Raw genomic sequence first — 60,595 nt, 5'->3', positions numbered from 1 at the left:
TTTGTTTCCGCTGAGCCATGACAGGAACTCCATAATACTTTTGACACTATTGAAAATCCCTCCTTAGGGATCTGAGCTGCTTGTTCATCCATCAGCAATAGATAATTAAGGGTTAACTGTGCCATACACTATGTCACATGGATCTTGCCCCCAAGTAATTCTCAGTTTTTAACAGGAGATGGACAAGTATACCAATAATTACAATTAAAATAATATTATATTGATACTGAAGTTCCGCATAAAATATCTGGTGCTATTGAGAGAAAGACATGCACTTGAGCCCAGAGAAGGTAGGGAGGGCCTCACACAGAAGAGGTATGATTGGGATGTGATGGAGCAATAGAGGTGTGCCACTACTGCTGAAAAGAACATTAAAAACAACCAATAGATTTAGCTTTCAAACATGAAGAATAACATTTCTTTAGAGTCACTGGATTTTTTGGGCGGGGACAGTATTTTGGATAGGCCTCACCTACCTGCTTTCAAATCTGGATGACATCTCTTCAAAACTCTATGTCTTGGGACAAGTTATTTCTTGTCTATGAGATGAAATATTAATACCCCCTGATAAAATTATTATAATCAATTGCATAGTGTATGCTAAAACATCAGCAAAATCGTACATGGCTAGTATTTAGCCAGTGGTGGCTATTTCTAAAGTTGTTGCTTAGTTTATTTCTTTGTAAACCAGTGCGACACTGGACCATCATCAGGGAGGTGTCAGCAATATTTTCCATGAAAGCCAGTGACCATGTGGTTGGGGGATGGGTGCAGGTATGGCATTGTGTGGGTGATATATGACCTTAGAGAGCTTCTGGCGTCTCATCAGACCATAGTGCAGTACAAAATTTTCCCAGAAGTCCTTAGTATCTGCTTGTCATCTTGCAAGTGTTTTTGTGAGCTTCAAGAGCAAACTTGTCAGCACACAAAAGTTCCCAGATGGCTTTTTCAAGGGCTTTTGATCTCTGATGTCTTTGATTTGAAAGTTCCCCAGAGATCTAAAAGCAGATTTCTTGTTGCATCCTTAAACATGGCTGTGCAAAATTGAGCAAATTATTGGCACAGTCAGCCTATCTTGTTTAACTACAGATGGACTCATGGCCGGAAAGCAATTTCACATCTAATACCATTGACTGAGCCATGATCCACTGGCCTCGGGCTCTGCAAACTTCTCAGAAGAGCCTTGGAAGTACTAGCCAGGTGTCCACCTGGCTAGCGGGAATTAAAGTTCTAACTGCAGAATCTTGACTGTGAAACGGCTGCCAGATTTTGTCCTGCTGCAGTTAACTGTCTTAATTTTCGAGGAGTTTTATTAGCTTCACCCACAAGCTGTAATAGATTTGAGATGGCAGTTTAAGAGCTGCAAATATTGAGGTCCTGGAACACAAGCCCACAGTAAAGTCATCCATGGTCAAACAAGGCGTAGTGCCACCTGCCTCTCTGGGCTGACTTCCTGCAGGGAAAAGAAGTTAAAGGAAGATATCCAAGCCTGCATGGTAGACCTTTAGCCATAGGAGGGAAAGGATCTGCGTCTTCAAACTTGGGGCACAACCCAGAGTAGGGCTTGGCTCTTAGAGACCCCATGGTCTATATAACATGAGTGTAGCCTCAATGCAGGCCATAAAATTCCTTATATTTGTTCATCTTGTCTCAGTATTTTGCAAACACTAGGCAAGCGTCATCGCTGACACTGAACAAAGGGTTAACTACAGATTTACTTTGTGTTTCAGTTGTTCCAAAGCCTCTTCCCCTTATGGCTGTGTTGTGATATAACCTTAGTGCCATCCAAAGCAATAAATAGCAGAGGAGTTGGGGTAAGTCCAATTATTTTCCACAGCATCTTTCGTTGTAAGTATGTCAGATTTTTAAAAATCAGACTCCATAAACCACATCATCACAGAGTCCTGTTGCTGTCTCTGGGGGTTTCAGAGTTCCAAATTCTTGCCTTTTTGGCCATTGCATTGATATGGCCCTGGGGACTGGTTAGAGTGACTAAAAACACTCCTGGCACTGGATCACCTTGTGGCCGAGGTGAAATGGGGATCTTGTTTTCAAGAGGTTGGAGGAGAAGCACTCAGGAGACAGGGCCCAATAGGGGGCAACTGGCTCTCTGGAGCTTAGGAGAGATTGACCCTTGACCTTCCCAATCTTCAGACCTTAGAAGCTCGTTGCCGGTCACACACATTCACATCCGGCTTGGCAGCCTGAACCCCCACGTCCTCGGAAATTCCTAGAAGTGTAAAGACAAAATCAGCCCCAGGATGTTGGCAGGATTCAACGTGTTACTAAAAATGGGCCTTGGTGGATGGAGACTGGAGCGTTTTAAGTGAAAAAAGAGAAGAAAATTTATGTAATTATCAGTGACTCCAGTGACTTCAGTTGTTCTGAAATGGTTCATTACCAAAGATTGAAATAGGGTCACAGGAACATTGCTTCCCAACGAGGGAGAAGGGTATCTCTCGGCAGCCCCTACTCCTCCCTCCCATCTCAGCCAAGAGTGTCACCTGGGAATTCCTCAGGAAACCATTCGTGGGGGTTTGGATTTACAAGCTCCGTAACTGTTCTCTGAATGCCACAACCCACATTCACAGAGATTCCCAGCTCCCTGCCTCCTAGCTGACTCTGGGTCCTTTCCCAAACACTAAATAATGGGACAGGGAGAGAAGACAGTTTCTCTTCCAAAGAGCAGAGGCGGAAGGCTGGAGCCTGTGTTCCCCAAGCCTGGGGCTAACTCCAGCCCCCTGGCTGATACCTACTCTGGGTCAGCGCAAAGGCTAAGGTCTGGATGGGGCTGGGAGGAGGGGGCGTCTTTCCGTGACAGCCTCCCTTATTCATGGCTGGTCTTCTCTCGGCCAAAAGTGTATTTCCTGGTACCTCTCTCGGGGTTGCAAAGGAGGAGCAGTTGGATCATTTGATTAGCTTTTTCCCAGAACAGGGACCCTCCCATCTCTGTTTACTTCCCTGTGAGTGAAGGAGGAGGCCCAAGAATGGGGCCTGCTGGGGCTGCTCTTGAAAGAGAAACAGCCCCAGAGCCAGCCTTGGTTTTGCTAAATGTATGAATTCTCCCACAGCAGGTAGACACCTGCCGACTTTTTCCACCCTTGTTACTCCCGGGGAAAACTACTTCTGGTGGTCCCATTGCAGCTCTTCCCACAGAAACTGTCCATGCTCCTCATGAACCACCTGTCTGGGGGAGCTTTTTATTCAATTGTGATAAACGTACACACACACACTAAAATACCACACAGCATGCAACTTACCACCTTAACCATTTTTAATTGTACTGTCCAATAGTGTTAACTATATTCACATTGTCTATATCGGCCCTCTAGGACATTTTCATCTTGCAAATTAAACTCTCCTCATTGAACAACTCTCCATTTCTTCTCCCGCCAGCCTCTAACAACTACCATTTTACTTCCTCTCAGTTTATTGACATTAGATACCTTACGTAAGTGGAAACATACAATATTTGTATTTTGGTGACTAGTTTATTTTACTTATTAGCATATCCTCAGGGTTTATCCATGTAGCGTGTGACAGGATTTCCTTTTTCAAAGCTTAATAATATTCCATTTGCTTACCCATTCAGCTGTCAGTGGATGTCTCGGTTGCTTCCACCTTTTGACAATTGTGAACAGGGCTGCAATGAACATGCATGTGCAAAGATCTCTTTGAGATCTTGCTTTCAATTCTTTCAGATGTATACCCAGAAGTCGGCTTGCCAAATCAAAGACTTTAGGCTCCTGCCCTTGGATACACTCTCTATATTCTACATCCCGCACCAGCCACCCATATCCATAAGCTGTAGAATGCTCTTTCCCCCAAAATCAATCCCGGTGGGCAAAGAACAAGCAGCAGGCTGGCCTTTGCCTCAGTCCCAAGTCAAAGAAGAATGTGGACTTTTCATTTTCAGTCTCTGATGCCCCACTGAGTTCTTGCCATCAACAGGCAGATGCAGGCCCTCAGCTCAACCACCTTCTACCCTCCTTGACCTTTCTGCCATCTCCAGCATGCCCAGCCATGAGGGCCAAGGTTCCTCTGCTCTCTGTCATTCTCCTGGGTCTGATCCCAGCTCCCAACCTCATGCCTATGCTAAAGCCAGGCTGGCTGTCTTCCCTGCAGGTGTGGTGGCTCATTAAGCACAACTTGGTCACCTCTGCTAGATAGGCTGGCAGTGGAAGAGGGACAGTGGTTTGGCAAAACAGCTCTGATCTTCTGCAAGGGGAGCATCTCCTTCATGCTGCAGAAGAGGAAGGAAGACCTGCAGGAAGACTGTAGGCCTCTTCCTTTAGCTAGCCCTAACACACACAGGCACACGCACACATGCACACACACACGCACAGAGGCACCAAGTGTTCTTGCCCATTCCAGCCTATAGTTTCCCTTCCAATCATTCTTGTTCTATTTCCAGCTTCTGATTGGAAAATTCTGGCTCCAAAAAGGAAGTAAAAGGTAACATTCCTTATATGTGATTACTAAAAAAGTGTTCCAAATTTTTGTCACTCTCTTTTGTATTCACCTTATTTATCAAGGTCACTATAGACTTTATATGTAAGCAGAGAAAAATTCAAAACAATAAGAAACCCCCCAAAATAACTCCTCTACCAGTTTACATTGGAGCAAAGAAATTACTTCTTTGGTTTTATATTGCTCTCTCTAGACTTTCTTAAAATGCAAATATGCCTAATAGGAGTAACAAATTGTCACTAACACTTTACTGTAATTTAGTTTGTCAGATGGCTTTCCTCAGGGAATTGAGGGAGGCAGGAATGAGAGAAAAACACAGAAATCAGAGTTGGGGAAACATCAAAAAATTTCATTTATTTCTCGATTTTTCCTAGTATCAGCTCCGAATCTGCTTCGGCCAGAATGTTACAAATCTTTGTGTTTTAGCACTTGTCCACCTTTGGAAAAAACTGAGTGGGCAAATTAGCCAGATCATTTTTAACATCTCAGTTTTACACACTGGTACCATGTTATGAAATATTGTATGGGAAGGAGGCATCCCCAAATGTTTTTCTGTTTGTCCCATGTCCTAATTAAGTCCATGTGGATCCCATGTGACTTCAGAGTACAGGACCATCTTTCCATTATTGTTTTGTTTTGTATTTTCCTTTAATGTGCTGCTTCAATTAGAGAAGGAACAAATCAATATTTGGATTTGGAGATAAGGTGCTGAGAGGGAATTGTTTGGGCCATAAACTGTTGAGGGACTACATGAGCTCTTAAGTCATCAAAAAGAAATTTCCTGGTATTAGTTAAGACCCTTTTGGATGAAAGAAGCAGAAATCAATTTGAGCTAGCTGAAGCAAATGTGGGGGTGGTGGCGTAAGGATAAGGGGTATCTCATGGAACCCGTGGGCAGCAACATAGCCCAACCTGAGGAACTGAGGCCTGAGAAGCTTGTCAGCCGCCCAGCAACAAGCCCTGCCTCTCATGTCTGCTGCCTTCTGAACATCTGCTTCTCCTTTTCTCTCTCACAGAACAGTTTCCTCCAGTTCTATGGCCACATGGTAATATGACTGCCTCAAGTCTCCCGATTGCCATGTTATCTTCCCAACCATATACGGACTAATTAGCTATTAATTGGCCCCAGTTCTAGAGAAGGAGAACCTAACTGGTCCAACTTGAATCAGGGTCTCCAGTGACTTAAAGAACCTCAGACAAAGGGACAGGGTTATGCACAATAAATGCAGTTGCTGGGTCTCCCCCCAGCATGAGGAAGCTTTCTTGGCTCAGGAGCTGGGTACATATCCTGAGCAGTCAGTCCCTGTTCAGGAAAAAAAAGAAAAGAAAAGAAAAGAAAGAGCTATTTAGAGTTTTCTGGTTTCCCTGCTTATAATCTGAAGGTTCTCAGGTCTCATCAGCTATGGACACACACATTGGAGTCGTTTCACAGAAACAAAATAGTACAAGACCTCAAATTTGCACAAGTGCCACCGAGAGTTTTCCCAAGTATCCATCTGAGCTCATGAAGGGTCCATTCCAGCTGGCACCTCCACCCCTCCCCAGGTGCCTCAGTTCTCCACCAGGCACTATGGTCTCTGCCGCTGTGTGCACACACACCAGACTAGACCAGCACTAGAGTGCTCATACATTTCTAGCTTATGGCAATTGCCCTGGTGTCACTGTGAATAGCACTCCCTTTCATTCTCAGAAGTATCTTGGTTTGTACGACAAATTTTATGTCCTATTTATCCCTAATGCACAAGTTTCACAAAGCTCCAAGGCAAGGAGGATTTGTGAATCCTCTGTTTGAGAAGCTTCCAGAGTGTGGTTTTTGCCCCCAACATTTTATAGAGTGGTAGAGAAATCCAATTTGATCTCACTTAATCAAACAATAAACACCTGCTGACATAACCAAACTAGAGCAGGGGGTAGAGTTTGCTGCAGCAGCCACTACATTCAGAACCTCAAACACTAGAGAAATCATTCCTTCTCGGGCCATTTCTTGTCTCTACTTCTTTTGATGTGTTAACTTTATTCCCTCAGATTTGTCCCCATGAGGTTGGAAACTTGGATACTACCATCGGCTCGGACTTACATTCTCCAAACTTCATGACCAGAGAGTTCTTGTTGGGAAGATCCTGGGAAAGAGCCTTCGAGTATGTTGGGTCACATGCCCATTGCTGGACCAATCACCATGGCCAAGGGGTAAGGAACTGTGGTTGGCAGCCCCACCAGAATCCCACTAAAAGGAGGAGCATGTCATCCCAAGCAGACAAAACAAGCAATGCCCACCCTTAGATCTCTTTCAGTATTTAGTACCAGCCTCTTTTCACCAGAAATGAGACCTGAGTCCAATGCGGTCAAGCTATGAAATAAATGTAGGTGGCCCCACATCCCTCCCTTTCAACAACTAAGATTTTCTGATGGAGGAAGTCTCCTCCTGATCCTCCTTCTCTTTCACATCTAGGAGGGTCCACAGTCTTTAGGCTTAGGTTTTGGTTAGGCTGCCTTAGCAGTGAACATAGCGGAGGCAGGAGCCTAAGGATATCCTTATGTATATGTATTAGCAAAATCAAACAGGGGTTAGGGAAAGGCATGCATTGCCTACAGGCCAACCCTAATAAGTTCTTGAAATTAAACCATACAGCTTCATGGACCTACAGCTTAGAAGCTTGGGTCCTGAAGATAACACAGTGGGTTCATGGGAAAGAAGTCTCTCCCCCTCCCTGCCCTGCCCCGCTTGTGTGTTGCAGATACACCAAGGTGTTTATACACCGGGACTTAGATGGTACATTTACTGGCTTCAGGCCCAAATGTTATTCATGGAAGAGAAAAGTGATTTCTGTTCTGAGAAGAGCTTGAGTATTATTTTCTCTGATTATGGGGAACTCCATTTTTCTTTAGTATTGCTAATTAACTAAGAAACTCCTCTCCACACACACACACACACACACACACACACACCCTGCCTCACAATTTGCATCAGTGCTCTGTATGGTTCTCAGCAAAGCTGGGCAATTTCAGACTTGTCACCAATGAGTTGCATGCCCATGTGGTTTCCATATCTACAATGGATCTACAACCAGGGCTTTGCCCTGGTGAACCTTTAGGATCCTTTCAACCCTCTGGTGCTGAGATTTGTGAGTACACAGATGAAGCCCCTTCAGTTTACATGTGAGGTCCTCCTAGTTTTATCTCCTCTCAAACACAGCTGGGAAGTCACTACAAATTAAGAGACCGATGTAAAGCTTTGTGACATAACCTTAAGAGAAAGTTTAACTCTTGGACAGGCAAACTGCTGAGTGTCTGGAAGTTTTAAGAGGGGGAACACATTATAGGACTTCTGTGTTTGGAAAACATCAGTCTATTCAAGTTTGTGGGGAGGTGGGGTGCCCCCACACTGAGGAGGAGTGAGCCCCCATCAGCAAGGTGGCTTGTATGCCCTGTACCCCTCTCAACCCTGGTCCAGATCTCAATGCCAAGTCCAAAATGAGTCAGCCGACTGACTGGATGCACCATATGGGAAATTTCTCTGAGAACCATCCCACTCCGGAAGGACACACACCAAGGCACAGTTTGTCTCAGGCTACACACTTCTGCCAAAAGATGATTTTGCCACAGCTTTTAAACATATGATGCAAGATGTGTGCTATGAAAAGTCCCCACTTAAAATTTAAGTATTTTTGTTCAGGGGGATCAAAGAAAAGAAAACAAACACATAAGCCCTAATACAAGGGCTGTTTACCACAAAGGATCAGGCCGGTCTCCATCCTTTTACTCTGTCCCTCACCGCTCATAACTCGATCAGTCACCTTTAAGGGGCTCCAGGTCTACTTGACAATGAAAAAAGCGTTACCTCCTGTAATCAATTATACCATATGATTCTGTGACATCCATTTTTCTACCCCACTTGTGACACTGACTTTCCAGTTTTTAGTTTTCGTTTTTTAGAAAATGAATTCTTGTGAAACTTACACCTATCAACTTTGAGGATGCTTCTAGGAAATTGCTGCATATTTGAAAAACCAGAGATCGTTATACTTTGGCTAACTTTCTGAAGAGGAGCCCAAGTCTGAGAGAGACAGAAACCCAAGTCTAATTATATCTGTAGGGCCTGGGAGACATCCCCAGCTTAGATGAGGAAATGTGAAAAGAGAAAACAATCATGAGCAATTAGCTGGGTCTTGGCTAAATGTCAGCAATGATTCCACTGTGAACCCCAAACCCGCCCTTCCCCCTCCCCACTTTCCTCAGCCACATTTCCAGTCAGTAAAGCAAAGAGGGCCTCTGGTTCATATTGTTTCTCTGGACTTAGGCTCAGCAGTCTTCTCCAGTGACTTCTTAAAAACCTGTCCCTTCTTCTGGCCATTATTATCTTTTCTCCCATTATTTTTAAACCATTTTACTGGAAAACTGCTTGGCACTGAGGGTCCCCTCTTTCGGTTAGAGCAGCTTCAAGTCCCCACTGGCCCACACAGAACGCTGCCGGCTGAGAGTGAGTGAGTGTCAGGGGAAGATAATTCTTTTAAAACACTCCACATTTCCACTGCAAATGGGAACCAGCAGAGCTCTCCCCAAGCCCGTCACATCTGGTAAAAACCATCTCAGCATGGACCGAAGGGACAATCAGAGCGACGTCACGAGGGGTTCTGGCTCTGCTGGGCTCTAGTCTTGGGCAGAGAAAAGAACCACAGCAGTGGGGGAGCTTGGCTGGCTGCTTGTTTCATTATTGGCTTTCCCAAGGGCCAGTGAGTGTTGGCAGCCCTGAGGTCACCCTTGAGGAACTCAGCACCAGGCCACCTCCAGGGGGTTGAGGGTGGGGGTCTCTCCTATGGTTCTCATCTTGGGCTTAAAGCAGTAATTGCGCATGTCGGGAAGATGACCTCTTCTCCTCTCACTCCCCTTCTCTGACCGGACAGTTGGGACGGAGAACAGGACCTGTGTACTGCAACCTCTTTTCCGCTCACCTTCTCAAAAGCCTCTTCAAGACTCGAGTTTTCTCTATACTCCAGAAACTTCCTGGGGCCGGTCTTTGCTTTGCAGAGGTGAGCCTGCAGTTCTGGGTGGGAAATGTCAGGCAGGGCGGTTGGAGGAATCTTAGGAGCCCAGTGGGGCCTCCTAACTGTGCTTCCAGGCTAGACAAGCTTAGCCAGCAATAGGGTGGACAGTCTGGTCTCCAGCTCTGGGCCTCCTCTGTCTGTGTCTCAATTGCCAGGGAGCTTGGCATGGAAGAGAAGGGAAGTAATTGATGGTCACTCTCAGACTCCAGCACTGCTCTCAAGAATGAAAAGGAGAGGAGCCAGGGGACTCCTGTGGGAATTCCCTGAGGAGCCCAGGAGTGCCTACAACACCACAGAGCGCTGTGGGAAAGTAGTTGACGACAAGCATGAAGACAAAGGAAGGGATGCAGAAGGATACAGGAAAGTGACTCATGTTTTTCTACTTGGGAATTCCACTCAGAGTAAAGCAGAAAAACCTTGATGCGTGGGACCTGGGCCTCTCTTGGAATCTTATACAGAATGGCGCTTCAGGATTTGCTTCATGGCAAATGTTGTGAAGACAAATCCTTAGTCAGTGCACCCTCAAGTCACTGCTAGCGGTTCCTGAGAAGGTACTTGAAATGGAACTTGGAATTTAACTAAGTCTTACAGATTTAAGAGATTTGACCTGCAGGAGAATTAAGAGAATTTGGTAGAAAGTGGAGGCAGGGAGCACTGTTCCTCGTTATAGGAGCACATCCTCGGCTAGTAGTTCTCGATCCATTAGTATCACCTATGGAATTTCTAAACAATTTCAATGCTGGCTACTTCCCATGACATTCAAATCAGACACTCTGGGGATGAATTGCCCCAAATTTCCCAGACGATTCTGGTGTGCAGCTGGGACTGAGAAGCTGTTTTCTAGGCTAAGGGAGCATCAGTGACCTGTGCCCTGCTTTTGGAATGGCCACAGGTAATGGGCAGGGGTGGGCATCATACACTCACTCTTCCCCAATAAATCTAAAGCTTTGCTACTTCAGAGGATAGCCCCTGAACAAGCTGCATCAGCATTACCTGGGACTTTGTTGAGTTAGGATTTCCCCTGGTGGTGCAGCAGGTTAAGGATCCAATGTTGTCACTCCAGTGGCTTGGGTCGCTGCTATGGCACAGGTTTGATCCCTGGCCCTGGAACTTTGGCGTGCTGAGGGTGCAGCCAAAAAGAAAAGGAAAAAAAAAAAAAAAAAGGTACAGTCTTGGACCCCACCCTTGATCTAGACCTATTGAATCAGAGTTGTAGTGGGGAAATGTTCCTTAAAGTTTAATGTGCAGAGGAAACAAATGGAATCTGGTTAAAATGCAGAATGTGTTTTAGTTGGTCCAGGGTGAGTCCAAGATCCTGACTTTCTAACAGGTTCCCAAGTGATTCTGATGCTGGTTCCACGGACCACACGTTGAGTAGCAAGGCAGTAGAAGACTTGGAGCAGCAACAAATGGAGGCAGCTCAAAGAGTAGTGCTCTGGCTCTGGACTGCTCTGTAGGAATGATGCTGAAAAAGCTGCATGGAGCATCTTCAGGGACATAAAAGACACTGGGGAGTTTACAGCAGTGGCTGCCATTCCCAAGGCAGCTAATTGGTAATTGCCACCACCAGGAAATGCCATTGCTGGGAACATCTAGGAACTGCTAACTGGAGCTGGCACCAAAGAAACTACAAGGGAAAGAGTCAAATTACCAAGACTGCTTCACAAGTTGGAATGTTCTTCGCATCCCAGCCCAAGTCACACTTGAGAATGAGGAAATTGGCCATTTCTCTTACTGGCTATCTGGAGGAGAGAACTAGTTTTTCCATATACTTCACGCTGGAATTAGAAAATAATAATTTCCCATCAGGATCCCTCATGGGACTTATGTATTCCTTTACTCCACAAATATTTATTGAGCTCCTACTTTGTACCCAGGCCCTATGCTAAGACTTTGATTTGGAAGTCAACAAACTGAGGGAGGCTCCAGCCAGCTGTAGAAACCTAGCATTGCAACCCAACCCTCAGTGGAGAGGACACTGTGGCCTGAGAGAAGAAAGTTATGCTGGGATGGTGCCCATAAGCATCTTAGCTATTATATAAATCCCAGGACTAACATCAGTTGATGTCAATTTCAAAATAAGACCATATATGATTCATTTGGAATCAGGCAATGGAAAAGCCAATGCTATTACTGGAAGGAATTGGACACCACTGAGAGGCTCTAGGATAAAGGCTAAGTACACAACATTTGGGAAGGAAATGGCAGCCATGGAAGATATTGTATGAATGCACTGGGGCTACAAGTAGTAGGACCAATGTGTTTTGGGCAGAAAAATATAAGTGAGAGCTGAAGCTGAGCTGTACCACACAGAAAATCTTTCTGTGTCATTTGGGAGGTCCCTTCCACTCTCACCCTTTGAACCAGTGTGCTCAGAGGAGGAATGGCTGGCCCCTGAGGCTCTCAAGCACCCTATAAGCAAGGTTCCTTGTGACTTGTGTCAGGACCAGGGACTTCCTCTTTGCAGAGCTGTGCCCACCTGTTGTCAAGGCAGGATGATGTCTTGGCCACTCTGTACTCAAATGGCCCAGGGGTGGGAGAATGTTGCATAAAATCACTGATAAGGAGCTCTAACAGCTCAGCAGGGGTAGGAGCAAAACATGAGCTTGTTTTTAGCCCTGGCCATGAGGATCCCTATGGGGAAGCCACTATAATTTCCTCTGGTGCCCACAGCTCACTGATGGTAAAAGACCTACAGGGTGGTGGGTATGGGTGCAGTAGAACAGTGGCTCTGTCTTCAAGGACCCAAATGCTATCCAAAGCCTTGTGGAAGTGAAGTTAATGCGGAGGGAAAATGCAAAGTGATTAGGAAACAGAAACGACAGGGGGGATATCTGTCATTATAGTCAAGGTTGTGTGTGTGCAAAGGGAAACATGTACTCCTCTCCTCTTGAGTGGCTGCTGGGCGTGGGACTCAAACAAGAGATTGAGAAATTACAAGGGAAATGGAAGACTGGGTCCCCCTGTCAAAGGAGTGGGCAGTATTATTGCGGAAACAGGACAATTATGATGGATCCACACGATAACCCAAGGAACATAAGCACAAAATATATACCTAAGTGATGACAGCTGTATGAGGAGCCAGGCAGCCAGGAGGAGGGAAGAAAGCTTGAAGGTAATTAGAAAAGTGTGTGGATAGAAAGGAACTTAATAGAAAGGTTCTATTATGAGCAGCAACACCAGAATGGTGCTCCTGCCAGGGCAGATTTAGACAAGCTCACTGGGGCCAAGAGAGAACCCACCGAAGGACCCCGAGGTCCTGGCCTAAGACTTTAAGCATAAAATTCTCCCAGGCAAGTCTGGTTGGAAAGGGAAGAGGAGGACTAAAGCGCCACCATGGGACTCAAAGAGAAGTGAAAGACAAGCAAGAGGGCCGATGGAAACCACATGCATATACAGGAGCACAGCTGTGAGAACAGCTGGGTTGAACTCCTTACCTTCAGTTTTTCCTCTTTTCCAAAGCACCCCACATCCCATTTCAGATCATTCATGCTACACCACGCCAGATCCTTAACACACTGAGTGAGGCCAGGGATCGAACCAGTGTCCTCATGGATACTAGTTGGGTTCGTTCCCACTGAGCCATGGTGGGAACTCCCAAAAACTAGTGATTTATTGAGCTAAGTAAATGATTTTGGTTTTCTGAGATCATTTAAAAAGATGATATTGGAGTTCCCGCTGTGGTACAGTGGGTCAAGAATCCGACTGCAGTGGCTAAAGTTGCTGCAGAGGCATGGGTTCCATCCCTGGCCCGGGGCAGTGGGTTAACGGATCTGGCATTGCTGCAGCTGTGGCATAGGTCACAGCTGCGGCTGGGATTCAATCACTGGCCCAGGAACATCCATATGCTGCAGGTGTAGCCATAAAATTAAAAAAAAAAGCCTACCATAATGTAGGCTCTAACAAATAAAAATCCTAATTAGCAAAAATAAAACAAAATTAATGATTCAGAGGGACTGCCTAATGATAAAAATGACTTACTTACTGTAGGAATAAATTTTAATAACAAGGACCTACCATATAGCACAGGGAATTCTACTCAATATTTTGTAATAACCTATAAGGGAAAGGATTCTGAAAAAGAATATGCAAGCACACATACATGTATGTATAACTGAATCACTGTGTGGTATGCCTGAAACTAACATGCTATTGTAAATCAAATATTCTCTAATAAAACTTAAAGAATAAATTTTTAGAAAATTGTTAACATCCTCAACAACACGCGACCTTACTAAGATCAGAAAGCCGTAGATGAGACCCTTCGGAAGTGTTTGGAAGGGTCCACGACCACATCACATTCAACACCATAAAATGAAGATGTTGAGGAGAAAAGGGAGCTGGGAGTGTTTAAAAACAAAAAATCTGCAAGGAAACAACACTTGCAATAGCACAATTAAAATCTACATCCGAACTGTAAATAGCAGGCCTGACAGGGTAGAATTTAAATCAGTAACTCCTCCAGCAGATAGAGGAAAATAAAAGAGAAAGAAAAAGAAAAAGATTTTTAAATGAGACAAAAGATGTGAATAAGAAGGTATTATTATTATTCAGAAGACAGAGAACCAACCTAAGAACTACAGACTTCCTGAAAAAGAAACAAGAGTAGCTAGAACAGAAGTGATAATCCAAGTCATGTTGAAAAAGGACACGTTTCAGGGAAGAAAAAAGTCCTGAATTTGCAGATGGAAAAGGCCCCAGCCAAAAAGTATTCTAAAAAATATTCTAGCAAAACCCTGAATTACAAGGATAAGTGGATAAATGTGCCTGCAACTAGCCAGAAAAACATACCCACAAATGAATAAAACCAGACACTTTCAACTTGCTTCTGCAAGTGAAAATGCCAGAAAAACACTGGAGCTGTGTTTATAAGATCTTGAAGTGAAAATTTATAAACCAGGAATACTGTACTCATATTGTTGTTCATCTGTGAAAACAGCAGAAATGTATTTCTAGACACAGATTCCAAAAATATACTTGCCCTGTATTGCATGTGGAGGAAGATATTTGAAGATGGACTCTGGCTGACTACATGATGAATCAAAATTAAGATCCCAAGAACAAAGAAGTAAATCACCATGTAAAAGCCTGGCAGGGAGCACTTACATGGCAAAGAGTTAAACCTAAATAACAGTTGTATATGTGTACCTTGATATTAACGTCAGTAGTAATCACTAACAATTCTGAAATCCTTAAAACGAAACACAAATATTACAAGGGGAGGGATGAATAAAAAGAAGGAGCTCAGAGGAAACAACAATCAGGGAGCAAAAAAAAATTACATATAAATTCTTAACTGCTATGATTAATTTCCACAGAGAGATAAAAGAAAATATTCTGAGTATAATAGGGTGTTATAGAAATGAAAGTGCCTGGGAGTTCCCGTTGTGGCCCAGCAGAAACGAATCCTACCAGGAACCATTCAGTTGCAGGTTCAATCCCTGGCCCCGCTCAGTGGGTTACGGATCCAGCATTGCCGTGAGCTGTGGTGTAGGTCACAGACGGGGCTCGGATGTGGCGTTGCTGTGGCTGTGGTGTAGGCCAGCAGCTGCTGCTCCGATTAGACCCCTAGCCTGGGAACCTCCATATGCTGTGGGTGTGGCCCTAAAAAGCAAAAATAACAACAACAACAACAACAAATTAAATAAAAGAAATGAAAGTGCCTGGAAATTAAAAAAAGAAAAGAAGGATAGCTGAAATGAATAAGTCAATAAAGGAAGTGAATGAAGGGGAAATTCCTCTTGTGGCTCAGAGGTAATTAGCCTGACTAGTATCCATGAGGATGAGGGTTCGATCCCTGGCCTTGCTCAGTGGGTTAAGGATCTGGTGTTGCTGTGGCTGTGGTGTAGGTCAGAAGCTGTAGCTCCGATTCAACCCCTAGCCTGGGAACTTCCATATGCCACAGGTGTGGCCCTAAAAAGACCAAAAAAAAAAAAAAAGAATAAAGTTAATGAAATCTCCCAGAAAGTAGACTCAAAAGAAGAGATGAAAAATAGAAAAAGATAAAGATAATAAATTCTGGAAATTTGACGTATAACTAATAGGCGTTGCAGAAATAAAAAAGAAAGAAAACACAGGGATGAAATATCCAAAGACATAAAGTAAGAAATGGTCCCAGAACTGAAAGACACAAGTCTCCAGATGGAAGGATTCACTCAGTAAATTTAAAAGGGATCCACACTAGGGCACTCCCAGTGAAATTTCAGAAGAGTGGGGCTGAAGAAGACACCCCAACACCTGCCAGAGAGCAAAAACAGGCTCCGAGCAACATCAGAATGGGGGAGAGGAAGAATGGTGTCAGAATGTGCCACAAGCAACACTGGAACCTGACCGAAAAGGAAACATTCCTTGTAATGTGGAGGGGGGATAATTTTCACCTTGCAGTTCTCTGCCCAGGTTCCCATCTCTCCCTGTTGGGATAATAATGTGTGTCACTTAAATGAAGGCCCCAGGTCACACCAGTCTCAGCGCTATAGTGATTTAAGAATTGTCAAGAATTATGTTGACACTTATAACCAGTTACACATTTACAATTATTTAGATTTAATTCTTTGCATCACCATTTTCGATTCTCCCTGCCAGGCGTTTATACTCAGATTTATTTATTTGTTCTTGGGATCAAGATACACTAATGCTATTTTCAAAGATGCCGGGACTCAGCAAATGCACTGGCTTCTGTAAGAGAATGTGCTCTATTAAAATGAGGAAGTAGGGGTGTTTACATTGTGGCTCAGCAGGTTAAGGACCCAAAACAGTGTCTGTGAGGATTCAATCCCTGGCGTCACTCAGTGAGTTAAGGATCCAGCGCGGCCTCTAGCTGTGGCATAGGCCAGATGCTGCAGCTCTGATTCAACCCCTAGCCCAGGAACTTCCATATGCCACAGGTGCAACCTTAAAAAGAAAAAAATAAAAATAAATAAAATGAGGAAGCAAATCTATATTGAATAGTCCTTCCAAAAAAGCAAAAAATGCTTGCCCAAGGACAGATGACTAGGAATTGGTGAAGCCAGGCTTAGAGCACAGATCCTACAATTCCTAATCTGATGCTGTTTCAACTATAACAGTAACTCACCGCTAGCCCCTGCCTCCACCATCTACCCATACAGCATTACCCTGGACCAAGGGGCCCAGAGGCAGTCACGGAATTGTCAGGCTGGTGCTCTCCCCTGATGGGCACAGACCTGTGAGTTGAACCCTGTTGGTCAGCTCCATTCCACTCTCAGTGCCTGGGCTCTGGTATACTCAAGGAGGCTTGCTGGGAGAGAGCAAGGACCACAGCCACTTACTCACCCATTTTGTGTACAGTGTCCAGCCCTAGCTTATGTTGATGCTCCGTAAACATGAATTTGACTTTCTGAAAGGGTATGCATTGAAATTGCGGTCATCCTTTTGACTGCATGTATTTATTTCCTTTTTTATTCATCCATTCATTAAAACCTATAGGCTTATGAAGTCTAGCATTCTGGCCTGGAGATGGAAGATTGTGGATGTAAAATTTTAGTGAATGGGAGCAAACGTGTCAATGCAACCAGCTCATCCTGCTCTCTTCTTTCCTTATCCAGGAGAGAAGCAGCATCTCTGAGAGACCAGGAAGGCCAGTGCACTAAAGGAAGTGGCTGAAGAGAGCAGAGGAGGGGGGACAGCCAGACCTGGGCTGGGAGCAGGTTCAGGTTGTCTCACTAAAGGCAGCTGGTTGCCTAGCACACCTGATTTCACTTGGTCAGGACAAGCAGCCTCACAGAAGCAGGGATGTGGGTGGAAGGGAATGAACTTGACAAGGTGTGCCTGACCTGAGGAAGCCCTGGAGACATGGGGTGGTGCATGAAGAGGTTAGAAGCTATTCACTCCAGAGCTGAGAAACCTGTGCGGGTGAGCCATTGCATGGGAGATGTAACCAGATTTGGTTTCTGGGGACTCACAGCAGATGAGGGCACATAGAAAACTGACAGAAATGTGAGCATTGACAGCTTGAGGGAGATTAGAGGGGTGGGAAAGTGGAGCTCAACTGAGAGAGCAAGGGGCTCCCTCACGCTCTAATTCTCCCAGTGACCCCTACATCTGTCCTTTGAAAGTAACACAAATTTAACATCCTCAGTAGAGCAAAGCTTCAACCTAGAAACGGAAGTTCGATATTGAGAATTTGATGCCATTTAGTACAGTAGTTCTTAACCCTGGAGACACATTAGAATAATGCAGAACATTTGAAATAAAACAAGACAGCGAAGACCCAGCCAATGCCAATTAAATCGGGATTTCTGGGCATGCAGACCGGGCATCAATTTAAGTTTAAAACCCTCCTCAGGAGTTCCCCTTGTACCTTAGCAGGTTACAAACCCAACTACTATCTGTGAGGATGTGGGTTAGATCCCTGGCCTTACTCAGTGGGTTACGGATTCGGCCATGCTCCTGGGAACTTCCACATGCCACAAATGCAGCCCTAAAAAGCAAAAGAGATAAATAAATAAAAATTTAAAAAAACCCTTCTCAACTGATTCTAATCCCCACTAACCTGATGAAAGGGAATTTGGAGGTAAGTAGGAACCTTGCTACAAAAGTGTGGCATCTGCAGACCGGAAGCTTGCTAGAAACACAGCATCTCAGGCCCCGCCGCAGACCTACAGGATCAGAAACTACATCATCAAAAGCCCCTCAGAGCATTTGCGGGCACTTGAAAGCTTGAGTATTACTAATAGAGGAAATGAAACATGCAAGTTCACAGCTGTGACTTGTTTAAGTAGTCAGTGACTTGACTCAGAGCTAGAAGAGAACTTGGTCGCTTACTTCAGAGATCCCAGTCTCGCTGCAGGTGCCAGGCAGGGAAGCACAAGGGTCAGGGAGGTGTGCTGCTCCAGAGATTATATGGGCCTTAAAGACTACACAAGCTAGGAGACAATAGGGAGTAGTGAGGACTGAGGCAAAGGGCACACAGCCTCCCTAGGAATCTGTGACTCAGGCCCAGCCGTCACTTTGCCCCAGGGCGACTTGGCCCCACCTGCAATCACTCTGTGAAAAGACAGGCACCATGTTGCTAGACCTTCCAATTTTTCAAAAGAAATGGAAATGTAGTTTTTAACATTAAATCTCCTGAGTTTTAAGTGTCGGCAACTAATTTTTGTTAAAAAAAAATTCTTTTCCTGCAGGCAAAACACAACACCGTATAGGGCAGACTATACCCATGAACATCCCAAGTCGAAGGCAACCCTTTCATGTCACAGATAAAGGAAATGAATCTGATTTTCTCCTACTCAGGTTCCAGGATGGAGTAACTCCATCTTAAACATCATCTTAATTTCCCACTTTTATTTTGCTTCGATTGGCTTTGTTTTAGGAAGTAGGGAGCTGCAGGTGGAAATGGCTCTGAAGGGGGCAGGGAAGGTTTCTCTGGAAAAGCAATAAAGAAGCTTAGATTCCATCTCCAGACGTGTTAAGTGTTTTGTGGGCCCTGTGAAATCTGCCAGAGGGGCCAACCAAAAACCTTTCCATTGACATTTCCTTCAACATGAGGCTTGTTTGGGGAGTCTGGGCCAGGTGACAATGATGGCACCAAGAGCTTGTTTTCCCAATTGGAGTCAAAACATTTGCTGAGAAACCCCATAAATTGGCTAGACAAAAGTAAATAGGAAGGCGTGACATGGGAAAGGTGAGGTGACCCCCCAACCCTGGGTGAAAAGAGCATTGGAGGGAGGCTTGTGGCAAAGAGAGGACACAGAGGATGTGGAGCTGGCTGAGCCAGCCAGGTAGTTATCACGCACTGTTCATGCTTTCATTCTTCAACAGATGTTTATTTAGCACCTAGAATGTGCCCAGCACAGCTCTAGATGCTAAGAATACAACAATGAATAGAAGACCAACCAAGTTCCCACCCTCATAGAACTCATACCACTTTTCACATCATACCATCTTCCATCCCTACATCTTTTTTTTTTTTTTTTCCTTTTGTGGCCGCAACCTTGGCATATGGAAGTTCCAAGGCCACAGACTGAATCTAAGCTGCATCTGTGATCTATGCCACAGCTGCAGCAAAGCTAGATACTTAACCTACTGTGCTAGGCTGGAATCGAACCAGCAACGTCACAAAGACAAGCCAGATCATTAACCCACTGTGCCACAGCAGGAACTCCCCTCTCTGCATCTTAATATCATTACCTCCTATCTCCACGTGACAGCCAATAGCCTATTTTTAAATCGTATCATCACAACATATTCACATCTTGTTTCATGTTCACATAAACCATCCTGGATCAGGGATCCTAACAGACTTGGCTCTTTTTATAAGCTTGGGAAATTCAGAGACCCTACTACCATCAATGTCAATGTCAGACCACACATGGGTTGTGAGGTGGAGAGTCTACTGTGATTGGCATTTGTTTCAGATTGTAGACCCAGGAGACTTGGACCATATCAAAGAATTGACTGGCTCATCTCCTTCTTCTTAAATGGAATTGTTGTTAGGTGTTTCATTCCAGATCGTCACCCTCTACGACTTTTAAATTTAACTCTGAAATTTCTTGCAGTAGAAGTGGTCCTCTTCAGTCTTCGAGCCTTCTCTTGGTGGAGGTCTTATTTCATAGCTATATTAAAACATATTTATATAGTAGGTAATAACTTCAGTCCAACTCCATCAGCACTTTAGCCTGTTGAAAAAGACAATAGCAATTCCCACACGAAATGAGTATAATAAGTGGTTTGTGTGATAGAATCTTTGTCCAGGTTATTTTCTTTATCAAGAAAGAATATGGAGGACTTCCTGTCGCGGCTCAGCAGCAGCAAATCCGACTAGCATCCTGAGGATGTGGATTCCACTCTGCCCTCACTCAGTGGGTTAAGGATCCAGCATTGCTGTGGTGTAGATTGAAGACGCAGCTCAGATCTGGCATTGCTATGGCTGTGGTGCAGGCTGGCAGCTACAGCTCCAATTTGACCCTAGCCTGGGAACTTCCATATGCTGGTGGGTGTGGCCCTAAAAAGACAAAAAAAAAAAAAAAAAAAAAAAAAAAGAACATGGAAAAATGGTGATTTTGCAACTGACTGGAAGCCTTGGTAAATTCCCATTGTTTACATCTGCAGAGGTAAATTTCTCTGGAGAATGCTATTAATTATCATTGCATGGGTAAATATCTGTATCTATATGGGCAGCAGTAAATTACTAAAATAATTCACCCACTGGACATTAATAATAGACGTGATTATTATTTTCTGGGAATTGCTTTATTTTTCCCATTAGTGTTTCTAATTTATTTAAATTACTTTTAACAGTAGCAACAATGGCAAAGTTCTACCCTGTCTGTCTCCTGAATCTAATGTACCCGCAAGGCCCCAATTGTCTATTAAATAAGGACTCATGGTGTCGGCACACTGCTTCTTACAGGGTTTGAGGTCTTGGAATGCGTTCCTTATATGTTACCATTACCTTAAAGGGAAATCCATGCAAGCCTTTCCATTGCATGCCCCACTCCCGACCCTGTGTTTCTCACATATACCATCGCTCACTCCTTTCTGGAACTCTGCCCATTCCCTTCAGCTCCTTACCCAGCTTGTTTCTTGCCCTCCCTTAAGGCTTTCTTATATAGAGATTATCCCAAAGAAATGCTACCAGTGCTTTGCTGGAAAGCCAAGATTTGACCCAACTCCTAGTTGTAGAACAGGGTGGCACTGTTGGCCTTATCTGATGACAAGAACCACAGACCCAGCAACTCAAGGTACATGAACCCACCACCACCGCCAGCCCCAGCATGGCCTGGTCAGATAAAGGGGGCATGCAATGGCTCCATGACTCCGCTGATGGCAGACTGGCCATGCTCCACAACCGGGCAGTCAGAAGCCCAGACCACCTGGACAGGCTTGGATTCTCTCCCACGACTGTCACCAGGCAGAGTCACAAGGCTGACCATGGATTCCCAGTAGTCCAGGTTCCCTTTGGTATCCTGCCTGGCACAACACCTATCACATCAAGAACCCTTATGGGGACTTGTTGACCCTTTTACTAAGGTGTCTGGTGCTCTTCCTTTTCTTCTGACAGCTCATGCAGCCTTTGGGATTGTCCATCCACATGCTTCAGAAGCAGACTGTTAAGTCACCAACAGTCTGAAGTGTAATAGGTCACTACTTCCTTCTAGCAGCTTTTTTGTTTGTTTCTGAAGAGGAATAAAAATATGTAAGTAACCAAGATTGTCATTTTTTAAAATAACAAGATAAATAACTGCCAGAGGGACCAGACCATTGTATTCTTTATCAATGTGTCTTTCTCTGCAGGAAGTGTTCATGATGCTGCAGATACTTCTGAGGGTATCAGCTCTGCAACAGCCAGGCCCCAGGTTTCTCTTGTAAGCAGACTTCTAATACATTCACATGTGATCCTGTGCTTTAAGTGAGCTGGGCTCACCTTCAGCCTTGATTAGTTTACGTTAATTATGGTGATTCCATTTCCTTTGTCAACAATTAGCATAGAAAAGGGCGTGGTAACAATGACAGCCAATAATATACGAAGGGGAGGTTTTTGAGAAGCTCAAGGTGAGGCTTGGGCATGTTTTCTTTTTCACAAAGACAAGTTGGTGTCACTGTGGCTTTCGCATTTTGTGGTGTGAGGAGGTCATGCTGAGGGCTATTATTACCCTCTTTTAACCAGAAGAAGATGAGCTAGGGGACCAGGGCCAACACCCAGAGGATAGCAGAGCAGAACTATGAGAAGAATCTGGTCCTCAATGACATTGTGGACCACTAAATTAGCCAACCCTGGACCTGCCATTCTTCGGGCTGCCCTCCTTGGAGAGAACCATAGTGTTAAAGCCAGTTTTTGGTCAAGTCGTTTGTTATTTACAACCAAAAATCTAAACATGAGAAAGCCAGTTCTGATCAAAAGGCTGCCAGCGGTGCAAGGACACGAAGTGAGGTGAGTTGATTGAATTTTTTCAATGGCGAACAATTCTGTGTCTGAGCATCCTTTTTCCCCTTGGGTCTCCAGCCAGCTGAACTCAGTTCCCTTTCCCTGAACTCTGCGACGTGAACAGTACCAAGTTTAAACTCCATTTGGGGGGACTTAGGATTTTTTGAGGTGAATTTAGCTCTGAGAGTGGAGTAACTTCTCCTAGGTCTCTAAGTCACAGTCTGTTGAGGACTCCCTCTTCTGTGCTGTGGCTGACATGGTCCGGGTTCCCAGAGACCCGTCCCCCAGCTTTCCACACTGTGGGGTGGGGAGGCACTTTGGAGGGCTCACTGAGAAGCCCCCTCCCACCCAGGTGCACCTTGGTGCTCCTGCCCTGTAGTGCGAACCAGCGACTTACATGAGGAAGCTCTCTTTGGGGAGAAATACTTTACTCTTTTTTTTCCTCTCTGGCAAATTTCCTTTAAATTGGTCTCAGTGTGTTTATTTTATTTATTTATTTATTTATTTTTACGACTGTTCCTGCAGCATAAGGAACTTCCTGGGCCAGGGATTGAATCTGTGCTGCAGCTGCAACCTATGTCATGGTCGCTGGTTCCTTAACCCATTGCACCAGGCCGGGGATCGAACCCCTGCATTTGCATAGATCTGAGCCATTGCAGTGAGATTCTTAACCCACTGTGTCACAGCAGGAACTCCAATCTCAGTGTGTTTAAAGTTTTTATCACTTCTAGAAAGGAATCTGATGGTTTCAGACCCTCTATTTGCAGTTCTGACTACCTCAACATGCCTTCCTCCTTCCAAGGGTCATTTATTAGTTTCAAATGAGATAGGAGTAAACTGTCCTTCCCAGGCAAATCTTGGCTGATGAATAACAACCAATGGAAGACCAGGTAGGAAATAGGCTTTAATGTCAAGATCTGAACATGAGGACGGAGGTAGTTCTGGTGATAGAGTTGGGCTTTGAGCCTCCATTGGAGATGGCCCTGCTAGATGTGAAGAGTGAAATCAATGTCTCAGGCATCAAGCAAACACCTTTACATAAAGGCATCCATAGTGGCAAAAAGAGTTCCCAGGTCAATGATCACATGTAGGTGCTAACAGGCAAAATAAAGAAGGGTCCGCAGAGGCAGGCTGGTCCATAATGAACGTGGGTTTCCCAGGGAGCAATGCCAATACCAAGAGGTCACTGGTTCCTGGGCAGCACTGATATGTTTTTATCTGTCCTGTTTCACGGGAGGGCAGAGATCATTCAAGACAAAGAAATCACTGCTTGATGCTGAGTTTCATAGGGTTTTTATGTCTGCAGAAGAGACGTAGTCTAAAAGCCAGAGTGCTTTTGATTTTTGCTTTTCAAGAGCCAGCTTTGTTGGGACAGAATTTCTGCTGGCATTCCAAAATCGAGCTTTTTACATCAAGAACAAAGATCGAGAACTGATGACATAGAGTTCCTACCTTAAACTTAGAGTAGGAAAGAATGCGTACTTACTACAGCACAGGTGTCTGGTTTATACAAAAAAGGATAAAACCCCTTCAGGGCAATTGAAGGAGGAGGAGAGAATGGGAGGAAGAGAGAATGTTTAGATACTGGCGTTAAGCCCTGCTCCACATCAACCAACTGATCCAGTACACCCCAGATGAAACCCTAGGGTGAAATTAGAAACCATGGCAAATACTAGATTCTAGGTTCACTCACTTGACATACATTTATTGAGTGCCTTTGAAGGGCTTGACACTGTTCCAGGTGTTTGAGCTACATCACTGAACAAAACAGACAGATGCCTGCCCTCCTGAACTTATAGTCTGAGAAGACAGATGTAACCAATAGACACGCAACCAATAGACATAGTAAATTAGTTTGTGTGATCTGGTGATAAAAGAAAAGCAGAGGAAGGTAAGGATTCAAAGCCAGATTGAAATTTACAGCCCAGACTTTTTTTTTTTGTCTTTTCTAGGGCCGCACCCGCGGCATATGGAGGTTCCCAGGCTAGGGGTCTAATCGGAGCTGTAGCCACAAGCTTACACCAGAACCACAGCAACTCGGGGTCCGAGCCACATCTGCGACCTACACTACAGCTCACAGCAATGCTGGATCCTTAACCCACCTAGCGAGGCCGGGGATAGAACCTGCCACCTCATGGTTCCTAGTTGGATTCATTAACCACTGAGCCACAATGAGAACTCCTGAAGTCCAGACCTTTAACCACTTCTTCATAATAGTTTTCTATTATAGTTTTCTGACTATGGGAAGTCTACAAAAACAACAACAACAACAACAAAAACTTGTTTTCATTAACTATAATAAGCAACTAGGTCCAAACCCCTCCTGAGGCAAGGGAGACACATGTGGGTAACGTCTTGAACATAATGAGAATCACCCGAAAATGCTTAGCGATCAGAAACAGGCCCCAGATGAGGCACAACTCAGTAGTGCATCCTGGAGCCTAAATTCCCTCTATGGTCTAAACTCTGCTTTTGGAAAAGCAAAAGATAGCCACAAATTAAATGCAAACTTCTGACAAAAGGGTCTGAAGAATGAGCAATGGGATGCATCTGATTTACACCCAGGCCAGCTCCCTAGAGGGGCCGACCCTCAGAGCAGAGCCCACCACTGGCCTCTTCCCATCAGTCACTGCCTAGCACTGCAGGGGCTTCCCGAAACATTCATTTGTGTTTCCTTGTTCTCGCTCCTAAACTTGCAACCAAGAAAATACTCAATAAGTAAAATTACCCATGTCATATAATTTCATCCACATTTCTTACAAAGGTTGTCTCCTGTAGACTTCCATGACTAGTTGAAGCCATCAGGAAGGGATTACTGTTGTTATGAAATGTGTAAACAATTGATTATATGCGATTCTCATTAGTCCTGGCATCTGGCAGTCTCCCTATGTGTCCTAGGGTTCTTTTCTCTCTCTCTGTCACACACACACACCGTAGAAAGAGAGATCAATAGGTAAATAGACAAGTGCCCCACATAGTATAAGTGATCATTTAAGGTATAATTGCAGAATTGAAATGTAAAATTTCTTTGCCTCACTATTCAGCCTAAAAGGTCTCACCCTGGGAGAGAGACCAAGTGTCTATGGACACATAGCAGAGGAGCATATGTGTTGGTCTGGGGAAGACTGATTCATCCCCCCCGCCGACACAAACAGGGTACAGAGCTCAGGTCAGACCAGTCATTGCAATTTCATCTCCCTAGACATAGTGATTGGTGCAAAGAGGGACACTTTGTCCCCACCTGGGCCGTTAGGAGTCTCCCCCAGGATTTGGGTTGGCACTATCTGGAAAGAGGTATTCTTCCATCCAGGCTGCTGAACTGGTAGAACGTGCACCTGGAGCTGCTTTAGCAACTTTGTGTCTGGTGTATGGAAAGTCAGCCTGAGGGTAAAGCCAAGATAAAAAGGACGCAGTGTCCTTAGAGGTCACATGAGTCCCTGGCCGTAACGGATCTGGAAACTAGAGGGACTTTCCAGTGAGTGAATTAATATATTTCCCTCTTTGTTTCAACATGGATAAACTGAGGTTTTGTCATGTGGGATGAAATCAATGCTAATTCACACAGGATCATAACAGTGTTAGCTGAGCATCTGCTGTGTGCCAGGAATGGTCCTAGGTACTTTATAGACAGTGTCTCATAAATTCCTCTCAAAAGTAACTACTCTCAGGTGGATGATTTTATTCTGGTACAGAAAAGGAAAGTAAGGACATAACGGTAAGATTAAGTAATAAGGCACAGGATTAATAAGTATTCTAGTAGAGATTTGAATGCAGGACACCAAGGCTTAAGAGTCCAAGCTCTTTCCACCCTATCCTGTCTCTCGGCATCAGTGGTAGCATGTGGGAAAGAAAGAGATTTGGCATCAGAAGACTCTGACAGGCTCTTATTAATGGTTCTTGGATATTCATTTACTTGCTTAGGAATTTAAAATACCTTACAAAATAGATTATGATCAAAATTGGCAAACTATTAAGTCTATACCAATGATTCTTCTTTTTTTTTTTAACTTTTTAAATGACTTTTATTTTATAGCTGGTTTACAGTGTCCTGTCAATTTTATACTGTACAGCAAGGTGACCCAGTCACACATACATATATACATTTCTTTCTCACATTATCATGCTCCATCGTAAGTGACAAAATATAGTTCACAGTGCTATATAGCAGGATCTCATTGCTTATCCATTCCAAAGGCAATAGTTTGCATCTACCAACCCCAAATTCCCAACCATCCCACTCCCCCGCTTTCCCCCTGCCCCCCCCACCTTGGCAACCACAAGTCTGTTCTCCAAGTCCATGATTTTCTTTTTTGTGCAAAGGTTTATTTATACCATATATTGGAGTCCAGATATGTGATATCCTATGGTATTTGTCTTTCTCTTTCTGGCTTATTTCATTAGTATGAGATTCTCTAGTTCCATCCATGTTGCTGCAAATGGCATTATTTTGTTCTCTTTTATGGCTGAGTAGTATTCCACTGGGTATATATACCACTTCTTCCTCATCCACTTCTCTGTTGATGGACATTTAGGTTATTTCCATGTCTTGGCTTTTGTGAATAGTGCTGCAAGGAACATATGGGGGCATGTGTCTTTTTCAAGGAAAGTTTTGTCCATATATAGGCCCAAGAGTGGGATTGCTGGGTCATATGGTAGTTCTACATACAGTTTTCCAAGATACCTCCATACTGTTTTCCATAGTGGTTGTACTAATTTACATTCTCACCCACAGTGCAGGAGGGTTTCCTTTTCTCCACGCCCTCTCCAGCATTTGTTATTTGTGGACCTATTAATGATGGCCATTCTGACTGGTATGAGATGATATCTCATAGTGTTTTGATTTGCATTTCTCTAACAAGCAGTGATGTTGAGCATTTTTTCATGTGCTTGTTGGCCATCTGTCTATCGTCTTTGGAAAAATGTCTTTTCAGGTCTTTTGCCCATTTTTCCGTTGGGTTGTTGGCTTTTTTGTTGTTGAGTTGTATTAAGTTGTTTGTATATTTTAGAGATTAACCCTTGTCCGTTGCATTGTTTGAAACTATTTTCTTCCATTCCGTAAGTTGTCTTTTTGAGTTTTTTTATGGTTTCCTTTGCTATGCAAAAGCTTGTCAATTTGATTAGGTCTCAATGATTGCTTTTTAAATAGCTTTATGGAGATAAAATTCACATATACACTTCACCCACTTGGAGTTCCTGCTGTGGTGCAGTGGGTTAGTGAACTGGCTTGTCTCTGTGGAAGTGCCAGTTCAATCCCCAGCCTGGCGCAGTGGGTTAAGGATCCAGTGTGGCTATAGCGTGGCATAGGTCACAGCTCTGGCTTGGATCCTGACCCAGGAATTTCCATATGTCATGGGGGTGGCCCCCCAAAAAAAAGCAATTCACCCACTCAAAGTGTATGATTCAATGGTTTTTAGTATATTCATAGACATATGTAGTCATCACCACAGTCAATTTTAGAACATGTTCATCACCTCAAAGAGAAACCTTGTACCTTTTAGCTCACATCCTTCTTAACCTGAGCCCTCCATTTTCCCAGCCCTAACCAACCACTAATTTATTTTTTTGTCTCTATAGATTTCTTTTTTCTGGACTTGCATATGATTAAAACTTACATGATTTTTGTGACTGCCTCTTGCTTTTGTATAGAGGTAGAATTGGTATATAATATATTAGTCTCAGGTATACAACATTATGACTTGATATCTGTACATATTGTGAAATAGTCACCACAATACATCAACATCCATCACCACACATTTACTGTCTTTCTTCTTTTGATGAGGACTTTTAACATCTACTCTTAGCAACTTTCAAATATACAACATAGTAGTATTAACTGCAATCTCCATGCTGTTCATTGTATCTCCAGGACTTACTTATTTTATGACTGGAAGTTTGTATTTTTGACCACCTTGACCTATTTTGTCTACCCCTTGCCCCCTGCCTCTAGCAACCACCAGTCTGTTCTCTATAAGTTCTTTGTTTTCTTCATCTTTTTTTTTTTTTTAAGATTCCACATTAAGTAAATTTATAGCAGTATTGCTTTCTCTCTCTGATTATTTCACTTAGTGAAATGCCCTAAGGTCCATCCATGTTGTCACTAATGGCAGGATTTCCTTCTTTTTATGGCTAAATAATATTCGTGTGTGTGTGTTACATGCACATGCGTATACCACATCTTCTTCATCCATTCATCCATTGATGGGCAGTTAAGTCGTTTCCATATTTTGGCTATTGTAAATAATGCTGCAGTGAATATGGGGGCAGGGATATCTTTTCAAGTTTGTGTTTTTGTTTTCCTTGGATAAATACTCAGAAGTTGAATCGCTGGATTGTATGGTAGTTCTATTTTCAACTTTTTAATGAATCTCTTTACCATTTTCCACAGCAGCTATACCAATATGCATTCCCACCAAGAGTGCACGTTTCCTTTTCTCCACATTCTCACCAACACTTGTTATTTCTTGTCTTTTTAATAATAGTCATTCTAACAGGTGACTTACTGCAGTTTTGATTTGCATTTCCTTGATGATTAGTGATACTGAACAATTTTCATGTAGCTGTGGCCATTTGTACGTTTTCTTTGGGAAAATGTCTATTCAGACTCTCTGCCGTCTTTTAATCAGATTTGTTTTTTGCATGGAGCATGATGCCTCCAGCTTGTTCCTCTTTCTCAAGATTTTTTGGCTATTTAGGGTTTTTGGTGATTCCATACAAAGTTTAGGGTTGTTTATTCTCTTTCTGTGAAAAGTGCCATTGGACTGTTGAAGGATTGCACCGAATCTGTAGATTGCTTTACCCAGTATGGAGATTTGAACAATGTTAATTCTTCAACAATTGAACGTGAAATAACTTTCCATTTATTTGCATCTTCTTCCATTTCTTACAGTTTTCAGAGTACAAGTATTTTACCTCCTTGGTTAAATTAATTCCTAGTATTTAATAATTTTTGATGCAATGGTAAGTGGGATCATTTTCTTACTTTCTCTTTCTGATAGTTTGTTATTAGTGTATAGAAATGCAATGGATTTTGTATATTTTGCATATTGCATCTTTACTGAATTTTTTATTCTAAATTGTTTTTTGGTGGAGTCTTTAGGATTTTCTATATATAATATCATCTGTAAAAAGTGACATTTTTATTTATTCCTTTCCAATGTGGATGTTTTTTTTTTATTGCCTTAAAAAAAAAAGGACTTGGACTAAAATATTGGCCAATCTTGAATAAGAGTGGTGAGATCCTTGTCTTAATCCTGACCTTAGAGGAAAATCTTTTGGCTTTTCACCACTTAGTATGATGTTAGCTGTGGGTTTGTTATATATGGTCTTTATTATGTTGAGTTATGTTCCCTTCATACCCACATTGCTCACAGTTTTTATCATAAATGGATATTGAATTTTTTCAAATGCTTTTGCTGCATTTATTAAAATGATCATGTGATTTTTAGCCTTCATTTTGTTAATGTGGTATATAATGCATTGATTGACTTGCAAATATTAAACCATACCTGCATCCCTGGAATCAATCCCACTTGATCATGGTGTATGATCCTTTTAATGTATTTTTAATTCGGTTTGCTGCTATTTTGTTGAGAATTTTTGCATCTGTATTCATCTGGAATATTAGCCTATAATTTTCTTTTCTTGTGTCATTCTTCTCTTGTTTTGTTATCACGGTAATGCTGGCCTTGTAAAATGAATTTAGAAGTGTTTCTCCTATTTTTTGGAAGATTTTGAGAAGAATTTGTATGAATTCTTCTTTAAATATTTGAATAAAACTCACCAGTGAAATCATCTGGTCCTGGACTTTGTTTATTGGGAGATTTTTGATTACTGATTCAATCTCCTTACTAGTAATCAGATTTTCTATTTTTTTATGATTCAGTTTTGGTAGGTTGTATGTTTCTAATAAGTTACCCATTTCTTCTAGGTTGTCCAATATTTTGCCACATATTCTCTTAGAGTCTCTTATGATCCTCGGAATTGCTATGGTATCAGTTGTAATGTTCCTTTCATTTTCTGGGTTTTTTTTGGGGGGGCATGGGGGCATACCTATTAAATATAGAAGTTCCCAGGGTAGGGGTCAAATTGGAGCTACAGCTGCCAGCACAGCCACAGCCACATGGGATACGAGCCACATTTGCGACCCACACCACAGCTCATGGCAATGCCAGATCGTTAATCCACTGAGTGAGGCCAGGGACCAAACTACATCCTCATGAATACAGTTGGGTTCATTACTGGCTGAGTCACAATGGGAACCCCTCATATCTGTTTTTATTTATTTGGGTCCTCTCTGTTTTTACCTTGGTTAGTCTAGATAAGTCTTAGCAATTTTCCTCATCTTTTCAAAGAACCAGCTCATAGTTTCATTGATCTTTTCTATTTTTAGTTTCTATTTCATTTACTTCCACACTGATCTTTGTTATTTTCTTCCTTCTACTAACTTTGGACTTCATTCTTTTTCTACTTCGTTGAGGTGTAAAGTTAGGTTATTTGAGATTTTTTTTTTTTTTTGATGTAGGTATTTATCACTATGTGATACCTCTAAGAATTGCTTTTGCTGCATTCCATAAATTTTGGTATGTTATATTTCCATTTTCATTTATTAAGATACTTTTTTGTATTTCTCTTTTGATTTCTTCTTTGACCCATTTGTTGTTCAGTAGCATGTTGTTTAATCTCCATATACTTGTGAGTTTTCCAGTTTTCTTCTTATAATTGATTTCAAGTTTCATATTATTGTGGTTGTGAAGGATGCTTGATATGATTTCAGCCTTCTTAAATTTAGTAAGACTTGTTTTGTGGCCCAACATATGATCTACTCTAGAGAATGTTCTGTGTGAAACTAAGAATATTTGTTGCTTTTCAATGGAATGTTCTGTATATATCTGTTAAGTCCATCTGTATAACATGTCATTTATGACTGATAATTTCTTATTGCTTTTCTATTCATTAGTAAGAATGGAGTATTAAAGTCCCCTACCATTACTGTATTGTTGTCTATTTCTTCTTTTATGTCTGTGAATATTTGTTTAATATATTCAGGTGCTCTTATGTTGGGTGCATAAATATTTACAAAATTATATCCTCTTGTTTCTATAATTATATAATGTCCTCCTTTATCTCCTATTACAATCTGTTTTAAAATCTATTTTGTCTGATGTAAGTGTACCTAGCCCAGCTTTCTTTGCTTTCTGTAAGCATGGGATATCTTTTTCCATCACTTCACTTTCAGTCTATGTGTGTCCTTATATCTGAAGTGAATCTCTTATTTTCCTTTGATTAGAGAATTTACGTTTAAAGTAATTATTGATAGATATGTACTTTTTGCCATTTTGTTAAATTTTTTGGATGTTTTGTAGTTTTTCTGTTTATTTTTCTCTTGCTCCTTTCCTTTGTGATTTGATTATTTTCTTTGGTAGTATAGTATTCTTAGATTCCTTTTTCTTCCTCTCTTGTGTATTTATTATCTTTTTTTTTTTTTTTTTTTGCTTTTGCTTTGTGGTTACAATTAGGCATATGTAAAACAGCTTACATGTATAACAATTCATTTTAAATTGATGATGATGTTAAGTTTGAACACATTCTAAAGTTCTATCCTCCCCGTATTTTTGTTTCTGACGTCATATTTTGTATCCTTTTATCTTGCGTATTCCTTAATTTTTGTAGTTATAGTTATTTTTACTATTTTCTTTTAACCTTCATACAAGCTCCATAAGTGATTGGTCCACCACCTTTGCAACACTATTCTGAATTTTACTATATAATTAACTCTCCAGTGAACTTCATACTTTCATGTTTTCTCATTATAATGATTACCCTTTTGTTTCAGCTTAAAGAAGTCCCTGTAATATATCTTGTAAGACTGGTTTAGTGGTGATGAACTCTAGCTTTTGCTTGTCTGGAAAACTCTTTCTCTCCTTCAGTTCTGAACGACAGTTTTGCTGAGCAGAGTATTCTTGTTTGGAAGGTTTTTTGTTTGTTTTTCTCTCAGCATTATGAATGTATCATACCACTCCTTTCTGGCTTGAAAAGTTTCTGCTGAAAAATCTGTTGATAGTCTTGTGTGGGTTCCCTTGTATGCAACAAGTTGTTTTTCTCTTGTTGCTCATAAGATTCTCTCCTTGTCTTTATCTTTCTACATTTTAATTACAGTAGGTCTTGGTGTGGGTCTCTTTTTGAGTTCATCTTATTTGTAACCCTGTGAGCTTCCCGTATCTGAATGTCTGCCTCCTTCCCCAGGGTAAGAAGTTTTAAGCCATCATTTCTTGAAATCTGTTTTCTTCCCCTTTCTTTCTTCTCTTCTGAGACCCCTAAAATGTGAATGATGGTACTCTTGATGTTGTACATATATCCCTAAACTGTTTTCTTTCTTTCTTTCTTTCTTTCTTTCTTTCTTTCTTTCTTTCTTTCTTTCTTTCTTTCCTTCCTTCCTTCCTTCCTTCTTTCCTTCTTTCCTTTCTCTCCTTTCTTTCTTTCTTTCTTTCTTCCTCTTTCTTTCTCTTTCTTTCTTTCTCTTTCTTCTTTCTTTCTCTTTCTTTCATTCTCTTTCTTTTTTCTTTCTTTCTTTTTCTTTCTTTCCCTTCCTTCCTTCCTTCCTTCCTTCCTTCCTTTCTTTCTTTCTTTCTTTCTTTCTTTCTTTCTTTCTTTCTTTCTTTCTTTCTTTCTTTCTCATTCCATTTTCTTTCTGCTGCACTGATTGGGTGAGTTCCACTACCTTGTCTTAGAAGACATTGATCTTTTGTTTCATCTATTCTCCTGTTAAACACTCCCCTAGTATATTTTTCAGCTCAGTTGTTGTATTTTCAGCTCTGTGACTTCTATTTGGTACTTTCTTATATTTTCCAGTTCTCTGTTGCAATTATGATTGTGTTTATTCATTCAGTCATCTTAAAGATCAATATTTTGAACACTTTCTCAGGTACATCACTATCTCTGTTTCATTAAGGACTTTTTTGGGGTTTTATTTTGTTCTTCCATTTGGAACATATTCTTTTGTGTCTTCATTTTTGTTGATTCTGTTTTGGTTTCTATGAATTAGATAAAACATCCACCTCTCCCAGTCTCAATGTAGTTGTCTTAGGTAGGTAATGAAACTATCATTCAAGCTAGCCCTAATTCTTGATTTTCTTTCAATCCTTTGTGGCTGTCCAAGCAGCGTATTTTACTTTTAGTGTCTTCCAGTAATTAAGGGTGGGCTAATACCTGCCGGTGTCCCTAAAGAGAGGATCACAGTCAGCACCTAGATTCAGGCTGATTGAAAGATAGACCCACTGACATAATCTTTTTCTTTTTTCCAGGGCTGTACCTGTGGCATATGGAAGGTCCCAGACTAGGGGGCAAATCTGAGCTACAGCTGCCAGCCTACACAACAGTCACAGCAACACAGGATCCAAGCCACGTCTGCGACCTATACCACAGCTCACAACAATGCCAGATCACTAACCCACTGAGTGAGGCCAGGGATTGAACCCACATCCTCATGGATACTAGTCAGATTCAATTCTGCTGCACCACTGTGGGAACTTCTGACATACTCTTTTAAAGTGAACAAATATATAAAGTCCTATAGGACTACAAGTGTTAAGTCCCAGTCCCACTGGCCACTAGAGCCAGGTGATCTAGAGTTGTTCTGGGTGTTTCTCACAGTCACAAAAAAATCAATGTGCCAGAGGCATGCACAAGAGCTTTAGACAAACTAATAGACCTCTTTCATAGAAAGACTGGGTACCTCCATCTGTTACCTCTTGTTGTGCAATGGCAGTGGTAGCCTGTTAAGAACTCTTTCTCCATTGGTTAAAATCCTGTGGGACCCAGGAACCCAAATCCTGCTAGCCACCAGAGCTGGCTATCAATGGGCATCCTCTGGGCAACAGCCATAAAAACTGGGGCACCAGATGTGTGTAAAAACTCCCTTCTGAGAACTATGGATGCTCTGGAGCATAGCAGAGGGCCAGTACTAAAGCAAAAGTGACACCCACCCTCTGAAGTATCTTGAAAAAACTGCAATCATCCCTTAGTTGTATGTAAAAACCTGGCCCCATCAGCAGTCATGAAGATAAGCTAATAAGCCTCTTTCACAGGAAGAATGACTGGAACACTTTGATTCCTGCCTCTTGCTGTGCTCTGGAAGTGGGAGCTGGTTGGGAACTCTTCTTCCACTGGTTACAGTCCCATAGGACTTGTGAGCATGAGGCCCACTGGCCACCAGGACTTGGTGATCTAGATATGTCCCTGGGCAGCAACCATACAAATTAAGGCACCAGAGGAGGGTACAATTTCTTTCTGGAAGATACTGGAGAGCTGGAATAAGGCAGAGAGAGAGCACAAAGATGGTGCCCTCCAGCTTCCATCCTAGAGAGCATTCCAGCAGGCCTCCAGATGTGTATTAAAGAAGATGCCTGCCCCTCAGGGTGACTCTTTAAGATAAGCAAATAAGCCTCTCACAGAAAGTCTAGATACTTTTCAGTTTGTTGCCTCTATACTGGGTTCTAGAGTGGGTGAATTCAAACACATGAGCCCTTTAAGAACCATTTCTAGGTTCACTATAACCTTAGTGGGTCTTGTAGACATGAGCCCCATTGGCCCTCAAGGCTACATGTTTTATGGGTTGTCTCTTAGGTACAAGTCTTAAAAATTAGGTTACCTGATGTGGGGTACAAACACATTGCTCCTCAGGGAGAAGCTCTGAGGGAAGCTTTGAGTTTCCTCCTGAGCGAGGGTTGCTGCACAAGGATTGGTGTTTATGGCAAGATTGTGTCTCATCCTCTCCTACCAGCTTCAATGGCGGGGGGGTTCCCATTTTCTCAATATGTAGGAGTTGCTCAGCTAGTTTTTGTTGGTTTTGTTTTGTATTTAGAGGAAATTTTTCCCTGTGTAGCTGTATATCCAGTGTATTTTTGAGAGGAAATGAATTCAGGATTTTCCTATGTAACCACAGTTAACAGGAACTAAGACTGCCTTCTTTCTCTCAGAGTAATGTTTCCAAGTTTCATCCATGTTGTAGCATGTGTTAGCACCTCATTCCTTTTTATTAAACCAATGATTCTTGACCTCTTTGGGAATTAAGTGGTACTTTGAAAAAAAAATCTGGAAAGCTAAGCATTTTCCCCTTGTAAACACATATATGTAACAGTTTCTAAGGGTTCCTGGATTCCTTGAATCCCATCCATGAAACTCAGAATAAGTGTATAAATGTAATTATTTTGTCACTAAAAGTCAGACATGACTTTAAAGGGCATTCTTTGCAATGGGCTGTCCTTCCTGTGTACATGTAACTCTGATCCAAATAGGCCCTATTAAATCAGTATTCCATAAGGAGAAGGCTTTCCTAGGAACCTACTCCAAGCATAATCTAACTGTAATCATCAAATCAGCTCACTGGGTATACACCACCATCACTAAAAACAGCTGCAGAGATTCTTTCTTGTAGGATTTTATGAAGATACAAAAGGATTAAATGAGAATGACTAAACAGAGTATGAAATAAGACCTATGTGCAGTTTACTATGTAGTAAACTTAAACATGTACAATATGTTTATATAATAAGCTATAAATGATATACAGAGTGTTCTGGTAAGAGTTTCCAATTCCTCTTTGCTAGTTACTGGTGAAATCTTATCAAGTGCAGCGAGAAAACAGTCTCTTTTCTGGACAAGTCAAGACTGGATGATCCTTTTGGTTCCCCACACTCTCCTCATAACCCATCAATATGCATTTGGAGTGTGGCCTCCTCCAATCAGGGACCTCAATGCCCTGTAGGAAGCCTTCTTATTACTTTACAATAAGTTAGGATGGGGGCTAATCAATTTTTTTTTTTTTTTTGGTCTTTTTAGGGCCATACCCATGGCATATGGAAATTCCCAGGCTAGGGGTTGAATCAGATCTGCAGCTGCTAGCCTACACCACAGCCACAGCCACTCAGGATCTAAGCTGCATCTGCAACCTACACCACAGTTCATGGCAACGCCAATCCTTAACCCACTGAGCAAGGCCAGGGATCGAACCCTCATCCTCATGGATACTAATTGGTTTCGTGACTGCTGAGCGACAACAGGAACTCCCCAATAATTTTTTAAAATGGTTTTAAGGATCTCTGTCATTATACTGATTATCTTTCATTGAAATAAGGATAAGAAATTACTGCTATTCAACTATTTCTGACATTTAAAATAGTGTTTTCATTGGATACAACTTAAAACAGGTATTCATTTGAATATGCGTCTTCTGATCAGGGTTCCAAACCATTTTTCTTGCATCAGCTACACCTATAATGTATCACCTCCAATTTTTGTTTTTGTTTTATTGAAATAGACCAAAATTTGAAGGCAGTTGCTCTGGAGTCTGAGTACAGATTTATTCAATATTGAAATCTAAACTCAAATATATATGAGTATAGCTAAATTTCTAGCTATACTCAGCAATCCTTAGTCTTAACCATATAATTGTTGCTCATAATTTGACAGCAGTGTTTTCTTTACAGACCTATTTTTGTTAAATATTTCCAAGCTTCCAACTTGACTTTTATAGAAACAACTCTCATTTTGCTCCCATAGTTCACTCGCATACTATTCAAATAAATTATATTATTACAGTAACAAGGATGAGACATAGAACTAGTCTAAAAAAATAGACTCTTAGAAAGCCTATAGCTCAATTGGTAGACACAGAAGTAGAGACATAGTAGGAAGAAGCCCACTATCTGCTAGTATTAAGAGAAGGAATGGAATATTTTATATATCTCTATCTATATAGATAGAGAGATATATATATAAAATGTCATAATCAGACACTATTATATACAATATACATAATAGTGTATATATATGTGTGTGTGTGTGTATATATATATATATATACATATATACACACATATAATATATATAATAGTGTCATATATAGAGTTTGGCTTTCTTTTTTCCATCTTTTATTATTGTGCCTGCCATGAAAATAGCTTTCCACTAGGATACCATAGTTCTTTCTGGAATAGAAAATAATCTAAGTTCGAATCATTTTATACTGCAAACTGTGTAGTAAAGACTATGACCCCAAAGAAAGGTCTGGGCTTTGCTGTGAGCTTCTAGGAGATCAGAGCTTTGACTTTTATACATTTGTGCAGCTACTCTATAGAACTATCTAATCAGTAGGTTTCTGAATGGAAATTAAATGTAAAGTTAAATTCACAAGTCATTTTATTTTTGAAATATATACAAGATCTCCTTTTAAAGGAAGGCTTTGCAGAATCCTTTTCTACTATAACTAAATTCCACATCATGTAAGAGCTTTCCCATATGGATTTCCTGAAGCAAATATCTAGAACTTATTCCAGGCAAAATCGTGAAGTTGGCCAAAGTTATCTTCAGTTCACTGCCCTCTTTGCCACCAGCCCCAAGAGCCTCCACTGGTCATACCTGTCTCAGATGGATTTGCCTAAGACCTGCCTTCTAAGGATAGAATGTGGTCCCCACAGAACTCTCTTCCTGCCTCTGCCGTCTCAGGGCCCTAAGTATACTCACTGTAAATTTGTCTTCAGGTGTTAGGATATGCAGGCTTTTCTTCAATCTTGCCATCACCACCACCACCTTAGTCTAATCTGTCACTGTGTCCCATGTGGACTTCTGCAACAGCTTCCTACCTATTTCTTGGAATCTTCTCTGACCCAGTCCAACATTTTCTTCACAAAGCAGTTATGGTAGGCCTTCCTGAAGTACAAATATAATCATGTCACTCTTTTTAAAGTCCTTCAATGGCTTCCCATTCTCTTCAAATAGAGACCAGACTTTTACCAGTGCCCACAAGGTCTTTTAGGGCCTGGCCTTGCTACCCTTCCAATCCTTTGGCCTCCCCACTTTTCCTTCCCTTTCCATGTGTAGCAATTTTGTCTTCTTTCAACTCTTTCTGCATGCTGTGCTCTTCTCTACCTGTAGGTCTTCTGCTCCTTATTCTTGGAATACCACCAGCATCATCACTCAGCTCTACCCAGGGAGACCTTCTCTGACCCTCTGGCCTAAACTCCCACTGCACCCTGTAGCACCCCTTTTTGAATGTTTTCAGACTTTAATTCCTAGTCCAACATCTGACACCCTCAATAGATTTTAAGATACCTGAGGGCAGGATCCATGTTTGTTTGCACACAGACTCGCCTTCAGTGTTAACACGATTTCAGTCAGCTTTCATCTTATGCTTGACATTCTGTGAAGCTGTGTCTTTAAAAGAGAAAGAAACTCAAAAATAAAATGTAACCTCATCTTGGAGCTGATTGTTGGAATGAGTTTACTCTAGTATACGGAAGACATTCTCCACTTCATTTTCCATTTTAGGTCTCATCAGTAACTTCCTGTAGTGTTTTTTAAGCATACATCCTTGGCCAGAGAGGAGAAGCTGGTAACTTAAAAATAGCCAGATATCTGGTGATATTTCAAAGGCATAATGGAGAACTGTGACACATGGCTGCGGTGTTGGGCTCAGTTTATGTCTTCCATCTTCTTCGGGCGGACAGAAGAATTAGTCTGGTTTATGATGAGTTTTGTGTATGTTTATTGGAAAATGTTCTGCTTTAAAGAGACCTTTCACCCCAGCCAAATGCACATTGCAGGGAAGACACTCTGCATCGACCTGTGTGTGCTTGTAATGTGGCAAATTTCAGACGTGGGAGTTTCATTTGTTCCCAGATGCCAGGCTGAGGACAATTAATATATAGTCTGTTGGCTTCAGTCAACCCTGGACTATTCATCACTTACCCTTGATGATAACACTCAGCCATGCTCACAGATTTAGAAAAATCAGAAAGTGATGAAAGGGTAAGGGCAAATTATCTGAAATACACCAACAAAAGCTCAGTTCTGATTGCAGCTATTGTTTAAGTTTATGACAAGCTCCTCATAAACCATTATGTTTAGACTTTAATGTGTGTAAGTCTCATCAGAGGCTTCTTGCAACAGACCCAAAGAGACCAGACACACAGTTATTTCACACAGTAACCACAAAAACATTCCTATCTTTTAAATATAAGAAGCCAACCTATTTATTGTAACTCCTCTGCAAACACAGTCATTTTATTTATTCATTCTCCTTTGATGCTTGGCACTTAACCTGAATGGCTTTTTTCTTTTTCTTTCTTTCTTTTTCTTTTTTTTTTTTTAATGTGTTTAGTTTGACAAAACAGGAAGTAGAAAGCATCATTTGATTTTAAATCTCTTTTCCTGGCTAGAGACTTTAGCTCTAGAGCAACAGTTAAATCCTGTTTGGGACACGTAAACAGATAATTTGGTGCCTTTAGGGATTATTTTCCCCCTTTCTTTTCCCTGTGCGCATCTGTGCTTATAGAACTGTCTCTGGAGATGTATTACCTTAGCCATCAGATCAAGCAGGCACCCATGGTTTATGATTAGTAAACAGACTATGTAGAAAAAAAAAAAAAAATCATGGTAGCAAGAAGAGCATGAGGGTGGCGCGTGTCTGCCCCGAGGAGATCAGAACAGGGCAGCCGAGCTAGGGACGTCTAGCCGCCCTGGGTGTGGCGGGACCAGCCACTACAGGGTGAGTATGTCTGCTGGGGCCACTGATTATTTTGCAGTCAGAAAGTGCCGGGTGAAAGGCTTAAAGAAGAAATTCAATGCAGTTTCCTTTTATCTGCCTCTCCAATTGATGTCTATACAGAGCAAGCAGGGCTCCTCAAACACGCCAGTCTGTTTCAGATACACAAGATTAAGTAGCTAGTGACATTCAAGACCAGTCGGCCCACCCAGGAGGACTGAAACCGGCGGAAAAGCTGTCAGATTTCTCCTTTTCTCCATTAATCTTGAAGCTTTTCAGTGGTGCCAGGTCGCATCTCCATCAGACAAGCTGGGAAGAGTGTCCAGCAACTTTGTTACACTCCCACCCCACACCCGGAAGAGTAACCCCTTCACTGCTGAACTGCTCTCGCGGGACTTGGGGCTTTCTCTTCCGGGTCAGAAAGGGATCCTCCTCAGTCCCATTGCTTCCATCTCTGGGGGATGCTGGAAGCAGTCGTGGGGTCCTTCTGTCTTGTGGGTGCACCACTGGTCTGCTCCCCAAAGGCTGTGACACACTGGCGGTGCCGTCCTGGAGAGGAGATAGGGTTAGGGGCAACTGTGGGAGGACTGGGAAAACAGGTTGTCTCCTCAGTAGCCTGGCTGCTTGACCTGCCAGACACCAAGTCTATGGAAGCTGAAGAGGGGAATGGGAAGGACTAGAGGGAGGAAGAAGAAAGTCAGAGGGAAACGAGGTCTGGATTTGTAATCTCCCTCCCCTGTGCTTCACTTTACATCCCTTTGGAAGCAGGTGATGACCTGGGCAAGGGCTCACCAGCAAGGGGCAAAGGAACCCACTTACCGCACAGAAACGAAGATGGTTCAGGATTACCACAGCTGCCGGCCAGGGAGGGCTGGGTTCCGGTGCTGAGCGTGCGAGGATGAAACGCAGACAGGGAAAGGGATCTCTGGGTGCTTTGGGATGACGCCTCTGGCTTCCAGAGAGCCCGGTTGCCTTTGAAGATGGAACTCAGAGAACCGCTGGCTGGAGGGGGTCAGAGTCTTTTCCTTCTTGCTATTTACCCCCGAAAGACTTTTCTGTGGTGTTTATCTCCCTGTCTGCCTCAGGCTGTCCCCAACAAGAGGTGTCTAGGAAAACCATGGGTCCAGTTCCCTCAGCCAGTAGTGATTCATGCCCGTAGGTTCAGACTGATCGCACTCAAAAACGAAAAATCTGGCCTCCACTAAAATCTTTCACACCTCATAGAGTTTTAACACACACACGCACAGTCTTGGTCACAAAAACCCCTTTCTTGAGCACCATAGCTCATGCTCTGGATGGGTTATCTTGTTCCCATTAGTACGTATGTGCTTCCCATAGCTTCCACCCCACCCCAGATGGCTGCTGGCAACAAAGGGCTCAGTCTTGTTCCCATGTGTGGGGATTAGAAATTAGACCTCTGGAGGACTTGCTTTAGGGCAACTTTCCGCCCAGTCCCTGGATGCATTTAAATAACTTCTGTTACATCAAAGGAGTCACCCTCCGCTTTAGTCCTGGCCAACCAGGCTGTCACCCAGAGTTAATAGCACCTCTTAATTAGATTAAAATGTTAATGAACATAAAACTATGCGAAGGTAGACTTGTGTTATCAGTCTCACCTAAACGGGAGAGAACAGATGTGCCATTGTTGTGTATATTATTATCTCCTCTCAAAGGGATATTAACCTCCAAGGAAACAAACCATAGGTGTAATTATATCTAGGCATAATAGCATACATATTGAACACTACCTTTGTTAGTTGCATGCAAATACATTTATCCTAATTGACCATGATTAAATACTTTGACAAAGAAATACCCATTATTAAAGAGTGCCCAGCATAGGAGCAGGCGTGGGGCTGGTAATTCGTAAATTTGTTATGTGCTTTTTAACTAAAGCATTCGGAAGAGAAAGCACTTAGGTATTTGTATGGAATGCAAATTTCTAGCATCAGCATGATCCAACCTCTAATATTACAGTTAAGAAAAAGATAAGGACTCCCAGGAAGGGAACTTAAGCCCCTGAGGGCAGGTGTTTTGTCTAGGAATTTAACAAACAGAGGCTTTGTGTGATCAAGATCTCTCAAGGAAGGACCAGCACTCAAGATTTTAATCACCCTGTATGGCCAGGGGGCCAGGGGCTGGCCTGGGTGGCTGGACCAGCAACTCAGGCTTCTTGCCACCCCTCCTTAGCACCTCTGAGTTTGCAGAGGTTCTGAGTAGGAAACTGGTGAATTAATTGCATGAGAGTATGGGAAGGCAGTGGCTTCTGGTCACAGATGGCCAGCATCATAGGTCCTTTTGAGTGGCCCCTACTGATTTTTGCTTCCTTTAAATGTGTCAGCACACCTTTGTGCTCCTGCAGAAATTCAGAATTGGATTAGCATTTCGGGGAGAAGAACAGGAGGTGACTCCTTGTATGCTCGCCTCTGGAAAGGCAGAGCTCCCCATCCAGGACACCCTCACACACTGTTCTCTGAGAACAATTGCATCCTAAATGCAAAGTGGAAATGCCCAGCTCTTCCCTCTACAGTCCCCTTCCTGTCACGGCCCATCTGGAGAGGCTGAGAGGTTACTTAGTGAGAGTCGGAGCACTTAGAGTAACTGTCAGTGTGCAGGCCTCTCACACATGACCTACCACGGGTCCCACAGACATCACCAGGCCCATGGATGGACACTGGGAGAGCACAGTGCTTTGCCTTAGAATATTACTGTCATGGAGTATTTAGCTGCTTTTTATTTATTTTTTGCTTTTTAGGGCCACACCCATAGCATATGGAAATTCCCAGGCTAGGGGTTGAATCAGAACTGCAGCTGCCAACGTACACCACAGCCACGCCAGATCCAAGCAGCATCTGTGACCTGTACAGGCCAGGGATCAACCTTTGTTCTCATGGATACTAGTCAGGTTTGTAACCCGCTAGGCCACAATGGGAACTCCACTATCATTATTATTAATCTGCTTTTAGAGCTAATTAGGTCTAGGTAAAGACACACTGTGTCTTCATTTCATCAAAAGCCAGTTTTCTTTAACAGAGGGAAACGATTCTCACTGTTTGACCCCAGTGCGTCCTTTCTTCCTTTTTCATAGAGCCTTCCAGAGCAAAACCATAACTGAACATAAGAAGTGCAGTCCTGCTTTATAAAGGTGAAGAAATTCTTATTATCATTCCTTAATCATTCAGCAAACAATTTGTACATTGTTTGGACTTGTGTGGATTTAAAAATCAGCAAATCAGTGTCTTAGATTTCTCAGTGAATCATGAATTTATAATTTATATATCAAGGGGAAGAGAAAAAAATCATAAGTAATTTAGGTTTGGAAATGAAGTGGTAGGGGAAAAAGAAGCAGCTGGCATCACTTATTAAAAACTCTTTCTGGGAGTTCCTGTTGTGGCGCAGTGGTTAACAAATCCGACTAGGAACCATGAGGTTTCGGGTTCAATCCCTGGCCTTGCTCAGTGGGTTAAGGATCCTGTGTTGCCATGAGCTGTGGTGTGGGTCGCAGACTCGGTTTGGATCCCGCATTGCTGTGGCTCTGGCGTAGGCCGGCGGCTACAGCTCCGATTGGACCCCTAACCTGGGAACTTCCATATGCCGCAGGAGCGGCCCTAGGAAAGGCAAAAAGACAAAACAAACAAACAAACAAAAAATGAAAAAAACAACTTTTTCTATGACTATAAAGAACCTAGACTTTTGGGGAACTTAACTCTCTGCTCTCCATCCTACCTTGTTTTATTGTTCTTTCCTTTTTTAAAATTGAGACATAATTGACCTATGGCATTATATTAGTTTCAAGTGTACAACATATCAATTCGGTATTTGTATATACTACAAAATGATCACAATAGGTCTAATTAATGTCCATCACCACAGTTACCATTTTTTCCTCCTTTTCCTTGTGATGAGAACTTTCATCTACTCTAAGCAAATTACAAATATACAACATACTATTTTTTTTTTTTTTTTTTCTTTTTTTGTCTCTTTTTCTGTTGTTGTTGCTATTTCTTGGGCCGCTCCCGCGGCATATGGAGGTTCCCAGGCTAGGGGTCGAATCGGAGCTGTAGCCACCGGCCTACGCCAGAGCCACAGCAACGCGGGATCCGAGCCGCGTCTGCAACCTACACCACAGCTCACGGCAACACCGGATCGTTAACCCACTGAGCAAGGGCAGGGACCGAACCCGCAACCTCATGGTTCCTAGTCTTATTCGTTAACCACTGCGCCATGACGGAACTCCCAAATATACAACATACTATTAATAACTATAGCTTCCATGCTATCCATTATGTCCCCAGGACTTAATTGCTTTATAACCGAAGTTTGTACCTTTCTTCACCTGTTTTGTTCACCCTCTGCCTCTGGCCACCAGCAGTCTATTCTCTATCTCTATCAGTTCTTTTTTCAGATTACACATAGAAGTGAGATAATATGGTATTTTTGTCTTTCTCTGACTTATTTTTATTTCATTTAGCATAAGTTTCATCCATGTTGTCACAAATGGCATGATTTCTTTTTTATGGCTGAATGATATTCCATTGCGTGTATAATCCACATTTTCTATCTGTTGATGCACATTTGTTTCTGTATCTTGGTTAGTATAAATAAGGCTGCAGTGATCGCAGGGTTGTATATATCTCTTTGAGTTAGTGTTTTGTTTCCTTTGGATAGATGCCCAGGAGTGGGATTGCTAGATCATATGGTATTTCTGCTTTTAATTTTTTGAGGCAACTACATACTGTTTTCCACAGTGACTATACCAATTTACACTCCTACTAACAGTGCATAGGAGTTCCCTTTTCTTTTCCTCTTTCTGTCCTTTTGGTAATAGCACTCTACTAAGTGTGAGGTTTTGACTTGCATTTCCCTGATGATTAGTGATGTTGAGCAGCTTTCATGTACCTCTTAGCCATCGCTGTGTCTTCTTTGCAGATATGTCTATTCAGATCCTCTGACCATTTTTTAATCAGGCTAGAGTTTTTGTTTTGTTTTTTGCTGTTGAGTTGTTTGTGTTCTTTATATTTTGTGGTTATTGATCCCTTCTCAGATAGATGATTTGCAAATATTTTCTTCTGTTTGATAGCCTGTTTTTTTATTTTGTTGATGGTTTCTTTTGTGTGCATTTTAGTTGGATGTAGTTCTATTGTTTATTAGTGCTTTTCTTGACTTTGCTTTTTGGTCAAGATCCAAAAAGTCATCATCAAGACTGACATCAAAAACTTACTGCCTATGTTTCCTTCTAGGAGTTTTATGGTTTTAGGTCTCACATTCAAGTCTGAAACCATTTTGAGCTAACTTTTGTGTATGATGTAAGATAATCAGTTTTATCCTTTTGCATTGGCTGTCCAGTTTTTCCAGCACCAATTTTTTTTTTTCTGTCTTTTTAGGGCCACACCCATGGCATATGGAAATTCCCAGGCTGGGGGTCCAATCAGAGCTGTAGGTGCCAGGCTGTACCACAGCCACAGCAATGCAGGATCTGAGCCACACCTGCAACTTACACCACAGCTCACGGCAACATCAGATCCATAATCCACTGAGCAAGGTGAGGGATCAAACCGTCATCCTCAGGGATACTAATCAGGTTCATTTCCACTGATCCACAATGGGAACTTCTCCAGCACTATTTATTGAAGAGACTGTCCTTCCCCCATTGTATATTCTTGGTTCCTTTGTTGTAAATTAATTGACTATGTATGTATGGGTTTATTTCTGGGTTCCCTATTCTGTGTCATTGATATACATGTCTGTTTTTATGCCAATACCAGTTCCGTTTTGGTTAATATAGTTTCGTAATACAGTTTGAAAGTAGGAAGCATGGCAATTTTAGCTTTATTCTTCTTTTCCAAGATTGCTTTGGCTCTTCAGGATTTTTTTCTTTTGTTTAAAGAAATTTTTTTATTATAGTTGATTTACAATGTTCTGTCAATATCTGCTGTACAGAAAAGTGATCCAGTTATACATATACATTCTTTTTCTCATGTTATCCTTCATCATGTTCTGTCACAAGTGATTAGATATAGTTCCTTGTGCTATACAGCAGGATCTCATTGCTTATCCACTCCAAACGCAATAGTTTGAATCTACAAACCAAAACTCCCTGTCCATCCCATTTCCTCCCCCTTCCCCTTGGCAACCATAAATCTGACCTCAATGTCCATGACTTTGTTTCTTTTCTGTAGAAAGTTTCGTTTGTGCCATATATTAGATTCCAGGTATAAGTGATAGCATATGATATTTGTATTTCTCTTTCTGACTTATTTCACTTAGTATGAGAATCTCTAGTTCCATCCATGTTGCTGAAAATGGCATTATTTTGTTCTTTTTTATGTCTGAGTAGTATTCCACTGTGTATGTGTACCACATTTTCTTAATCCATTCATCTGTTGATGGACATTTAGTTTGTTTCTGTGTCTTGGCTATTGTGAATAATGCTGCAATGAATGTAGGGGTGCATGTGTTTTTTCCAGTGAAAGTTTTGTGCAGATATATGCCCAGGAGTGGAATTGCTGGGTCATATTGTAGCTCTATATGTAGTTTTCTGAGGTATCTCCATGCTGTTTTCTGTAGTGTGTGTACCAACTAATATTTCCACCAACAGTGCAGGAGGGTTCCTTTTCCTCCACACCCTCTCCAGCATTTGTTACTTGTAGACTACTAATGATGGCTATTCTGACCAGTGTGAGGTGGTACCTCATTGAGGTTTTGATTTGCATTTATTATTTATCCTAATAAATAGTGATGATGAGCATTTTTTCATGTGCCTGTTAGCCATTTGTACATTTTCTTTGGAAAAATGTCTATTTAGGTCTTCTGCCCACTTTTCAATTGGGTTGTTTTTTAGCTGTTGAGTTGTTGAGTGGATTTTATATTTTAGAGATTGCTTGTCAGTTGCATCATCTGAAACTGTTTTCTTCCATTCTGTAAGTTGTCTTTGTTTTTTTTTTTTTTTTTTTTATGGTTTCCTTTGCTGTGGAAAAGCTTGTGAGTTTCATTAGGTCCCATTGGTTTCTTCTTATTTTTATTCCTATTGCCTTGGGAGGCTGACCTAAGAAAGCATTTGTCTGGTGGATGTCAGAGAATGTTTTGCCTGTTCTCTTCTAGGAGTTTGATGATGTCTTTTCTTATGTTTAAGCTATTTTTAGTTTATTTTTGTGCATGATGTGAGGGTGTGTACTAGTTTTATTGATTTACATGCAGCTCTCCAGGTTTCCCAGCACCACTTACAGAAGAGACTGTCTTTTTACCATTTTATATTCTTGCATCCTTTGTCAAAGATTAATTGACCATAGGTGTCTGCATTTATTTCTGTGTTCTCTATTCCATTCTATTGGTCTGTATGTCTGTTTTTGTACCAGTATGACACCATGCTGATTACTGTAGCTTTATAATATTGTCTGAAGTCTGAGAGAGTTATGCTTCCTGCTTATTTTTCCCCCTCAGGATTGCTTTGGCAAGTCTGGATCTTTTATGGTTTCATATAAATTTTTGTATTGTTTGTTTTAGTTCTGTGAAAAATGTCATGGGTAATTTGATAGGGATTGCATTGAATCTGTAGACTGTTTGGGATGGTATGGCCATTTTAATGATAACCAATCTAGAAGCGTGGAATGTCTTTGCATTTCTTTGAATCCTCTTTAATTTCCTTGATTAATGCCTTATAGTTCTCAGCATATAAGTCTTTCACCTCCTTGGTCAGGTTTATTCCTAGGTATTTAATTTTGGGGGGTGCAGTTTGAAAAGGTATTGTATTTTTATATTCCTTTTCTAATATTTCATTGTTAGTATACAGAAATGCAACTAATTTCTGAATGTTAATCTTGTATCCTGCTACATTGCTGAATTTGATGATCAGTTTGAGTAGTTTTTGTGTGGAGTCCTTAGGGTTTTCTATATATAGTATCATGTCATCTGTGTAGAGTGACAATTTTACCTCTTTTATTTCTTTTGTTTGTCTGATTGCTGTGGCTAGGACTTCGAATACTATGTTGAATAAAAGCAGTGAGAGTGGGCATCCTTGTCTTATTCCAGATTTTAACAGGAAGGCTTTCAGCTTTTTTCCATAGAGTGTTACATTGGCTGTGGGTTTATCATAGATGACTTTGACTATGTTGAGGTATATTCCCTCTATACCCACTTTCGTAAGAGTGTTTATCATGAATGGATGTTGGATTTTGTCAAATGCTTTTTCTGCATCTATTGAGATGATCATGTGGTTTTTGACCTTTCTTTTGTTAATGTGGTGTGTGACGATTGATTTACCTATGTCGAACCATCCTTGTGAACTTGGGATAAATCCCACTTGGTGGTGGTGTATGATCTTTTTTATATGTTATTGGATTCAGTTGGCTAAAATTTTGTTAGAATATTTGTGTTTATATTCATCAAAGATATTGGCTTATAATTTTCTTTTTTGTTAGTGTCTTTGTTTGGTTTTGGTGTTAAGGTGATGGTGGCATCATAGAATATCTTTGGGAGTATTCCTTCTTCTTCAATCTTTTGGAAAAGTTTAAGAAGGACGGGTGTAAATTCTTTTTTGTATATTTGGTATAATGTGGCTGTCAAGCCATCTGGTCCTGGACTTTTGTTTGTAGGGAGTGTTTTTCTTACACATTCAATTTCATTTCTAGTGATCAGTCAGTTCAGTTGGTCTATTTCTTCTTGATTCAGCTCTTCAGAGTTTTTTGTGATTCCATACAAATTTTAGCATTGTTTATTTCTGTGAAAAATGCCATAAGAATGTTGAGATTGTATTGAATCTTTAGATTGCTTTGGACAGTATAGACATTTTAACAATATTAATTCTTCCAACCTATGAGCATGGAATATCTTTTCATTTATTTGTACATTCATTTTTTTTCATCAGTCTTATGGTTTTCAATGTATAGGTCTTTCACCTTTTTAGTTAAATGAATTATCAGCTGTCATTGTTAAAGCAATTGTAAATGGGATTCTTTTCTTATTTTCCTTTCTTTCTTGATTACATTTCACACCTTTCCTATATTCTGCCTTGTATGGGTAGAAATATATCTTAGCCAGAGTCAGAGCCACCTGCTTCCTTTTTTTTTTTTTTTTTTTTGGTTGGGGGGCCGCATCTGTGGCATATGGAGATTCCCAGGCTAGGGTTCAAATCGGAGCTACAGTTGCCAGCTTATGCCACAGCTATAGCCACACCAGATCCTTAACCCACTGAGTGAGGCCAGGGATCGAGCCCACAACCTCATGTTTCCTAGTCAGATTCATTTCTGCTGTGCCAAGGCAGGAACTCCAACCCAAATTTTAATTACACTGAAATATGCAATAACATTCGGTTGGATAATACGCAGTAAACTCTATGAGATTTATTTGGCACTCAACTTTCCTTGTGGGCTCATCAGATAAGTAGTGTCATTTAAAATAAAATGTGTTGGGGATATTTGGAAACCATCCTTGCCCCCAGTATCTTCCAGACTAGACTTTGACTTCCATGATTTATAATATATAAGTTGGGAGTCTCAACTGATGACTTGGAGCAGGAATAGATTAAGCAGGGCTTTCCCCCCCCCCAAAAAAAAGGTTTCTGAGCAACCTGGAGGCTGGAGGCCAGGGCTGGACCCCTGGATATCTATAAGAGCAGTTGCGTAAGTTTGATTCTTCATGGCTCATATGAAACATCTTTTCTGTAGCCCACACACCTATGTCTGCAATAGTGGACCTTCAGTCAAAAACCCAAGTATGTTCAGGTGTTTGTTAGGTTCCTTAAATTTACATGTCTGCCAAAAGAGTTTCTGCCAAAAGTCAGAATGGAAAACAGATATTTTTGAGAGATGGTTTAATCCAACTGAGGCTATTTTCAACTTTTCAAAAAGTATGTTGAAAGTGAAACATTTGTTCAAGATAAGACTGTCTAGGCTATTACTCACTAAAAGTATATTTATCTGCTTTTCAGAAATCTTTCAAAATAACTAACTCAAATGGGATCTGGAAAGTGAATAAAAGGGGTTTTGAGTGGTGAATAGCTTGAGAGGCCCAATTTGAAACACAACCTGTCTGTGAGTCTGTGAGTACCATCCCTGTATTAAGCACCTTGGTCACAGTAAACTGCATTCTTAGATCATATTTCTCCCAGAGTATCATCTTTACAGAATCTGACTTTAAAAGAATGTCAGTGCAAACTATTATATTTAGAATGGATAAGCAATGAGGTCCTACTGTACAGCACATATAACTATATCCAATCTTTTGGGGTAAAACACGATGGAAGATAATATGAGAAAAAGAATGTATACATATGTGTGACTGCGTCACTTTGCCATACAGAAGAAATTGACACAGCACTGTAAATCAACTATACTCTAATAAAAATAAAATAAAAAAACAAAAAAGGAATTTTCTTCAAAAAACAAAAAAATAACAGAACTTCAGATAGGCTGTTGGTATGGAAGGAAGGGAATACAAGAACGCCAACTCCCTCTCTCCTTCTATGTGTTGTTTGTGTGTACATGTTCAGAATTTCTCTGATGATACTGCTTACTACCACTCTCAAACACAAACTGGTGATAAATTTCAGGTTTGGTTTGGGGGTGAGAAAAAGCTTATCCAGTCTCATAGGTTGATTGCTGTGCTCCTTCCAGCTAGTAAGAATTCAGTAGCCCACCGGATTTTCCCTTAGATTTGAGACCAGTAACATCCAAGACCAAGATCTGAGCTCCATTACTGCTTTCTTTTTCTTTTCTCTCTTTTCTTTCTTTCTTTCTTTTTTGCTAGAGCATCTTCATATGATTTTTTCCCCTCTTTAAACCTTGCTATTTGTTTTATTCCTGTGTTTATAGTTTTTTGATTTTATGGCACTTAAGCTTTTAATCTAAGCAATCTCCTTTCAGGAAGTAGGTGAAGGTTAAAAATTGTGTGAAGTAGCTTGATATCATTTTTGGTCTTGGGCTCCAGAGTCATACCCAGACTCTGACATATTTCTTCCAATGATCGAAGTGACCTTACCAATAGACATCATGTTGTCTCTCATGTATATGCTGGAAGTACTTGGATGGAATGGAAGCATCTTGAAATTGCTTCTTTTGCTTTAAACAAACAAACAGAAAATCTAAATAACACGACCTTCCCCTCTGTGCACTAGACGGCCTGGACAACCTTCCACAAAGGCCCCCACACAGGAGGGTCTTTGATTTGCTCACCGGAACTGCTGCATGCCTATGACAGGCCTTACCTCCTTTGGCAATTCTGCTTCTCTGACTCACTTCCTGACCCAGACTTCTGTTCAGAAAGGAATCCCTTATTCCTGATTAATTCCCAAAAGACTGCTCTGCCTAGTTGACTGTTGAAAGATGTGAGGCTTTGCGATTTGTTGCATCTCAGGGCATTTCAGAGGCAGTTCTTCTGATCATCCTGCTTGCAGCTGCCCACTTCCTCTCTCCTCCGGCAGCTGTTCTGGTGTCCTGCTGTCATCCTCCCCATACCCAGCCAGACAAGCAGTCTCTTTGCAGTGAGCATCCATCCTTTCAGTGTTGGTAGGCTGGCTGCCTTCCAAGTTCTGGGTAGACAGATATAAAAGAACAAGCTTGGGTACCAAATGTTGGCAGAGGGATGGTATCAACACAGAGCCCTGCACTAGTGACCATCAAGGAAGGGAGCCTCTTCTTCCTCCATGAATGACCTTTTAAGTCCCAGTCTCTGCACGTGCTTTGCCGTCAAGGAACTTTGTGTGAAAGTGTCCCCTAAAGGTATATGGTTTCTTCAAGAGTCTGCTGTTTGCAGACTCAGAAATGTCTTACCAGTCCTATAAGCCTTTAGCTCCTGGCAACCTGGACCCAGACCCTAGATATTCCAAAAACAATGATTGTAGAATAAAGTATGAAAAGAAGCTGATATTGACAATGCAGACAGTTTGAGTCATGTGTTAAGCTTCAGAGTAAGGAATATGGAAAGCAGGGAAGAAAGGTGACAACTTAAGCCTTCCTTTCCTATCAGGATGAACTAAAAGTGATGATATTCCTTTCTTTACAAAACTGGCACAAGGAAGATTTTGGAGGGGAAACTCGAAGCCTTGTCACACATCCTGACCTGGCGGAACCACACACCATGGCTGGAGTAAGAGCTCAAAGCCTGTAATACCAGGACATTCTGCAAGTAGGAGGCAGAGAGGGCATTTTGGTGGTGCTTGTTTGCAGAAGTAATAAGGAATAGAACAGGGAACGTGAGATACATGTACGGACATTTGTCATTTTTTGGCTACCTGGTACATGAACTACCTTTCTGTGTTTGAGATATTCCCTTCTGAAAGGTTGGAAAACCCCCTTTGCTAGCCCTCCTTGCAGCTAGAATTTAGGCATGCGACCTGGGGCGGGGGTGCCCTCAGATGCATCATCCCAACCTTTGAACAGAAAACCAGAGGTGCCAAGAAGCAGAAGCAGGAGAGACACCATTTGGTGACGGTGGTAGCAACAACGCCAATATCTAGCTTCCCATATGAAAGTAGCAAGAGGTCCTCATTGGACCAAGTCTGTGTGCCCATTGGCTCTGAGCCGCCTGTTCTTGAAGAATTTGTGAGTTACCTCATATCCTTTGACAACAGTTGCTTTTCTGCTTAAGTCAGCCATAGCTCCTGTTGACTTCAAAGTGAGGCTTCCTGTGAGGCAACCCTAGAGCCACCTGTTACCCTGCATATCTAACAGTGTGAATCAAATTCAGATTTACAACATTGGGCTCTTGAAGCCTGGCTCTGAGGGCTAGTGGCCCAACCTAGTCTGTTTATAGAAGGGGACTCCATGAAAGGAAAGAGAGAGGGATGAAGTGGAAGAGTGGGTAGGGGCAGGTGCACATGGTCTAGTCAGGGAACAAGAGCAAGCAAGTGGAAACACTATTCAGAGTTTGACCCAGGGAGGGCTTGAGAAAGTTGTGGGGAAGGGGAGGTTGGCAGGGTTGAGGAGCAAGTTCCTGATTGTCAGACTCAGGAGGCTAAGGATGAGGGATTGACTCTCAGGTGTCCCAGATTGGTTGAGTGGACCAACCCTAGGTTAGTAAGAAAAAGCCAGACCATTTTCTAGATGATGAAAGAAACGTTTTAAAAACCGTCATATCAGCCACCCTAGTGGAGAAAGATACACTTCTACAAAAGGACATATTCTCTTCTTCCTAACATTTAAGGGGGTAAAATTGGTGACCAGGGTCCAGCCCATTAGAGCAAAAGTCATCCAATCCCCACCCCTTCAACTCAGAGCTTCCTGTGCACACACACACTGGGACCCAGGTAATCTGATAGCACCAGATGGCTCCCAGGGAGGCAAATTAATTAGATATTTCTCCAAAGGTACTATATTCCAATTGTGATTAAAAGACAGAAAAATTCTCTGGCATAGTAGAAAGCAAAGGAGACAGGGTTTAGTGTGAACTGGGCCTGGTCCAAGTTATGGCACAACCTGTAGGCTGAGCTACATTTGGGAGTTTGGTTTTAGACTTGGGGTTAGGCACTTGAGAGCTTGAATGAATACTCTAGCTTCATCTTCAGCCCTCCAGTATTTAGAAGAGTGGACCAGGCATTAGGGAGAGCATAACAGAAGAAGGTAAATCATTCATCCCTTCATCTACTCGTTAAGTATTTATTAAGCACTTTATGTTCCAGGCACTGTGGTGATTGACATAATTTTCTTATTTAACCCACACAGTAACCCTGAGATAGGTACCTGGGCTCTGCTCATTTTACAAATAAGGAAACAGAGGCAGTTGGTCCAAATAGAAGATGTCAAGAGGCATTGCTGTTGCTGGCACGTCAGTGCGCACTGTCAGTGCATCTTTGTGGTCGAACTCTCGAATAAAATAAGGCCCCCTTTTATTCCTTGGTCACCAGTAAGGATCAGGGTTGGTTTTGTGTTCATGAAAAGTCACATGAAGTTCTTGGGTGCTTCCAAAGAGGCAGCCTGTCCAGTAAAAGATGTGGAGCTGTGTGGAATTTAGGGGCTGAGTAATCGTCACCCAGTGATGGGAATATACCAGCTCAGAAAGATTTGCCCACTTAGCTTCAAGTCAACCTGAACACCTTTCCCCCTCTCCAAATAGATGAAAAAATATAAATGGAACTCTTTTGATGCTCTTATGTGAAATAAATGGAATATGAGACAGTGGATGTAAATGAGCATTTTCTCATCCAGTGAAATGCTCCAGGAATATTTTGTCTTCATTTAACATAGTTGTATAGGAGTTCCCATCATGGCTCAGTGGTTAACGAACCCGACTAGTATCCATGAGGATGCAAGTTTGGTCCCTGGCCTTGCCTAGTCAGTTAAGGATCTGGTGTTGCCGTGAGCGGTAGTGTATGTAGGTCGCAGACTCGACTTGGATCCTGCGTTGCTGTGGCTGTGGTGTAGGCCAGCAGCTGCTGCTCCATTCATCCCCTAGCCTGAGAACCTCCATATGCTGCCTGTGCAGCCCTAAAAAGACAAAAAGACAAAAAATGAAACAAAACAAAACAAAAACATAGTTGTATAAATACATGCTGGTAGAATTCTCTTCCTAAGCCTGAAGTATTAATTGTCCATTTTCAACTTCCTTGGTCCTGGATAATGTTGACCTTGGGCCTACTGTGGCTGTTTATGTTCACATGAAATTGTATTTTTACATTACCGTTTATTGTAGTTTACCTGCTCTGACTGTCCAGTGGTAGAAATGATGTTCTTTTTGGAACTAATATAAGCTATGGCCCTAGGACCAGCAAATCCCACTCCTGGTTTTTTCCCACATACTTCTTCCTGCAGGAGAGAAAAGACTGGGAACCCCACACAGTAATCACAGCCTTGGGGATCCTGGGATTTCCTCCCCAAAAGAAAAGGAGACCTAAACATGGATGGAATTAAAGACTCTCATACTAAGTGAAGTCAGTCAGAAGGAGAAAGACAAATACCATATACCTCTTATGTGTGGAATCTAATATATGGCACAAAATGAACCTTTCTACAGAAAAGAAATAAACTCATGGACATGAAGAACAGACTTGTGGTTGCCAAGGTTGGGGGGAGAGGAAGGGACTGGAGTTTGGGGCTAGTAGATGCAAACTTTTCCATTTGGAGTGGATAAGCAATGAGTTCCTGCTATAGAGCACAAGGAATCACTTGTGATGGAACATGATGGAGGATAATGTGAAAAAAAAGAATATATATATATATATATATATATGTATGTATAACCAGGTCACTTTGCTAGACAGTAGAAATTGACAGAACATTGTAAATCAACTACAATAAAAAATATTTAAAAATAGAAAAGGAAAGTAGACCTAATGACCAAGTACTTTGGTGTTTTTTTGTTTGTTTTTGGTTTTTTCACTTCCCATCTGATTCCCTACCACTTAGTAATGCCAATCAATGGATTTGGCCCTAGAAATATATTTCTTATAAAATGTTCAGATTTTTCAGTGGCTAGCTTTTATCTGATATTTCCCTCTACTTTGCTCCTTGGAAATCTAATATTTTGGTCAGCCAGCCCTTCAAAATAAAACTGGTTGACTAAGCTCTCAACGGTTCAGAAAAGAAATACCACATTTTAAATGTATCACACACATTTCCTATATATCACAATAAAACCAGCACCACTAATTATAGGTACAATTCCGATATGATTTTTTTTTTTTTTTTTTTTTTTTTGGCTTTTCTAGGGCTGCACCTGGGGCATATGGAGGGTCCCAGGCTAGGGGTCTAATTGGAGCCACAGCAACTCGGGATCCAAGCCATGTCTGTTACCTACACCACAGCTTACAGCAACGTGGGATCCTTAACCCACTAAGCAAGGTTAGGGATTGAACCTGCAACCTTGAGGTTCCCAGTCGGATTCGTTAACCACTGAGCTGCGACAGGAACTCCACAATTTTTAATTTTTTAAATTTAATTTTAATTTTGGAAAATTTTTAAATCTACAGAAAAGTTACAAAGTGGTACAGAGTTTCTGTATGCCTTTCCCCAGTTTCTCCTAGTGTTAACATCTTATATAAGAGTGGTACATATTTCAAAAGTAAGAAATTAACATTGGCACATTGCTACTAACTACACTACAGAATTTATTTGGAGTTCAACAGTGTTTCCACTAATGTCTGTTTTTTAGTCTACTCAGCTGCTGTAAAAGAATACCATGGTCTGAGCAGCTTATAATCAACAGAAATTTATTTCCATGGTTCTGGAAGCTAGGGAGTCCAAGATCAATGTACTGGCAGATATGGTGTCTAGTGCCCACTGTCTGGTTCATAGACAGCCATCTTCTCCTTATAACTTCACATGGCTGAAAGGAAAAGAGCTCTGTCTATTAGAGAATTAGATTAGAGAATCTGTCCCAAGGGCACCAATCCCATTCATGAGAGCTCTGCCTTCATGACCTAATCACCTCCCCAAATCCCCACCTCCAAATACCATCACACTGGGGATAAAGTTTCAACACATGGATTTTGGGGGAACACAAACGTTCAGTCTATAGAAGTCCAGTTTTCTAAGATGTAGACAGAATATCACATTGTATTTAACAGATGATGTTAAAATCTACTTTTTTGCCTGATTCTTTTTTCATTTCTGATAATGTTTATACTTTTTTTTCTGATCAACATTGCCAAAGGTTTGTATATTTATGTGTGTGTTGTGTGTGTGTATGTATATATATATAGAGAGAGAGAGAGGGAGAGAGAGAGAGAGAGAAGGAGAAAGAGAAACCTAAGTTTATATTCCTTAATTCTGTAATTCAGAATTTTAGAACTTTATTCAACTTTTTGAATACTTGATTTATCAATGTGGGAGAAAATATACTAAGTTTTTTACAGTGATTGCAGTTTTTGGTGGGTTTTTTTTTTTTTTTGGCTATTCTCTAAATTCTTTTTGATTTACGATTTTGAAGCTATGTTACTAGGAGCATACTGGATCAATTCCTAGTGAATTGTTCCTTTTATTCCTTTTACATTGTATAATGGCTCTCTTCATCATATAGTTGTTGTAGAGGCTGGACACTTGAGCCAAGATACCTGTGTTCAAATCCCAGTTTCACCACTTAGTAGGCCTGTGAACCTCAGTTTTCTCATCTGAAAAACTGAGATAATAATATATCTATGTCATAGTGTTGTATCAGTTCATAAGTAAAGCACTTAGAACAATGTCATACAGAAACTGCTAGCTATTAATAATATTAATAAGCATTTTGCACTAAAGTATATCTAATTTTATATTAATATTGCTACTCTAGATTTTGTCTCAAAATTTGTTTGATTAGTACATCTTTCCCCATTCTTTTACTTTTAATTTGTAGGTATTACTAAGTTTTAAGTGTGCCTCTTAGGTACAGTACCCAGGTGGACTTTATTTCTTCTACTCAGTGTGATTATCTTTGACTTAGAGATGGCAGATTTATTCTGTAAAGTTAGTTATTGAAATGACTGATGTAGTTGGATTTATTTTTTCAATTTTAATTTGTGGGATAGGTGTAGATATTCTTTTCTTTTTTTTTGCTGTTAATTGAATAAAGTTTTCCTTATTTAGTCTTTTTTTTTCTCTGATAATTTGGAATTTATGTATCTCTTTACCTTCTTAGAGTATGGTACAGTATTTGAAATGCATACTTGCCTTATCAAAATCTACAGTTAGTGAATATAATTATCCTTCTCCTGAGAATTAAACTCTCTTCACCAATTCTCATATTACTGTTGTCTGATTCAGTACAGTTAATCCTTGAACAATGCAGGGGGGTAGGAATGCTGACCCCTGTGCAGTCAAAAATCCGCATATAATTTTACAGTTGTCCCTTCATATCTGTGGTTCCACATCCATAGATCCTACCAACCATAGTTGAAAAAAATCCATGTATAAGTGGACCCGTGCAGTTCAAACCCATGTTGTTCAAGGATCAACTATAGTTGCACCTTATTTACAACCCTCTTAAATCAGCCTGATTATTATTGTTTTTGTTTGTGTTTAACAGCCAGTGCTTTTTCACATATATGTGGGCTTATGCATTTTTTCATCTTTACAACCTGCTCCTTCCTCCTTGCTTCGGTATCTTAGAGAAAGGCATGCACTGGTGGTTCTTTCAGAAAACACTTCTCAAACTTTGCTTGAAAGTGTATTCACTTCACTTCAGTCTTGAAGGATAAGTATAGAATTTTTGTAAAAATGTATTTCATTAGCATTTTAAAGATATCAATACATCATCTCTTCTGGCTTTTTCATTATGAGCACATCTCTATCAATGATCTGTTGTGTGTATGTGTGTGTGTAGAAATTCACCATGCCTAGGTTGTAGAAGTATTGCTACAACAAGAATATTGGTTCCATGGACTCCTTTTAACTATAATTTCTCATGGAAATTCTCCCCTAGAGTCTTAGGCAGATTTCTTGCTGCTTCTCTAGGCTAGTGGGTAGACCTCTTCTGGTCATTTTGATCTGGAGCAGGCAGCCTTTCCAAGACTTGAGGGTTTCAGTTCTCAACCTCTATCGTTTGTAAGTTCATGGTTCAAAGTATTCCCACATGGGCATTTAGCACCTCCGCTCTTCCAGCACACTGTATTTGGCATCCCAGCCATGGCTGACAACTCTGGCTAACTTCCTCCTTCATTTATGGCTGAGTCTTTATTTTCCTCCCTTTCAGTCAACTATGTAGTTAATATTTCTGTTATTTTTTTTTTCTGGCCTGTTTATATGTTGAAGCTGAAGAGGAGTCTATTATTATCTCAATTCATGTGTGGTGAAAAACTGGAAATTCCAGAACTGAGTTTGTATGAGACTTACATACCTCATACCTACTATCAAACTATTCCTGAAATTCCTAAATCTCTGTAAAGTATTTGTAGGTTGTTTAAAGGGGAGATTAATAAGTCGCTAATATTTAGTGAGCATTATGGACTCAGCATTAGTCTAAATACTGCACATAGTTCATACAAAAAAAAATTTCCAGGGAATTAAAACTTATCTTAATCATACTGTTATTATCTTGTTTTTCAGAGGAAGATAGTGAGTCAATGGGAGGACAAACAGCTTTTCCAGGGTCACACAGCTACTGATTGATGGCGGCTGGGAGTCAAATCCAGGTCTGTCTGTTGCCAAAGCTTAGGATCTTAACCACAAGACTTTGTTGCCTGGTGCCCTGTCTCTACCCTGTTAGACTGGCCATAGCTTTTCTCCCTTCCCTCTGCCAACTCATCCTTGCTCAATCCTATGATGTTTTATGGTCATTGCTTCACTCCATGGTTTCCACAGACTCCTCTAGTGTGCATTTGTGGGATTTTTTTTGTTTTTGGTTGTGTTCTTAACCATTGATAAAAATGAGAAAATTAGAGATGATCTTTAAGGTTTTTTCCAACTTGGACTCAGACACTCTGTATTGTAGTTTATCTTTTTGCTCACTTAAAAATTTTCCCACTTGTTCTTAGTGTGTGATTTTTTTTGTTTGTTTTTTTTTGTTTTGTTTTGTTTTGTTTTTGCTTCTTGGATGGTAAACTTATGAGGTGCTGGGATGACAGGGAAAAGCTGGGAAAGCTCTGCGTTCATGAAAACATTATAACTAGGTCTGAGCAACACTGTGAGCCCATTGATGAGATAAATAATTCAGTCCCACTTCATTTAATCCACATCAGCTCCTAAAGTTCTAAGCAAAGTTGGATACTCCTCATGGGTGGGGTTGAAGATGAGAGTAGAAGAAACTACAAGAGAGAAGGCAGAAGCATAGAGAGCCTTGCGAAACAATAGGTTTATAGGGAAATAATTTGGAAATTATCATTTGTATATTAATAATCATGCCACTTATCAACTCAATACTAAGCTCTTTTTTCCCTCAATTGCTTCCTAATTAGGCCATTCATATGGGATGTTTTGGGGAACTAAATGAAGCATGTATAGCCATCCCCTTTGTGAAAGCTAGTCTAAATTAGCAGTGTGCCTGAACAACAGAAAACAGAAAAACCTTCTGTGTCTAGCAGCCTGTGGTGATGAGAACATGAAGAAAATAAAATAGTACTATGGCATTGAGATAATAAACACTACTTATTGTTTTCAATACCACAGATAATCTTTTTCCATTCTAAGGAACCTTTTGTTTCTTTTCCCTGGATACTTGACATAATCCTCTTCTCTTTGGTTTAATTTATCTCTAAGACATTACAATTAAGATCAAGATTTTGTTTTAGAAGAGCATAGCAGGCAGGGCATTAAGCATTTAATAAGCATCTAAAACCTAAATACTCGGGTTATTGCAGCTCTGTGTGCCAACCCTAAAATGCATACGTGTTGGAGCCATAACTCTCAGTGTGACTGAATTTGAAGATAGAGACTTTAAGGAGATAATTAAGGTTAAAGGAGGTTGTAAGTGTGGGTCCCAATGCAATAGAACTGATCCTTATAAAAAGAGGAAGAGACACAAAGAGCACATTCACGGACAAAAGGCAGCCATCTGCAAGCCAAGGAGAGAGATCTCATCAGAAACCAATCCCACAGGTACCTTGATCTTGGACTTCCAGCCTCCAGAACTGTTAGAAAATACTTTTCTGCTATGCCACCCAGTCTGTGGTATTTTGTTGTGGTAGCCTTAGCTGACTAATACGAGATCCTTTCCTTTTTATCCCCAAATATTGAATCAGTTAATGTATCATATTCTATCTAAATAAGCAAAATGTGATTCAACCAAGTAAAAACTGAAAGCAAACTGCCCCACCAAACA

The 60,595-nt window shown here is 41.3% G+C and overlaps 1 long non-coding RNA gene across 1 annotated transcript; it reads left to right on the top strand.

Annotated features, from left to right (window-relative positions):
- Positions 21,997–59,302, top strand: LOC110257229. The gene is made up of 2 exons (XR_002339549.1): positions 21,997–22,401; positions 58,885–59,302. It is a non-coding gene; the product is annotated as an uncharacterized LOC110257229 (long non-coding RNA).

The sequence above is a fragment of the Sus scrofa genome, chromosome 16 (assembly GCF_000003025.6).
Source record: "Sus scrofa isolate TJ Tabasco breed Duroc chromosome 16, Sscrofa11.1, whole genome shotgun sequence".
In the NCBI taxonomy this organism is placed as follows: domain Eukaryota; kingdom Metazoa; phylum Chordata; class Mammalia; order Artiodactyla; family Suidae; genus Sus; species Sus scrofa.
Note: the sequence above shows the minus strand (reverse complement) of the source record. Positions and strands in the feature narration are given on the sequence as shown.